The 72,089-nt window shown below is 25.0% G+C and overlaps 8 protein-coding genes and 1 long non-coding RNA gene across 11 annotated transcripts; 5 read left to right on the top strand and 4 right to left on the bottom strand.

Moving 5' to 3' along the window:
* Window positions 1–1,696: 1,696 nt before the first annotated feature.
* Window positions 1,697–4,962, top strand: LOC132924488 (uncharacterized). The gene has a single exon (XM_060988843.1). It carries the CDS (start codon window positions 2,095–2,097, stop codon window positions 3,553–3,555), a length of 1,461 nt encoding a protein of 486 aa, XP_060844826.1. The 5' UTR covers window positions 1,697–2,094; the 3' UTR covers window positions 3,556–4,962.
* A 2,061-nt stretch (window positions 4,963–7,023) lies between these two features.
* Window positions 7,024–13,439, top strand: LOC132927887 (radial spoke head protein 4 homolog A-like). The gene is made up of 10 exons (XM_060992462.1): window positions 7,024–7,488; window positions 7,554–7,740; window positions 7,818–8,056; window positions 8,145–8,232; window positions 8,444–8,746; window positions 8,806–8,925; window positions 9,035–9,212; window positions 12,071–12,228; window positions 12,407–12,630; window positions 12,724–13,439. Exons 1-10 carry the CDS (start codon window positions 7,340–7,342, stop codon window positions 13,004–13,006), a joined length of 1,929 nt encoding a protein of 642 aa, XP_060848445.1. The 5' UTR covers window positions 7,024–7,339; the 3' UTR covers window positions 13,007–13,439.
* Window positions 13,440–15,110: 1,671 nt separating this feature from the next.
* Window positions 15,111–22,986, bottom strand: LOC132926750 (cyclin-Y). 2 transcript variants are annotated; one of them, XR_009661521.1, is made up of 7 exons: window positions 22,125–22,986; window positions 21,312–21,343; window positions 20,114–20,302; window positions 19,898–20,031; window positions 19,680–19,832; window positions 16,403–17,319; window positions 15,111–16,323 (listed from the first exon to the last, which is right to left on the bottom strand). XR_009661521.1 is itself a non-coding variant. In XM_060991141.1 (6 exons), exons 1-6 carry the CDS (start codon window positions 22,369–22,371, stop codon window positions 17,028–17,030), a joined length of 1,047 nt encoding a protein of 348 aa, XP_060847124.1. In that variant the 5' UTR covers window positions 22,372–22,986; the 3' UTR covers window positions 15,111–17,027. The 2 variants fall into 2 exon arrangements, 1 of the variants encoding a protein (XP_060847124.1); XM_060991141.1 differs by having other exon boundaries at window positions 15,111–17,319.
* A 5,291-nt stretch (window positions 22,987–28,277) lies between these two features.
* LOC132927275 (programmed cell death protein 10) lies at window positions 28,278–35,316 on the top strand. The gene is made up of 5 exons (XM_060991778.1): window positions 28,278–28,711; window positions 28,867–29,044; window positions 31,843–31,975; window positions 33,190–33,354; window positions 34,010–35,316. Exons 1-5 carry the CDS (start codon window positions 28,640–28,642, stop codon window positions 34,092–34,094), a joined length of 633 nt encoding a protein of 210 aa, XP_060847761.1. The 5' UTR covers window positions 28,278–28,639; the 3' UTR covers window positions 34,095–35,316.
* A 13,285-nt stretch (window positions 35,317–48,601) lies between these two features.
* LOC132927431 (mitochondrial inner membrane protease subunit 2) lies at window positions 48,602–53,520 on the top strand. 2 transcript variants are annotated; one of them, XM_060991957.1, is made up of 3 exons: window positions 48,602–48,750; window positions 48,895–49,390; window positions 52,885–53,520. In XM_060991957.1, the coding sequence occupies exon 2, from the start codon at window positions 48,919–48,921 to the stop codon at window positions 49,387–49,389; it is 471 nt and encodes a 156-aa protein (XP_060847940.1). In that variant the 5' UTR covers window positions 48,602–48,750; window positions 48,895–48,918; the 3' UTR covers window position 49,390; window positions 52,885–53,520. The 2 variants fall into 2 exon arrangements, with proteins under 2 accessions (XP_060847940.1, XP_060847941.1); XM_060991958.1 differs by having other exon boundaries at window positions 48,606–48,744.
* Window positions 49,810–51,320, bottom strand: LOC132924942 (ubiquitin carboxyl-terminal hydrolase 48-like). Its single transcript, XM_060989378.1, has 3 exons — window positions 50,770–51,320; window positions 50,159–50,703; window positions 49,810–49,841 (listed from the first exon to the last, which is right to left on the bottom strand). The coding sequence occupies exons 1-3, from the start codon at window positions 51,318–51,320 to the stop codon at window positions 49,810–49,812; spliced, it is 1,128 nt and encodes a 375-aa protein (XP_060845361.1).
* A 4,180-nt stretch (window positions 53,521–57,700) lies between the features above and the next one.
* On the top strand, window positions 57,701–58,543 carry LOC132924944 (uncharacterized). Its single transcript, XM_060989379.1, has one exon. The coding sequence runs from the start codon at window positions 57,944–57,946 to the stop codon at window positions 58,541–58,543; it is 600 nt and encodes a 199-aa protein (XP_060845362.1). The 5' UTR covers window positions 57,701–57,943.
* A 2,561-nt stretch (window positions 58,544–61,104) lies between these two features.
* Window positions 61,105–64,657, bottom strand: LOC132924945 (ubiquitin carboxyl-terminal hydrolase 48-like). Its single transcript, XM_060989380.1, has 2 exons — window positions 64,652–64,657; window positions 61,105–64,394 (listed from the first exon to the last, which is right to left on the bottom strand). The coding sequence occupies exons 1-2, from the start codon at window positions 64,655–64,657 to the stop codon at window positions 61,107–61,109; spliced, it is 3,294 nt and encodes a 1,097-aa protein (XP_060845363.1). The 3' UTR covers window positions 61,105–61,106.
* Window positions 64,658–69,391: 4,734 nt separating this feature from the next.
* On the bottom strand, window positions 69,392–71,926 carry LOC132923786 (uncharacterized). The gene is made up of 3 exons (XR_009661257.1): window positions 71,603–71,926; window positions 69,587–69,858; window positions 69,392–69,510 (listed from the first exon to the last, which is right to left on the bottom strand). It is a non-coding gene; the product is annotated as an uncharacterized LOC132923786 (long non-coding RNA).
* Between the last annotated feature and the right edge of the window lie 163 nt (window positions 71,927–72,089).

Below are 72,089 nucleotides of genomic sequence, written 5' to 3' on the forward strand. Positions count from 1 at the left end.
TTAATTACACAGATACAAATTATTACCTCATAATCAGGGCTCGTAAGTTCATTTGCATGTATTTTTTGCTACACAGGAAAACATGCTAACTAAGATACAAATCCATTTCATAACAATAGTAATAATTAGGACTGGGATTTGTATGTAAATACATATTTTAACTAAAACATGATAAATTAAGTATTGCAAATGATAAATTCATTTCACGTGATTTGCAATAAAATAAAACATATTTTATTTTAAATGTTTTTGCATATTTCTTCATAAATACATATTTTAACATTATTTGTAAAATGTCTGCCTTTTTTTTTACATATTTCGTAAATGTAAATTTTGACAATTTCGGTGATTTAGTATAGTATTATTTATTTATACTTCGATAACAGTACTCGTAAAAATTGTAAGTGTATAATGCATATAGTAAATAAGTACCTATTTAAAAGTATTAGTTGAATATTAATAATTTGATTATAGTTTATTTTATTTGTTTCTGTTGACAACTATACAATTATGATCTTAGATTATACTTTATATTCAACAATTATTAGACAAAATATATTTACGAATTTTCAACAGTGTCAGTACTTGCGTTCGCGTGTTTGTAAAATTATTTTTATATTTTATATTTTTAAATTAAATTGATTAGAAATTAAAAACAATTAATTGTTTATTATTCAAAAATTATTTAGGATTTTTTTTTAATTTTACACGTTAACATAATTTAAAATTTTTCTAATTACATATAAATCCTAGCCCTAGTAATAATTATATAAAGTATAATAGTGTATGTTTTTGCATATTTTGGGTGTTAAGGCATACCTATTTGTCATATAGTAGAATTTTTGGATTATTAGAGCATATAATTATTACTAAAACAAATATTATATTTATTTCTTTAAATATTTTGGTTCCTTTTTGTTTCTTATTTTTTTTATTTTCCTGTTTACCAAATCATAGTACATATTAATTTTGATTTATTTTTTATTAATTTTGACTATTTTAAAGTGTATAAAAATTAAATTAAATACTTTTAAAATGAATTGATGTTTTATCTTATTATTTCAAAATTTGCCTATAATTTTTTTATATTGTGCATATTTTAAAAATGTTAGCGAATATAAATGCATATTTCCGAACCTTTTAGTGCATATTTTGCCAATATTTAGAGCATGAATGCATGCTAATTTATGCATTTTTTAGTGCATGAACTTACGAGCCCTGCTTATAATATAAAACAATATAACATAGAAGTCAGGTATAGATGGTGAAAATTGAAAAATATCGGTACCTACCACGATAACTTGTGTGCGTACTCGGCGGTTGAAAAATCAAAGAACTGTACATGTCGCATGGAGGCATAATTAAATAGCTTGTTTAGTTGTTACATTACTAAACGCAACGCATGGAGGTAGAATCGGCAGAAATGCGTTTTGACGCAACGGTGGTACCAGATACGGACTAAAAAAGACCGAATGCTGAATAGTGGAATACTGAAAACGGAATATGGTGAAAGCAACGACATGGGGCAAGAACACTCGCCAACACTACGATCTACGAGCAGCAAGGACGCGGGGATCGCACACAATACGACGCGCAAGCGCAGCAAAAAGCAACGCGCACGCGCACGCCACACCACTCACGCACATCGCAAGATGATAGTGGTGATATGCGCAGGCCACAGAGAAACACAATAATAATAATAATAAATGTATAAGATATAATACTATTACAGTAGTTCACTCGTTTATAGGATCGTCGACGTCGGTTATCACGGACGGAAGTTGTCGCGAATAGTAAAAAAAAAATCAAACAATCCGCTTGTACAGTTGTCATTGTCTATTTTCCTAGAAATTTCCGTAGTAAACTTCTCTCGGTTTTTCGGTATCGCCACCGTCTGACGGACACCACACGGGCGACCGATTTGGTAACAGACGACCGCGGCGTCGTCGGTGGGCGACGCGACATCCGTTCACGGAAGACATTTTTATTTCGGGAGTCCGCCGTTTCGCGTTCGACGACCGCCGTTTCATTTTTTTTTTCCTGGAAAACTATCGATCAGTTTCTAATAAATGACGTGTTTGGATTGACGTGAAAATGGGACAAAAAGTTAGCAGCCTTGGCGACGTGTTCTCTTGGAAGAATTCCGACTCGTCGAAAAACAACGATGGGCCGACCGCGGGGGCCAGAAACAGCCCGCGCTCGTCCATCCCGGCCGCAGCCTCCGTTCCCGTCTGTGCGGTGCACGGCGTTCCAGTCGCAGGAGATCAGCAGCATTTCGAGAATATTTACGTTTCCAACAGTGACGGAGCGTCCTCCTCGGGCGGTGATCAGAGCGTGAACGGTTGCGAAGCGCCAGCAACGACTTCCGGCGTAGAAACGGTGACGTCCAAGAACACGCAGACGTCCTCGACGAAAAGCACAGCTGGTTCTAAAAAGCTTAACCACTGGGTGTTGCGTTTCAACTGCTCTCGTCCAAAGTCAAAGAGTACAAAGTACTATAATCCAAATGACTATATGCCCAAAGGCTCAAACGAAGAAAAGAATGATGAGACTTGCGTGTGCACAGGTTATAACCGCACGGAAGAAAATGAAGATGAAGATGATGATGAAAATGTTGATATTGATGATTTAACTGACAGTTTGTTTGATCCTTCAATGCTCAACAATCCAGACCTGAGTGATGAAGCGTTTCATGACTTGCGCAACTTTGGAACTGCATTAAATGCTTTTAATTCGTTTGATACACGCAGTGAATTGGTTTTGCCTTCGTTTGATGAAGGATTTATAGATCTGGCAGAACTGAGTAGAGAAGAATTTATGAAGGAAGACCTTGAAGACAGAGCTTACAAAGAGCGGGCCAAAGAAATCCAAGAGGGTATCGAACCACCGCCAGGATTCAGGCCTGGGTTACACATACAACTGGTAGAATTTAGTTTGCCCAAAATGACTATAGACAATTTAACCTCTTTATTCCATAGAGCTGCAATGACAGCTTTAACTGCTCCACATGATATGGATGACAGTCAACGAATACATACATCCATTGACTATATTCACTACTTAGTTCCTGATCTACTTCAAATCACAAATTGTTCGTTTTATTGGGGCAAAATGGACAGATATGAGGCAGAAAAATTGCTTGAAAATAAACCTGAAGGCACCTTTTTACTTAGAGATTCGGCTCAAGAAGAGTATTTGTTTTCTGTAAGCTTCAGGAAATACGGTCGATCTTTACATGCACGAATTGAACAGTGGAATCATCTCTTTAGTTTTGATTCAAGGGATCCTGGTGTTTTTGCATCATCTACAGTTTGCGGACTAATAGAACATTATAAAGATCCTACTTGCTGTATGTTTTTTGAACCAATGCTGACCATACCATTACATCGAAATTTCACATTTTCTTTGCAACATACCTGCCGTGCAGCAATTTGTAGTCAAATTACATATGATGATGTCAATCAATTAAAACTTCCAAAACTATTAAAGTCGTACTTAAAAGAGTATCATTATAAGCAACGTGTAAGGGTACGCATATTTGATTCAGAAAACTAATCTCTTTTTTAAAAAACTCATTTAATTATAATTATATTTTATTTCAATATTTCTAATTATATGAATAATTTTAACATTATTATTTTTAATGCTAGATAAAATGTTAATTGTTTTACATTTAAATAAAAAAAATTGGTACTAACATAAATTACATTACTTATTTCTATACCTCCCTGCCAAAATGTACTTGTACATTACTACCTGTTTAAATTAATTATTTAGTTAAACATTATTATTAAATTATAAGTTATGTTTAAAAATATTGTTGACCACTTTTACATATTACAAAATTATTATTAAATCTGACGTATCTTTATCTGAATACCTTAATTGGTTAACTAAAACATTTTATATTTCACTCAATATTATATATGTTTAAATAATTATATAATATTAATACCTAAATTATTTCTTATTTTTTTTGTTATTTTCATAAATATTTTCATACTTAAGTTTTGATGGTAACAAAGATTTACCTTAGGATTTACCCATATTATAATAATTATTATTTTTTATTTATAAATAATAAGTTTTAAAATAATATAATTTACATATTAAATTAACTAAATTAATGAAATAAAAATGTGTAAATATAGTCGCTGAAATATATTAGAAATATAATAAATATGAAAAAAGTTTATGAATGTACAACATTTTAACATGACATAGCATTTTGTGTTATGTATTAATTATTTTAAGAAAATCTCTGTATGGTTTTAAGTTTTTATTATGTATATTTGACTTGAAATATCGGCATTATCAATGTTTTAAATATTTTTAATATTAATAGTGTTAAAATGTTTATTAATTTTTTTTTTTAATTTTTTACATAATAATCGTTAAATTTGAGTATTGGATTAAATATCTATCTTGCACTTATGAAATATTAAAAGTATATATATAGGTGTAAGCAAGTATTTTCATGTTTTCATAATTTTTTTTTGAAACTTATTTCTAAAACAATTATCTAAGCATTTAATAGACTAATATTGTTAATCATATTTACTATTATTATAATTTATAATAATGTTATAATTAGTATTAATATTTTATACACATACAATTTATCAATTTTAACAAGTAAATACCTATTTATTATACAAATAAAATATTTAAGGTATTCACATAGATGTAGTATGAAGTTTGTCACTATAAATAATTAATAATTTTTGTGATATAATATGTACATAAATATCATACTTTATTAATATTGTTAAAAAATATTTTTGAATCTTGCCAGTTAATAATATTTTGATCTACCTAATAAAATATATCTTTAATACATTTTGAAATATTATGTCAATATATTATATTTTATTGATCTTATTCAAAATGTGTTACCTGTATCTATATTCTATAAATTAATTGTTCAATGTTCATACAAATATAATAATGTTTAAAAATGTATATATTATGTTTTGTTGATTTATTAAAAAATATAGTATCTAATATATCTGGGATGTAACAAATAAAGAAAAAAATTGTTATAGAGGTTGTGATGCTTATAGTAGCAACGTAGCGTAGTAAACCATTACCAATGTTTAGCCTATTTACGTTATGGTATTCCATTGATAAAAGGTAATGGTTAAATATATAATTTATATATATATACAAAAGTAAATTAATTAAAATCGGGAAATAGGTAACCACTAACCACATTGCTATATGATATAAGTTGACTGTACATCACCATTGTAATGGATAATATTATTAATATTATTAATAATTTTTAATAATTTCATACGAAAAATGATTATAAGTGGAGAAGGCAGCCTACATTCCTAAATATATTATATTATCATATATTTTTTTTAAATTAATATTTTGAATATGTCATTGTGTAATGTGTATAATAAAATATAATAATATACTTTATCATTTCAATTTTCAAAAAAAAAAATAAACAAAAAATTTAAATAGCAATAAAATTAATTACAATTGTTCATCTTTGTTTAAATATTTAATTTTGCCAACATTTTAAATTAAAATGTCTAAGAAAAATTGTTTTTGTATACTCATTAGATTTCTGAGTTTCAAAATGATCTACCATGAGTTTCCTTACACTGTATTTTGAAAACCTCAGGCATAAAACTTGAATACTTACATTTTTAACTATAACATTTTTTAAATTTGACAAATGTTGTCAAAATTTGAACTTAAACATCTCTCCTGTAAAAAAAAAATGTGGACTTACGCCTATTTCTTTTTATATAATCTCAGTAATATCAGCTTATGAGAAACCTCATATTACATTTTCAAGCTTTTTAACTAACCAATAATTTTTTGTCAAAAACTATAAAAAAAAATGAAATAAAAAATAAAAATTTAAAATGTCTAAAAATAGCTCAAAAAAATATACATAAAAACAGGAAAATAATTATTTGGAAAAAATATCAAGTAGATTATGATTATTAGTTATTGAATTATAAGAAAATTGAATTTGTTAAAAATTAGTTTTGTATAAGATTTACTCGATTATTTTGAAAAGTACTAAGAAATTCTTACTTTCAATTCCTTAATGAGTTACACAATTTACTACCAGAAATCACCTTCCAAACTAAATATTTTTATTAAAATATAAAATGTTCCTTTAAAAACGTTAAATGCACATTTTCAAAAATATAAAAGAATATTATTTGATGACTGATAATAATTAATTGTAGTTGGTCAGATTTGAATAGTCTAGCATTTTAGTACAAACATTAAAGGGAACACTTTTATCTGTTTCTGAGGTAGGGAGACTGAGTCTTATTGTATTTTCCCGCTGTCAAGCCAAATGATGGTAATTAGAATGGAGTTTGTTATTCTTAAAAAGTTCTAAATAAAAAAGTTTATGTAAAAAAAAAATGAAATTTATTTTTATTGTTTATAATATAACTGGAGATAGTTAAACTATATATTATTTTATGATTGACTTGTACACTGTAGCAAAATATTACATACTTAAGTCTTAATAATTTACTTTTTCCACTTGTAGATGAATCAACATCTCTATACTATGAGTTTATGACCTATAATATTATGTTTATAGATTATACCAGCTATATAAGTTCTGTAATCTATATCAGCGGTTCCTAACCTATAGTCTATGGCCCACTTGTGGGCTGTAGGTAGCATGGAACTATGCCGTGGACCATATAATATCAACATTACTAACATATATTTAAAATAATATTATTATACATTTTTATTATATACCTACCTTATAATATTATATTTATTATATAAGAACTTATATAGATGTGTTATTAGTTGGTCTCAAAGATTTTTTTTTACAAAATTGGTGGTCCACACAACTAAAAAGTTTGGGAACTGCTGGTCTATATGATAAACATAATATATTATATTGGTAACCCTTATTATTTGTACAGCACACTCAATTTTATAATATTGAAATCATGGAGATAGTTACAAATATAGCAAATAAGATAGTAATATAACACATTCTAAAATAGAATACCAGATTTTCAAAATTATATTTGTCTATCTCTAACACTTATGTGACTAATTATTTTGTTACATTAGTTTTAATAATTTAATAGTTAATTTAATAAAGAAAACAAATGTTTGATTCTATTTTTACTTAAAATGTGCTATATAATATATTTTATTTATGTTTTTACATGAAATATTATATGTAAATGTGTAAATAGCTAGGTACCTTGACAACAAAAACTAATTATTTTATTTGTAGACATTGTAAATAACCAATATTATTTTTATTTACGTACATTACATTATCTTTTCATTTTAAATTTAATTTAAAACAAATAACAGGAAAAAAATGTTCAATAATTTAGGAAAAATAACAAATAAAGGTAAAAAAACAAATAGAAAAACTACAAATATGAAAAGTCGAAATTCAATGTTAAAATCGGTATCCAGTGAGCTATTGTCTTACATGATAAGTAAAGAAAACTGCGGAATTAGTTTGTATGGTATTTGCTAATAATAACAAGTTATTATTGTATTATAAATGATACATAATTGTTGTACAGGTATACACATATTCAAACATTATTAGATATGTTTATATTTCAAAATCCTATACAGCCACTAACATATTTTGAATACTACAGTGAAAATATTAAGATGTTATATCAGAAATCACAACCGAATCCTGATTTGAATTTTTTTAATAACATTGACATTGACATCTATAACAAAATAATAGAAATATATAAAGTATTATTTAATTTATATTAATATTAACTTCTATGAAAAATAAAAATAAAACATTTTGAATGCATGATGCATTTTAGGATACCATATTTAATGTCAGAGAATACAAAACAAGTAGTATATCCTATGGGTATGAAGCCGAAGCAGAATATGATGATACGCAATATGACGAAGAAGTAGATGAGATTAACGTACAAAACTTATCAAAAATTAATTACATGTTTAATAAGGCAGGGTGTGGCATAACAAATGATGAAGCTCACCTTATTGGAATTACTATGGACCAAATGTCACAACTCCAAAAATTTAAAAGTATTAGGTACCTACACACATTTTAGAATTAAGATAATACTAGTGCCTATTTTTGGTTTGAAAATTTAATTTAATGAGTATATTCATGATTACAGATATTGGGGTAAAATAATAGGCTTAAAACGTAACTATTATATTTTAGAATGTGAATGGAAAAATAAAGAATTGGAATATAAACTGAGAGTAAGCATTAAAATTATAATTAATAATTCTAACTTCTGATTTTCACAGATCCAATTTTATAATGTATAGATATTTTATTTTAAATTTTCAAATACTTTAAAAATCTCCAATAGGTACCTATTAAAAATGTATCTGCAGCTTAATGAATAATTACCAAATAATTCCAATAATTTATGGTATTAAAAATCATATTGTTTACTGTTTTCCACAGCTCTTAAATTTTGTTTTTAATACTAACAAAAATAAAGTACCACATGATTATGATAATGAAAACGAAAACGAAAATCAAGAAGAAGTAGAATTAGAAAAATATATATTATCTGAAGAAGAAAATGAATTTTTTTCCAAAACTACATTATCTTCTCAAATTCGCAAAGATATTAACGACGAATCCGATGAGTTTTTATTCGATTCTCTGAAATCGGAAGTATGTTCCTTTCAACCCGTAGAACGCGATGATGATGATGATGATTATTTATCCCATGAAATATTTGGTTTCGGAGCTAATAAAAAGGTTCATAATATTTTTTGCCCGCTTTTCTTATAATATAAATTGTAATATTCATTATTTAGTCATATTTTGTAACAAATCAATTAAACGATTCATGGATCGAACTGCCTCTTCTCAAGCCTCATCATATTATTCAATCGCGGAATATCAAACGATACTTTACAGGAAATTTGGAGTCGCCTGTAAGAATAACGACGATTACATTGCTATTCACATATTTTTTTTTCATTATTAACTTATTAGAAAATGTTTGGTAGGCATCTGCTAATAAAATACCTTATACATACACAGGTTGAATCTTATCCATTATTCCAAGGTTTGGAAAAACATTATCTCAGAGCTCAAATTGCAAGAATAACAGCTGCAACTCAAATATCACCACGTGATTATTTTGTACTTAACTACAATTCAAATTTATATAAATGGAGGAAATTAAACACTTTCCAATCGAAAGCTATGTCGCACAAATGTAAGTATTTTCCAAATCGTCCACATATTTTACTTCTTTGATCTGAAATATGAATGTTACCTGCAGTTACCATGTTATGTTTATTTTTTTAGAATTTATTTATTCGTTACTAGCTATTTATTTGTAAAGTTATATACTTCGAAATAATTCTCGTTATTTTAGATTCTGGGCGGAGATGAGTGTATTGATTTTACAATGATATGTGTTGTTTTCTTGTTTGCGTATTCATGATTTATAGAAAATATAATGGATTGATTTTCAACTTCAATATTTTTTCTGTTAACAAATTAGATTTAGTTAGGGCGATTAAAATAATTCTCAGTAGTTATCAGTTAAAAAAAAAAATGAAGAAAAATCTGGAATTTTTCAGAAAACCCTCGGTTTTTGATAAAATTAATTCGTATTTTGTTGTAATTTATTCAAAAATGAATAACCGTAAATCATTGAAATTTTTACCAAATATTTATAATGTTTTAGTATATTTCACATTTTTTGAGCTATGTAAAAACATGTATTTTCAAATTTTTTTTTAAGTTTTTCTACTAATTTATTAATTCTATATATATGTTAATAATTTAACTTTTTAATAGCTTATTAGTTATTACGTATAGCTAATTAAAAATATATAGGTAACATTTTTTTTATGAGCATTTGAAGTTTAAATTTTGACAAAATACTCGTTATAATAACATAAAATATGTACCATTTTGTACTTAAAAATTAATTAAATATTCAAACCTTATTTTTTTGAAAAATTAAGACAAGGAAAATATGAAAAACAAAAGTTTTTTATACTGGAACCATAAATATAAAAAAAATATATTGGTATACAACATTTTTTATAGAAATTTTAAATTCAAATTTAAAAGAAATAAGATATTTTTACAAATTTAAGTTTTCTTTCGTTGTAATTTATAAACATTATTATTCGCGGTAATTTGAAATTTTTATATTTATTTAATTATAAATATATTTTCTGTACATTACAAATATCAATAACATTTTCTCATAACTATTTAGATTTATTTTATGCTATTTTCTATTTATAAAGTTTAGACCACGAACCTACTTATATTATAATAAATAGGTATTGACATAAAAGTTAATTGCAATAAAATAATAAATGCAATGTTCTCGGTAACAATGAATTCAACTTACCATATTACTTATAGCAAAATAAATTACTATAATAGCAATTTAATATGCCATAAAATATACTTATTTAATAGGCTGACAGACCTTTTTCACTCAGAGACTCAGAATCATTTGTTGTATGCAATTATTTATCATACAATGACTTACTCAATGACGAAGTGAAATAGACATCTACTCCTACTGATTACTGTACTGCAGAGTGCATGGTTACCTATATTTTTCTCTTTTTTTAATTAATTATCTAGTTAATTTTAGTGTTATATAAATAATTATTCTTGTATAAGTATATAGGTAATGTATTATTATTTTTACCATTACTTGTGATTAATAGTTCCTACATCAAGCATCTATTATATAGGTATGCAATTATGTCATTATTATAAAGCATCTATTACTGAGATTAAACTCTATTAATTACCTACCTATATAGCTTTCATATCATTATTATTTATTATATAATGTGCTTTCTTATTTTTCTTTTTATATTCATCATAATATTGTCATAATGTCATATCCGATTTTTTAAATTTATCCATTTTATTTAAATTCACATACCTAAAGTTCAAAAGTTTAATTCCTATACTATAATTTAATATAAGTAATCGTAATAATATATTTATAACATTTTACAGTCAAGTCGCGATAACTCAAAGTTGAAGGGAGATAAAAATTCGCTTCGAGATATCTAGCTCGAATTTATATTAATTTATTATTAATATAAATAATTTGTATTTCTACTAGGGGAATAAAAATAAATTCTAGTTATCTAGGTTCGAGTTATCGCAACTCAACTGTATTTACTATTCATATTTTCATATCTATTTGGAAAATTGTTTTGGTAGGACCGTTTTTTTTTATTTAGTATTATATACCTACTAATTTACCATGAAATAGTGATAAAAATAAATCATAAACATAAACATTTAATTATACACGTATATATAGTATTTAGTATATAGCCATATATAGGTAACTACCTACTAAACAATAATTAATATTTACTAATTATAATAGATATTAATTATGATGATTATTTTATAATATTCGTAGAATTTTAATAATGCAAATATACAAGTGGATATGGTGTTATCCTGTGCGACAGTGCCTATTATACTCTTCAAATTAATAGATTCAAATATTTCGAATGACGCAGAGCAAACAAAGCACTAGCTGTTCAACTGTTGGTAGGAATAAAAATATTGACGCTCGTCTTACTGCAATAATTCGTGATCAATATTTTTAGGTGTTCTTTGTCCTTTGACCTTAATCGTATCAGTATTATTATTTATTAAATTAATTTTATCATACTATAGTGGCTAGTGTCCTATAGCCTATAGCTTAACAATAGTATCTAAACACTAAACAATTTATCTATTTCACAATGTTAGTATTTAGTATTTACACACTTCGTATTTAGTGGGTAGTTCTCAATTCCATCGTTATACGTAGTTCAGTAGTTGGATAATTTGCTGTTGCCGATATAGCCATAAATATCATAAATTCACATTACCTACAATGTTTATGTAATATTACTGTATAACGTCCTACTTACCTATAAATAAAGACAGGCTACATTATAATATGTTGTAGTTTTCGCTTTTTATCTCTTTATCTGTTAAATAAAATACAATTTAATGACTTAAATCAGTTTAATCGTCCTCGTTTTTTGAATTGAACAATAGGCATTTAAATTACGTTTCTAGGGGTCCACGAGTATGTAGCAAACGCAGATTACACTCCTTTATCGGTATACGATTTACTTGAACCGAGCAATTGGGTACATCACACTCCCTTGATATCGGAAAAAGGAGTGACCAAGGCGTGGAACAATATTATAGAGTCCGAAGGAGACTTACAACAAGTAATATTTATCGACCGATCAATCGGTATAATCGATAATTTGTCAAATATAAATATATATACAGGTATACTTAGGACAGGCATTGAGGCATCGTTACACATTTATTATAATATCATATATGTAGTCGTAGAATCAAATAATGATATAGGTAATAATTTAAAAAAATAACATTGCTCAGAACTCGGAGAGGATCGAACATGATTGCAAGGTTAAGATAAACTTAGAAATCGGAAGAGGAGACGGTGATCATTTAGATATATTTGGAGACCTGTCAAACGACGCTTATGTGGGTGAAATGCCGCCATGGAAATTTGAATTAACTAATCAATTTGACCACACGATCACTTACACGACCATCCGGTCCAATCTTTGGCCCGGAGCGCATGCAGTTGCACGTGAAAAGTACTTAAACATTATATTATACATTCCTATAATATGGTCAATTACATTTTGGTTTATATATGTGTATAATTTACAATATTTTGCTGCGTATAGTCTTTTGGATTACACATATCACGGTTGGGGCCTCAAATGGAACGCCTATAGTTTTACGGTTCAGCCGTTGAGTGGATATCAGCGGTCCGATTCCTATAAAGACGATCCAAGCATAATTACTGAGATTAAAGACCCGACTCGCGAGGACGAACTGTTGTATTTCGCAATAGTTAACAAAAGGAAAGAAGATCAAGCTCGTATGAAAATCGGCGTTCTGCAGCCGTTTAATGCAGCAGACGAGGACGAAGAAAGAATCCTCAATCAACACGACTACGACGATTGATGCCGGTAACGTGTGTCGTTGCTATATTTGTAACACTTTTATGTTATATTATTTTATTTTATACATTATCCGCGTACAATGTTACACAATATATAGTATCTACCTAGTAAATAGTTATCTACTTATAATATCTACCATGTATAATTATGCTCTTGAGTCTTGGTTCTTCTATATATTTGTTTTACTAATTATACTAATTATAGTCCTGTATGCAACCTTCTATCGTATAGTATTGGAATTGCATTTATTTGATTTATCACATAGAATAATTTATATGTTCAACATGTGATTAGTTATATCTACACATACTGTACAATAAATCTGAATAGTATTGTATATAATAGAATTAAAATTTAAAGTAAGTATAATTATATTATATTTTTAGTACTATAAGAGCCGGTTTTTTTCAAAAATATATGTGATATTTAAATAATTTTATACTTTGGCAAATACCTACCTACCTACTAAAAAAGACAATACAATTCCACAAACATTATAATTTTTGATAATTGGTCAAACATTGATTTAAGTTAAATCATTTAACACAATTATACCTAGTTATTGATTAATAGTAACGCTAGATACGTCATATACAACCGGAAACCTTCGGTATCAAATAATTTGTGAGTAATATTTGAAGTACCTAGATAAATTAATGAATAATAGCATTCATCAATGATAGTAGGTAGTGAGTCACTTATAAGGGATTAGATAAAAGTCGAAAAAATATTAATATAAAACTAACTATAATATAATATAGTGTTCGTAGCTTTAAGATAATATTAAAAATAATGACTTGTACCTACTGTATTTATTCAATGACTAAAATATTGTCTACTGTTGACTAAACAAAATAAATGTTCTTACATGTTACATATAGAGTAGGTATTGAATTTTATTTAATTTCTATATGTATTTTTAATTTTTAAAACTTTAATTAATTGAGATTGTCATAAATTATTTATGAAAATTAATAACTGTAACAGTTAAAAAATTAATTATTTTTCAGAATAATATATTCACCAAAGACCGATCAAAAAAACCTAATTAAAATTTACGTCAAACTTAAGAATATCCAATGCAACTTAATATTTTTATTTTCACATAGCGTATATAATATTGTATTATAGAATATATCATATAATATATATGTTAGTGGCATAAGCGTAACTAGGGGGGACTTGGGTGGGCTCTAGTCCCCCGAGAATTGTTGTGTAAATAAAGTGTAACCTTTATAACCTTATAAAGATATTAGTATTAACTTTATTTTTGCCTACAATATAAAAAAATATGTTTCATATAAATAATAATTATTCAAGTCAGTTGTAAACACCAATAGAAATAATAAATATAAGGTAATCTAATTAAAAAAAATTTGCTATAAAACATTTTTAGGAACCTAACCCCTCCTAATTTTAAAGACTAATTACGCCTATGGTTAGTGGATAATTCCATTGGCACAACTAGAACTAAAATATTGTGGGTTCTCTGAATTTTTGATATTAAACAATTTAATTTTATGTTTATAACATTTATCAACATTCTAGATTCTAGAAGCTAGAATAAAAAAAAAATCAATGAATAGGTCGGTACATTAGAACGTCAATAAAAATAAAAATGAGAAACACATTTTATAAATCTGTTTATATATTATTTAATTTGCTTCTTCAATTTTCTTCTTTGAGAACATTTATTTTAAATAATATTTTTATTACTTTTCATACTAACATAGTTTTTCTTATGCAATTTGAATGAGTAATAGTCACTCAATACTTTATATAATTTACCATTAAATTTTTAGTATGTTATGTATATACATCAGTTATCATAATACATAAACTATTTCTATGAACAATTTTGATATTCAATTTAATCATATATTTATAAAAATTTAACTATTGGGAGAGGAGGTAAGATATTAAGTACAGGCCATGTAAAAAAGAATCAATTTTAGAGTAAAATAAAAATCTACTGAGATTATTTTTGTACGATGTACATATTTGTTAAATATAAATAAAACTGTGTAAATACAACTTTATCAAAAAATATGAAATGTATATAGTTAAAGTCAATATTATTTATGTCATATTTCAGATTTGCTTACTATAATTTGGGTTTAATTTAAATAAGTAATAACATTCAACGTTAATGAAAAATAGTTAATATAACCATAAAATTAGTTGTATTTATATGATATAGTTCACTACGAAATTATTATTGTTACAAAAAATAACTATACTCTGTTCAGTGAGAGCCAATTCTGCACAACCGCCCATGTCACCATGCTATCAAAACTGGTTTGCTTATAGCTAGGTATCATTTGAGAATAAGCAGAAAAACTGATTTTGGTCAGTCTGCGGCGCGCGCATTCTCTCACTAGAGTATATAAAATTAAAACAAAATATTACAAAAAAAAAAAAAAATCGCACCATTTTAATTTACATTAAGTGAATAGCATTCATTAATAAAGATCAAGTAAATTATCAAATTCTAAGCTTTACCAACAGTATATAATATATATATATAGATTAGACTGTATTGGGTAATATTCTATAAGTTTTTTTTGCTTAGAAAAACACATTTGTAAATCACTTTTCAAAATTTCATCATTATAATGACACCTTATAATTGTAACAACCAATATTTAGGGGTACGTTTTGGTATCAGTTATTTGTATTAGCACGTAGAACTCATAAAAAAATTATTTACGAAAAATTAGATTTTTTGACTTGTTTTTAACATTTATCAAATGAATTGATCAAATCTAATGTATAAATATGATATAATAACAAATATTTCATTTTTTTTTTGCAATTCGTTGATTCATTAAAAAAATTAAGTTTATTAAAATAAATTCAAAAATTTTAAATTTCTGTTATTACTTTTATTAACCACTGCAATATAAATAAAACACAACTAATCATATTCTACAGAATAAAATAAAATAATAAATATTATAATTATAGGTATGTTTCATGATATTGTAACTAACAATAAATAAAACAATAAAATATCAAGTTAAAATAAAAAACTATAAATATTTAAAAGGAATGTAAAATAAATTTAAATTATTGTAATTAATGCATTTGGTACAAACAATGAAGACAGAAATTATTTGAAATAATAATAATTGTCATTAATTGTTGATAGTCATAAATTTATAGTAATTTTACACATAATAATATTATTAAAAAAATATCTCTGAAAATAAAATAATAATACATTTTGATATAATATGTAATTAAAATCATCATACAAAAGTGAGCATGGTAAATATCTATTAACAAATGCAAATGTCTTCTGAAGTCCAATTTAAACTGAAAAAATGTAAAAGTAGAAAAATACATTAAGTCATTTACATACAATAAATATATGTTTTAACTACACATCAGTTACCTGACTCATTTATTATACAAATTGAAATTGTTATCTTATTCCTACAAATAAAATAAATAATATGAAATATATTACGATTAAAGTGCGTAAGTTAACTAAGTAAATAATATATGGTGTGTAATAAAGCATTTTTTCTCAACACAGAAAATTCCAGTGTTTATTAATAACTTTATAAGCTAATGAAATGAAATGAAAGACAATTCAAAAACTTGATTGAAATTTTTAATGAACACTTGGAATAATTATCTTAAACTTATGTTATGGCATGCAATTAAGCAATGAAATGCTATTCGATTTTATTGCTTAATTACTTTTAACCTAATATGGTACGTTTTTGACTAAATTCAATATTGTTTGGTAATTTTGATTATTTAAAATAATTTAGCATTGAAGAAATACTAAACAATAAATCTAATTTAATCTTCTTTCTAATTTATAGTTATATACTAACAAATAAAATATATCTATATGATCAAAAAAAAGTTAATAAAAATACTAGATTTAAAGTATATGGAGAAAGTAAAAGTCTTATAACTATAGTAACTTAAAACATTAATCCTAAAAACAATCACAATATTGGTGACGTTACATTTGTTAAATAAATGCAAAAATATTTAGTTTATTTTTAAGATAATATAGCAACACTTTTACGAGCAACTGTTGTACTGCTTACATTATCTAGACTAGACCATTTTTTTAAACCATTTTTTAAAAATTCTGCTGTTATCTTATCTTCAAACACTCTAGACATTGCTTCAAGTTTTTTAGCTCGTTCTTTACTTAATGGTTCTGCAGGGAATGTCAATTCATTGTCTTCAGCCAATGAGCGTAGATCAAAATAATATTTGGCATAAACACTGGATGGAACATTAATATTAAATTGAAGCATCTCAAGGAATTGACGTTCTAATTCATTCCTAAACAAAATTAATATTTATGAAAATATAATTTTTGATTATTGATAAAAAATATTTTATTAAATACAATAATATAAAGATCAAAAACAAAATAAAGTAGTCACTATAATTTAGATAAAACGGGCAGAGATTTTTAGCATGAGAGTGCTTAACTTGCATTTGTTGTCTCTGTTGTACAAGTTAACAACATACCAAATCTATGTTTAGAAGTTCATATTTAGTTTTGTTAATTTTAATACTTAAAATGAATCATCTTATTATGAATCTTAATGATAAGAACTTAAGCTGTGTTCATGGGTAGGTTTTTTTAATTAAGTTTTGTATACATGTCATAGTGCAGTTTAAAAATGTTCAAACGAAAAAATTATAAAATACTTACAAATGAACAATGATTTAAGGTTCTTACCACGAAGTTTCATAATAGGGGTCCATTCACTCTAATATTAAAGCTAATGAAGCTAAATGTGAACTTGTAGATTTGCTATGTTGCGTACTTGTAAGACAGACACAACAAAACGGGTATAGCGTCCTCTTAGTGATGATATTTGATTTAATCATAAGTATTTTATTCATAACATACAGAATTGGAACTATTTAGTGGATAAATTAAATGGAAACTGCTGTATTTTATAACACTCATGAGACATTTCATTTAATTATTTTCCAGTAGGTTATGATATTTCTACACAATTCAGACAACATAGAAACCATTTTATATACCAAGGTAAATAGTCACTATAAAATAATAAATTGTAAAAATCCAAAAATTTATAAAATATCAAAAATGAAAATGTATTTTTCTAACTTCAATATCTATCTTCAATAATCAAATTTGTAACTAATTAAACCCAATTTTAAAAATTAACTTACACTCAACGTGAAATAAGAATGTACCTTGGCGGCTGACCATAACAGGTTCACCAAGCGCAGGTCGTAACTAATTGGCTAACAAAAACAAAAAGGAATAGATGTATGAGCCCAACTATGATAAGGTTGCGGTGGAGAATCGGACAACTACCAGCGCGACGAGGTATATTCTTATTCTGCGGCGAGTATAGTAGAAATTTTATAAAATATCTAAGCATTCTAAGCAATTATAATGCAAATAAATAAATTTAAAAATAATAAAATAACAAAATAATACATAATAAATAATAAGTTACTATGTGTAAAGGAATACTCAATATAGAAATTAGATTATGTTCACATAGTACACATTACAAGAACATTTAAAATGTTATTACTGAGTATATGTGAATGTAAATATCATCTTATACAGACCTTATTAAATATCAACATTTATTTATAAAAATATATTTAAACAAAGCTATTTTTTGTGACATTGACACTGAAATTAAAATTTGTCAAATAAGCCATTTAAAACTGAATGATAAAACGTTTTTTGAAGTATTAAAACATTGAAAATCTAACAGATTACAGATAAGAACATCTATAGTATGAATAATTATTAATATTACTCAATAATTGTTGTAATTTTAATATCTTAAAACAATAGTTAATACTATTAGTAGTATTGATTATTGTTTACCAAAAATATAATAAAATAATTTGAATACATTTAAAGCATAGTACATTATAAATAATATTATAATATATGAATATACCGTGATTTAAACATTTAAATTACTAAAAACAAAAAATTAAAATAGATATTTAAGATTAAAATATAAATATTTCTCATTACGTCTATTTTAATTTTAAAGCTATAGTTATTAAATTAAATTAAATAGTCTTACTCAAATATTATATTAAAATGAGTAATCATTTGTATAATGAAATAAGTTGTACTACGTACAACGTAATAAACGGGAAAAATTAAGAATTGAAATGTTCTAATAAATATGTATTTACTCCTACACCAAGTCAAAAAGTGACAATTTTATTTTATTTTTCTTAAATCAGTTAATATAAGGCATAGTTATTTGTATAAAACATTCAAATAAAAAAACTTATCAATTGTGAAGATTAGAAAAAAATAGGATGAATTGATTGTAAAGACACTTAAGAATGTTATTTGAAGGTATGAGAATTTCATTATTTTTACTATTGATATTATTTTAAATAATAATTTTTGTCTAAGATATTTTAAAGATTGAATATGTTTACTGTTTTCCTATTATATATATTTTACTGAGATATTGAAAAATTCAATGTAACAATAGAATGTTTTTGTCAATTTATATCTTATTATTAAAATTAAGGCCAACATTGGTCCTATAAAATATTTTTATTAAGTTAAGTAGTTATAGTGCTTAAGATAAATGTTTATAATAACTTAAGTGTACTTTATTAAAAAAATGACTTCTAAAACACAAAATTAAAAATAATAGTATACATACATATCTTCTACTGTTATATCTTTAAGAATTTGACAATAATCTACATTCCATACAGCTTGATCATCCCAAACTTTTGATGCTAATAAAATTGCACCAAGAACAATTCTCTTCCAATTGGCAGGTGTTATGTCAACTTCTGCATAAGTTAATAACCTACATTTTTTTTTTTTTTTTTTTAATGAATGAATAAAATAAAATAATTAAGATAAAAACTTTACCTTTCTAAATAAACTAATGTTATAATAGCACATTCAGCAGTTAGTTGTGCAGCATTAAATAATGTTCGAACAAATTTATATATATGACGATGTTCTGGACTATGAACATCATAATTATCAGGTACTCTATCTCTCTATAGTTCAAATAAAATATTAAAAGTAACATAGTTACAATTTATTAAAAAGTTATGACTTATGAGTTTATGTCATACTTACAGTTAAGGGATGTAATTTTTCATCAAAAATTTCAATTTGTCTTTCAGAAGTTCTATTTTTTATATGATAGTAGATTGCAAGCGCTACACATTTTACCGTGTTTTTTAGATTTGGTTGAGATACTGTACTATCATCTAAATATATAGTAGAACATGAACTACTTTTTTTTAGAGATCTGAAGTCAACAATCTGTAATATTAAAAAAAAAAAAAATTAAAAACAAATTAAGGTATTTTATTCATTAATAACACTTTTTAAATCAAAAACATATGAGGTGTTCAAAAATTAATGGGAATTAAAAAAAAAATGATGTATCTATATTAATGTTATCTCCTTCAAAGAAGTTCCCATTAGATATTATACATTTAAACCAGTGTTTTTTACAATTCTCAAAACACTCTAGCAACTCTTATCTTTGGAATAGTCTTTAGCTTTTTCAACAAAAGTTTTTAATCTCTTCTAAGTTTACAAAACAATGACCATCTAACGTTCTTTTTATTTTGGGAACAGAATAGTGCACCATGAGTTTTTCCCACAAAGTTGAACAATCAACCAGAAATACTACTTACAAATTCAATGCCGTTCAATAGAACCAATGCGAAAAAAAAAACTTGGATTTATGGCAAAACAACTAATGGCTTTTGGGCCATGATAAAGCATTAACAGCTTACAGTTCATTGCATATTTGAATTTTTAGCATAAAACAGCAAAAAAGTATTACCCCACCCTCGATATTTTCCAAAAATAGCGCCGTGTAACATTTTTTATACCCAAAAATAAAAATAACCTTGTGGCTTGAAGTATCACAGTTAAGCATAGATAAGACTAAAAAACGTATTACTGCTCTCTTGCTAAAGATAAGAGACAAAGTTCCAGAAATGGCAAAAGTGCGTTAGTATAAGTGTATGATATGATATTACTGATATCTAATGAGACTTCTTTGAAAGAAATAGCATTGTTGTAGACAAATAAATAATTTTTTTTCAAAAAATTCCCGTTTCTTTTGAACATACCTTGTACACTGCAACTTATTAATTTTAGTAATATAGCAGTAATTAAAAAACTAATTTTTAATAGGTAAAATTTATTTAACTTAACCGGTTAATAAAATCTAATATTTCAATAAAATATTATAATTTGTAATTTATAATCAGATATTATCACAGATATTAATATAAAATAATACAAGTAAACAAACCTGAGATTGACTTTGTTTTCTTGTTAAACCATCTGGAAAAAATTTGTTAATATTATAATAGGTACCAATAAATAACACTTATTGAAAAAAAAATATTCATTCATTATCAGTAAGTCAAGTCATAACATTTAAAATAATTAATTTAATAATTTACTATATAAATTGTAAATTTACACTGTAAAAATAGAAATAAATATTTATTAAGATTTTAAAGAATATAGTACCTATACTTGATGAGGTTTTTATCTATGATACAATAATTTATCTACTACTAAGTACTAGATACCTAAAAGGATTTTGTTATCAAGATTTATCTGTAAGTTAAAGTTTCAGCCATTAATTCACTTCAACATTCTCACTTATTAAATTATAAAAAACTAAAAATTATTTATTAATTTTTCACGACTAAACATTGCATTTGTTTTTTTTTTTTAATGACCCAATATGTTTAGCTAGATAAATTATAAATGTTTTATAGGTATGTAAAGATAATTTTGTTAAGTGTTAAGATAAGTTCAAACTCAAAACCAAAAATGAGTACTCTTAGTAGTCTTATTCTTAAGAAACTAAAAAATTGATTTTTAAAAATGACTTAGGTATCTACGGGTATCAATTTGTAAAATAAAAAAAGGGGTCAATGTTACTTATAAATACTTGTTTTAATATTTTAGTATAATAATAACATAATACAAGTATAATATTAAATGGAATAACTGATTATTTTAAATGCAGTTTGTAAAATTTTATTGCAATAACATCCAAGTAAAACTAATTAGTAATAGACAATAAGTGGCTTAGCAAAATCAATCTTACTTTCAACTTTTGATCTTTCCAAAAATATTGTTGCTACTTTTGGATGAACGGATGGATCAGTGTTCCAGTCGTCATGCTCACGTTCACTAATATGTTGTAAGTTTCCAACACTCTCGTCACCCTCTGGCGTAAATTCATTTATAGCGCCATTGGCATCCTTGCGCCTTGATAGAGGGCTGCTGTACGAGCAACAACTAGTCCAATTGCCCATGATTTGTAACAAGCAGATGCTTTTGTCAATAAACATGAAGGTTACACAAACACGTTTAATACAATGGTGAAGGTAATAGTGTTTTAAGTTAAAGCATTTTTAACAATTTTTTTCTATACACATGTATAAAATGTGTTAACCATGTTATATTATTATTATTATTATTATTATTGTGGAACGTCTACGATCTCGGCCAATAGTGCCAGGGCGAGTGTCGGCGGTCGGTACTCGGCAGGTATCGAAGCTTTCTTGATTAACCGTCGGTCGGCAAAAGTTTGCGGCGTCGGCGACGACGATGGAGAGGGGACAGAGCTGCGGCGCTGGCGTGCGTACGTACAGTGCGAGTTTTATATTATTATTATCAGACGGCGGTGAATAATCAACAAACACCCGCCGGTCACCGATGACGACATATTGTCACTTGTCAGATAATAATAATCGTTATTTACGATGAACTTGCGCACACCAGTTCTGACGGATAACAACGGGCGCACCGCGGCCGAGAGGACGTGTACAGATAAAAATAAAATAATATTACGTACGATATTATTCTGTTGACATTATAATATTCGGTGTTTACCTACGCGAAATCGTCGCCCCACAAACATACAACGACCAACTTACCAACAAATCGATGTTATCACTGACGCGTGTTAAGCGATATCGTCGACCGTGTGTTACGTTGCGGTCTTGCGGAAGTGGTGGGCGGAACTCCTCGATTAGTGCAGTAGTAGTAGTAGACAGTAGTAGTAGCGTATAATAAATGTGTACTTTAAAACTTAGTGCTTATTATACAACTGCACTAACTGCAGTCGTCACAGTGTCCTGTCCGGTGGACGCCAGATGTCGACGACGTGCTATTCCGATAATATTTCCTGGAATCCCGTGCGATGATTAACACCCGGCCGGGCGTGTAGTTACTAGTTTCCGTCTCACGAACGTACGGCATGGCAAATCCCCGCGTTCTAATCTTGTGTACTAACTATAGTCAAGTAGTAAGCTAGAATAAACAATATTGTCAATATTAACTGTGATCTATAATCTATATTATTGCAATTCCAATTTAAGTATTGTTATAACTTGTTTAAAAATGAAAACCTCGTAAATTACCCGCGAGAAAGCATAGATAATGTTTTTACCTTGAAGTTTGTTAGTAGGTCAATTATCTCTATTGTTAAAGGTTATTAGTTCTTACTTTTACACAAAATTGGAACTTATTTGATGTGTCGTACGTTTGTAAGACGGAGACATCACACATAGACGTGATGTGTGAGGATGTCTCCTCGGTCCACTTAGAAGCTGTTACTCTCTCCAAATATATAAGTTAAAAGCTATAACAAGTGAAAAGTTCATTGCTAAACTGTACAACTCGTAGGCTTGTAGCCTGTGCCCTGTAGAGAAATACATAATTAACGAAATCATAAACAAATGAACGATTAACGAAAATTAAATACAAAACACAGTAACAGCTAATCAAGTATACCTTTAAAGTAAAAATAAACGATGAATATTTTGAATTGCAATAAAATAACAAAAATTACTAATCTACATTATAATAAATAATTTTAACCTCAATCGTCTGTAAAAAAAAAATAGTAATATATTTTTTAGACTATTGAATTTTATTTAGAACTTCTTATGAGGAGCCTGCCAACTGCCTAAAACAAACATAATTGAAAATGTTATATATGATACATCAATACATTTATAATTACAAAATATAATTTGGTAATTTGTTACATATTGTGATGACAGATGAATATAAATATAATAACTTCAACCATATATAAAAAAAGGTAGGTAAAAAAAAAAAAAAAAAAAAAACATAACAATGAGATATCTAATGAGATATTTGTATTTATTAATTTCGAATGAAATGTAAGTTTTGTGCAACGATTTTTAATATTTATCTATCGACAAAATATTTTATCAAACCTATAAAACTTATGGAGACAATAAATTATCGGATCAATAAAATAAATATTGTTTTTGTTCAACCGGTAAATGTTTATAAATAACTCAATAAGAGTAGAAAAATTATTATCATTATTGGTGAAAATTTCAAATATTTACAATTATTCATTTTTAATTTCAAAATAAAATATAAAAATTGTTTAAGGAAAAATAGTTATTTTACGGATGAATATCAATGTCATAAAAATTTAAACTTCAAAAGGTTAAAAAAATAAACTTGACTATTCTATAGAAACTTTTATAAATTTCTAACTAAAAATTAATTTGAAAAAAATTTTTTTTTTTCACTGATTTTAAAAACAACTGTGTATCTTATTCAACAAACATGCAAAATAAAGGATCCAGATATTGTTGGCTTATGAAAGATCTAAGTTTGGTTTTTAAAATTTTAAGTTTTAAAATTACTCGCTTACACTTGACTTGTGTAAACGATAGTATAATATATAATAATGTTTTTGAATATATGTGTTGTCGTGTTGTCTAAACTTGCAGAAGTTATCGTTACTTTTAAATGTCTCATGCACGATTCATAAGTGATTTAAATTTAAATTTTCTCATTTAGCTACGACTGATCGATTGATAGCCTACAATATTCAAAACTGTTCAAATGTATACTATTCTAGGTGACCTAGTGGGCCAGACCGACGCTGAGGTACCTATTATGATACCATAATAAATATATTATATAGCTTAGGGTTCAGGACTTGTTGCACTTAAAATTATCGAAATATGCAGTCAAAATATGCTTAAAAATATTCAGCTATTTTTTTATTTTGTTTTTGTCAACGCATAAAGCATAGCTATTATAATTATAAAAATAAAAACTTAAAAATTAGTTAGGTATATAATAAAAATCGCGAAAAAAAAACCAAATTGATTATAATTTAAAAAAAAAAACTGGCACATAATATAGCCATATAGGTCCTGAGTTAATATTGTTAATAAGAAATACCTAGCGCAAATAACGCGTGATCTGCGATCAGTTATAACTGTGATTAACGAACGAACACGTACTGCTTTTCATTTTGTCGTACAATTTAGAATCTAGGTGTCATTAGGTTTTACCACACCATCCACAGCTATACAATTGTCGTTATTATATATGTTTTTTCCGACAATTTTACGTACATACAAATTTAAAAATTTTAAGTAAATGCACAAATATGCTAAAAATTGCTTAAATATGTACTTTTCCTAAAACATGACGAAATAGGTACCTATGCAAATTTAAACTTAATACTTATAATATTTAGTTTCACCATTGTCCATTTCATAAAACAATTTTATAACTCACCTAAAATAACCTACAAATACTACAAAAAAATATGCAAATGCAAAAACTTCCGAATCCCATATATAAATACCTATACATAAAAATAAGTTATTAGGGCGTAGGTATCAAAATATATTATATTTGGAATTTATATATCTGTGTACCAGTATACCTAGCTTAAAAGTGGCATTCAAAATGTAAATAAGGTTGGTGGGGGAAGCTTAAAGCCCCCCACAGGTCTGTGTTAAGTAATTGTGCACTTGGAACGCAGTTTTTAAATCGTTGGATTGAGCTCCTCTACTTAAATTTTCCCAATTTGAGCACTGTACGAGTACCTATATCATTATAAATATTAAAAAAAATAAATAATAAATATGATTTTATTATTCAATTGTAATAATTAATAATTTTTCTTGTTTGTATATTCTGGACTAGAATAATAATTAGTGATCCATATATTCCAATTCTCAAGAAAAATATTTATATACCAAGTTTTCAAAATTATTACGTTTAAATTTACAATTATAATTTACATTATTTAATGTTTAATTTTTTTTGTTAATTATTTGTAAAAATAAAAACTATTTTTTAGGAATAATATTGAACTATCAATATACAATTTAACAAGTCACAAATTTGTAATACAAATATTTGACAGTCAAATATTTTTTGACATATATCTACCAACTGTATGTTATCATTGTTAAAAATACTTAAAAAGCTTTATATTTTAGGTAAATTATTATTTTATTTTATTGGTTCTGTTGATCCATATCTGAAGGATATTTTATTGTTATAGGATTACTAATGCGAAGAATGTTTTTCAGTGTTCATAAATCATGCATGATGTATACCAGAATCAGGGAGGTAATTGGTTATTACTCTATCACTCAAAAGTCAAAATACAATGTTTTCAAATCAATTATCAATTTCCATCAGATAATACTAGTTTCAATCAACGACAAAAAGTATGAATCTATAAATTTAAAACTTCTTTTTTTCTATTATTAATTCACATTTTTTTTTTTTTATTAAGTAATGCATTCAATTACCAAATATAATTAAGCTTAATTATTTGTTATGGTGATATAATGATATACAATCAAAATACGTTTAATATTTTAATAATTGATCATTGGACTTTTATTACTTAAAGCTTAAGTAATACAAAAAATTTCAAAAATTTCAAAATATGGTCTACGCATTATTCCAAAAATAAAATGTTTAATAACTGCGTTAATGAAGAAAAAGAAAATAGTTGAATATACTTGATTAATCACTGTATATATTAGTATAGTGATGGGAATAAATAATAATCAAATCCTTCAATTATTTGAATATCATAAAATTAACATAAATGGGTAGTATTAGATAGTAGATACTATAGTTATAGTAGGTATCTTAAATCTTTATAAATGTATACTTTATACATAAGTATAGATTAACTATAGAATATAAATTACTAATAAGTAAAAAATTAAATAATATATGATGTATAGTATGTTGTACTGTATATTAAAATTCCAAACATTTAACTTTAAAATCAAGTATATACAAATTATAAAAATTATTTTACTTTATAATAAAAATTTAGTATTTTTCACTAAAATATAAATTATTATTCATTAATCATTCAATTATTTTTTTCACCACTACTAATCATTTGACTATTCCCATCGCTAGCATGTACATTAAGTATTACAAACTTAGATTATGCTTTTACCAATAAAAATTACTTTAGTTTTTAAAATAAAATATATTATTATAATATATTAGTTAAATGGCATGTTTTAAAATAATTTTAAAAGTTATATATTTTAAACAAGTATTTTTTTATAGCTTTATTGTAGATTGTCACCCATGATCCATGCTCGGACAAATATCCAATAATTAGTTAGTTTTTTTTATTATTTATAAATTACCAAATTATATATACAAAAATTATAGTGCATTTTTGCTATTTTTTAGAGCATATATCATTTGTACACCATTCAATGTTGATTCGTGTATATTACAGACACTTGTTACTAAGAAGAAACCTAGATTGAACTTTTTTAAATATTGTTTTGTTTATTGGACCATTTTTTCTGTGGGTTTTTTTTCAGGATTTGATTTTTTCATATGTTTTCGCCATCTTTCAAATTTACAAAATAAACAAATTTACGTTCAACAGAATACATATTATGTTAATAGTTTTAATATTACAATACAATAATTAATAAGTACGTAATAAATTTTAAATTAAGAATATTAATTACCTACCAAGAAGAAAACAACAATACTATTTACAATCATGTTGTTTTGATAAACACTCTGATCCACATTAGGAGTTCGTCATTTCTTGACATTTTAGTTTTAAATTCCTTATTTTGAACGAGGCCAGATCATTGTCGATTCGCTGTCGGATGTCCGTTTTCGTACCCTTTAAAGGGTACGAAATGTATATAAGTATACATTTTCTTTTTTATAGAAATGGCATCCCATTTGGCTATGAATGATGATCAAACTATTCGATTATGAGTTATGATCGATAAATTGTTTGGTGGGCCAACAGTTTCAAGTCATGGGTTCGCCTCCAAAATTTTCGAATTATCGCGCGTTAGCAGAACGTTTCGCTCCGGTGTGTCCAAATATCCACCGTTTTCGATGTTGATGGGCGGGCAGTCTTGCTTATCGTTATCATGGTTTCTTTTTATTCTTTTTCTCGTGTTCGTCCCCCGAACCAGAAGTGCTTATTACGAATTATTATTTCGTTGATAGTGTTGTTTTTATCCACAATTTCCTTGTATACAACAACAACGAACAGTGTTCAGTGACATATTTATGACCACGAAAAACAGCATTAACACTGCTAACAGCATCGTTGTCGTTCGCGTGACGGCGAATAACAAATCAATGGACGACATGTAACGCGGTCACTATTGTTTTTTGATTCGATCAAAACAGCGTACGCTATTGATCATAGACGCCCCGGGCCATACAACGTTGTCCCGTCTGACCAACATTTCTAGAAAAAGATCTGATGTCCGTCGTATTGCTCAAATCTGTCGCTAAATAATGAAAATGAGCGACGAAACGCCAGTCAGTTCTTTGGTACTACCAGTTTTGATCAGGCCGATTTTGTCTCAGGTATATAATTATTAATGTTCTACGCTGTAACAATCGTTTTGAAAATGCTTTTTATTATTACATCTTTGGTTCTATCAAATTTTTGATTTTTAATCAAATTGTTTGTCTTACATGAATGTTATTGTGATAAAACTAAATTATGTTGTAATTTTCAGTTAGAGAAACGCAATGTTTCTGCGTCTCAAACTTTACGGTCAGCATTGTTTAAAACAGAAAATACTCATCCTGGGTTTGCGTACAATTTGGTTGCTGGTATAATGAAACAAGGTGATATTAGTATTAATATGAATGAGAGTGTATTGAGACTTCAAGGCACAGTTTCTGATCTAGAAGGTAAATTTTAAAATACCATTTAGCATTAAGTATTTAATATTTTAAAGTTATTTTAAATTCTTTCATTCTTTGAAATGTAAGACAATGTTTTATTATTTTAGTTCACGTGAAATTTGCATGATTAAAATTATTAAAGGTGTATTATCAATTTGAATTTAAACTATTTAAATATATGAACTACAGATTTATATTATACGTATCATGTAATTCTGTTTTTAATCAATGGGTTAACTATTATAACAATAATTAGACCATGGATTTGTATGTATTTGCATATATTTAATAGTCAATTATAGTGTATGCTAAGTCACTATAAAATATGATATTTCATGAAAACGTGATTAAAAATACAAATTCTTTTAGAGTATATTTTAGTTAAAAAAAAAATTAATTCAAAGTTTACCCAATTATTTTTATGGTTTTATGTAGTACTAATTTTAAGCCCATAAAGTATTCCTATTGCATTAACTATTTAGGTTTAATTAACATTTAACCTTATTTATCTTATATTTTGGATGTTCTAATAACTTACTATAACATTTATACACTTTTATCTACTTGACATGGTTCTTAATGAAATTGTCATTGGCCCTTTTGTTTATTTAAAATTATTTCTTAACCAATGTCTCAAGTCCAAATATTATTAATGGTATTACCTTCTATAATTATTTAATTGCTGATAAATTACTGTGAACGTCATTATAAATTTGTCAGAAATGCATATTATTTCATTTTAAATAGCTACTCCAAGGTATTTTTAACACTTTTTGTTCTATAATGTTTTTTGTGCATTTTATTTCAGTTTTTTTTAGAAATTATGATTATAAAATAATAAATGGATAATTAATAACATTGCTGCAATTTGTTTAATATCTGCTTAAAATTAAAACTTTTCATATGAACCATGGTTTTTACAAACATAATTTAGCTATTTTAAGTGAAATTGATATTTTTAATAATCTAATTAGGATAGGCGCTTAGTTTTGATATGTTCAATTGGGTGTTGATGGTGTTGTTATTATATTATTTAATAAATTAGGTAAAAATAAGTATTTCATTTTTAGATTCTGAACAGAGTGATGAATGTACCTATTGATTTTACAATGATGTGTGTTTTTTTTTTATTTTTGTGTTTGTCATCATTTTTTGGAGTAGTAATAATGCTTCGATTTTTGACTTCAGCCCTTCTTTGAAAAGGAAAATTCATCTAATTGGTATTTTGGGAGGTCAAAAGTAAAAAATTTTCAATAGTTTTCAAAAGCGTTGGGAAAAACACTGAAAAAATTACGGAAAAACGGGAATTTTTACGCATAATCACTTTTTGACAAAATTGATTTTTTGATTTTTCTGTAACTTAAAAACGAATCATTGTAAATACTTGAAATTTTCACCAAATGTTTATATTATAGTTATCTATTTGCGATTAAATTTTCAAAATATTTCGACCTTTTTTAAGCTACTTATAGAAAATTGGAATTTTCGAAATTTTTAAGTTTTTATTCTTAAAATGCCGATAAAAATAATTAGGCTATCCAAAAAATCTTTAAAATTTAATACAAGGTTTATTATAAGTTGTACTTGTCGTAGTAAAAAAAAAAATCAAAAATCGTTGGTCACAATTTTTGTTTATAAGCATTTAAAGTTCAAATGTTAACAAAATATATCAAAATCTTTCTTGCAAAGAATTTTGAAGTTAAAAATTCATAAAATTTTTTGTGATTTATTCTTAAGGTTCAAAAATCCAATACAAGGTTATCCATAAGTTTTCCTTTAAGTAATTATAAAAAAAAATTCAATATAAAAAACATTTTATGAGCGTATGAAATTTTATTTTTTACGAAATCGCGTAAAATAACGAAATATTACAATTTAAATATAAGTAATAATAATATAATATATCCAACTAATTATCATTGACTGACAAATCATCTCCGTTCAGAATCGTTTTTCGTTTACAATGATACCCGTCATTGCATTCAAATTTAACACATCCACACGACCAGTGACCTACTCTCCATCTCTACTATATAGCAGAGCAATACCCACTTGCCCACTTTTTTTTTTAAATTTAACTAATGATTGTTTATTTGTTACAATTAAATAATATATATTTGTCATAATAACTATTATATTGTGTTGATTATTGGTACACTCTGAATCTACTTCATAGATTGTAATAGAGGTATTATAGCATTTTGTAAAGAACATTAAGAACAACATATTTTATTCCATTAAAAATTTAAAAAATTAATTTTGTGGAAACAAAAGAATTTCTATTGGAAGCTATTAATAAAAAATAAAAATATTTTTGATATATTTAAGTATTTATATTTTTTTTTATCAAATTTTAACATAAGTAAAAAATAGATTGTAGATTTTATGATTATGCTATACTATATCTGTAACAACTTATATTTTATTTGTATCAAAAAAATTAAAAACTTCTTGTGTCCCTTGTTTTTTTATCAATATTGTTAATAAAAGATAGATTACGAAATAATTTATTAAGATGTTTATTATTAATAATTACCAAAATTTGTTTTGTGATTAATTGATTATTAAAATTCAGAACTCTTAACTAAACAAACTGGGTTTGATATTATTTTTTATCAACTTTTAAATATTTATACTCTAATTTAGCTAACCTTAGGTTAAATATTAATGTATAATAATCTCAAGTTTATTTATAGTTTAAAAGGTATGTAAGGATTATTAATTTTTTATTGTATATTTTACTATAATACAAAATATTAAACTATTACCTAATACAGATATTCTAAAAATCACATATTGTTTAGGTGGTGAATATCGGTTAAATAGATCTGAAGATGCATTTCAAGAATTAAATAAAAAATCTATGGCTTTAAAAAGAATATTAAGTCGCATACCAGATGAAATCAATGATCGTAAAACCTTTTTGGAAACAATTAAGTGAGTTACCAAATATGTTTTATTTATTTAAAAAAAAAAATTAGTTTCATAATTTTTTTGCTATTGCATAATAGTAAGTATGATGAATTATGCTTGGCAACTTTTGAAATAACCTAGTACAAACATTAGTTTGATAAAATATATATATATTTTGTCATTTAGATTTTGAACCATTACTGCTGATGAAGTGGTGACATTAATTTTTTAAACATAATTTGTTTATATTTCTTTTTGTGTATTTTGTGTAGATTTAGTCAGATATATTATATTACCTGTAATATATGTACAATTTATAAGCTTTCACCTTCTTTTATAAATATATTTAAACATAAAAATGACTATGTGCAGTCATAGAGAGGATACAACACAATCATCTTTGAAACTCACTATACTCTATTCAGACTGAAATCAGACTTTGGCGACCAACTTGTGCGCATGGAGGTGGCTTTACTACATAGCAGGTGTACAGATAGTTTACTCGCTGGGGTTGACAAATGGGTGTTGTTTACCGCCACCCGACAAAAACTGGTTGGCGCTGAGATCTGATCTCATTCTGGATAGAGTATAAAGAATAGTTATTAAAATGATTAATAATTAAAATACTTAGTTTTTAGTTGTATTAAGTTAGTATAGTATATATATTAATCATTTTTTCTATAATCCATTTATTAATACACAATCTTATTATTGGGCTTTTAAACATGAAAAAGAAGTTTAAAGACAGAAAAAAATATATTATATAATTTATAATTCTTATATATCATGTTATTTTTATACTCCGTACCACGAGAGAACGCATACGGCGGCCGACCGAAACTCGTTTTTCGTGCACGAGTGTCCCTCTCCATTAAACAATCTCAAGCCAAAAAAAGTCGTTCGCTATCAGAACTAGTCGGTTACATTGCCGTATGTGTTCTCTCGTAGTATGGTGGGAGAAATTTGGCCCCGAAACAATGGATGTGTGAACTGTATGCGTTCTCTCATGGTACAGAATATAGTGATAGAGGGTTTTATGGTAACTGCCACACATACTTTAACAATTTAACAATTTGATGAACGTTTAATATTTCAATGGAAGTACATATAAGACGTTACCTTATAGTTTATTTAACAGTTTTTTGAGTAAATTGTGAATAACATTAAGACTTGAAATATGATTTTTTAGTTTGTTTAATTGTTGGTTACATACTAATTTATTTTATTTATAATTACAGAGAGATAGCTAGTGCTATAAAAAAATTACTTGATGCAGTAAATGAAGTATCTGCATATATTCCAGGGCCTAGTAATAAACAAGCATTAGAACAGAGAAAACGTGAATTTGTTAAGTATTCCAAGCGGTTCAGTAATACACTGAAAGATTATTTCAAGGAAGGACAGTAAGTAAATTTGATATTTATTAATAAAACATAAATAAACTCTTACAAGACAATTGTAATTGTTGAATTATAAGTAACATTTACATTTTGAAAATTTAGCTACAAAAAATTCTACCAAAACCTATTTAAAGACATCCCAACAAATGAAAATAAATACAGAACATTTATGTCTTAGGTAGCTGATCAGTGATCGCTAATCTAATCTCAAAAATTATTCATATACAAACTAAATACAAATAAACGCATAAAACTATTAATTTAAAAATAAAGTGTTATTAATTGAAAAAAGAAAAAAATACTAACAATAAAAGATAACTTAATTTTTCATTCTTTTAATATTTTTCACTAAACTGTATCTTTTAATTTTTGTATATACCATATTATTGATTTAAGTCAAACTAAAATTTATAAACTAGTAGTCAATATTTTGTTTTTAGAAATTATTTAAAAAAAAATTAATTTCAACAATTTAAAATATGATAAAGTTATAAAACATTATACAAAATAGTATTTCTTATTCCTATATCTAGGTATCATAATACTTGTTGAACATTAAGGAAAATACTGATATGTTATTTTATATATTTTTTTAATAGTAAAAATTATTTTTTGTAGTTTTGTTAAAATGATGGTATGAATTTGTGTTTTGTTTCAGTGCCAATGCAGTATTTATCAGTGCCTTATATTTAATTCACCAAACAAACCAAATTATGATAACTGTAAAAAGTAAATGTGAATAAAATTTTTAATTTATTTTTCTTATATTTCAATTAATAATTAAGCAATGTAATACATTCCACTACCAATTATTTATCTCATAGAAAAAAGAAAACAATGTTATATAGTTTTAAAATAATATCAAAGTATATTTTTAATATCTTGTATTTTCTATTTAAATACATTGTCATATTTAGAAAATTATTTAGAAATATTATTGTTTTTACAAATTCTTTTAATCTATTTATGAACAATATTAATTTTATTTTGAATTCTTGAGTTATAAAGACTTTGTTTAAATGGAGTTCAATTTCTACTTGTTTTTTCTTTCAGTATATTTTAACTAGCAAATTTTCATTACAAATTATAATATGTTAAAGCACTTGTCCAATACAAAAAATATTTTTGTTAACATTCAATTATAATTATGATTTGATTTATCGTTAATAGTGTCAACTCTTCACTATTATTTTATACACATATTAAATATTCATAAATGTTATATTTTTATGCACAGTATTATAGTTAAGAATGTGATTAAGTACAAGTTGTGCTAATAAAAAATTCTTATATCATACATTAAAGGTAGTATGTTAAGTATCAAAATAAAATTATTACCATTATTTATTATTATAATTTAAATAAACTATAAAATAAATTTTTATTTTTTAAATAATTATTATGTTTAAAACATTTCAAAGCTCTATTTTTAATTATAATGAATAAACAATTGTTAACCCTTATCATAAACATATTACTATTTACTCAATTAATGTATTGTAATTAAATTAATAATATAGTATATTATTAGTTAATTTATTTTATTTAAATTAAATTGTATTTATATATAAAAAAACTAATTTGTTTAGAATGTAATATTTTAATTCAATTATTATCAATAGGACATTGTATCAATTCCTATAATTGTTATAGAAAAATAAATCTAGAAACATGTGCAATTTACCTTGAATGTCAAAAGAATGTTATACAGGATTTTAAACAAAAAAGTATTTTCTATTCTTAAAATTACATGTTTACTATATGTTTTATTCCATTGTGTTGTTGATTATATATAAAAACATTTTTGTACTGAAATGGGATCAAATGAAGTGATATTGAATTGCTTAGATAAATTAAATTTAGTTAAATGAGTTAAGTTGAATTTGAAGTTTGTATATTTTTTTTTAAAGTGCATGAAATAAAAATTCTTAGAAATTGTTCTATAATAAATTCTATTGACTATGATATCTCACTCATTTTCTGATAAAAAAAATATATACTTATATATACATATATACCATATATGGTATTCTGTAAGGTACCTATCCTTTATTTTTTTTTTTGTTCAATATTTTCTGGATTGTTCACAAAGTATTTTTATAAATTTATTTTATTTTATAAAATCTTACCATATATTAGCAGTAGTATTTATCTAAAAATTGTCTCAATAATTAGAAATATGTGTAGAATTTAATGAGACATTTATATAATTAGAACTATTTAATATTAATGTTATCATTTCAAATATATTATAGATAAATATGATTTAAAAGAAATGTTGTTACTTTTTACTAAATCAAACCAAATTCAAAAACTAATTCAATTATCTGTGTAATAAATAACAAATAAGTGGTAAATTTCTGTGTTAAAAATGACTACCTATCATATATAAAATACAATATTCATATGAATGACATGATGTATTATAAGTTAAAAAAATTATTATATTATTTTATCTAGAATCTTTATTTGTAGTTATCACTAATGCAAACATTAACACAAAATGTTTTATTGTTTATACGACTTGAACTTGAAGAACCTCACTTGCACACAATTTTTATCCTGTATTTTTATTTTTAAGATAGTCACAAATAACAAATATAAACCTACATACCTTATACTAATAGTACTATTTGAAATACTGAAATATATATATATATATTGTATGCTATTTTAGATATTTTTTAATTTATTTTAATAATAGTATAAATATCAAGTAATTATATTTTCTTTATGTTAGCAGTAAATAATAAGTGACTAATTTAAATAACTAAAATTACTTATGTACATTCAACACCTACTAACAAAATGTACAGTTCCGAGAATTAAATTTAAACAATGTGGAATAGATAGATAGGACTCCTGTTTGATAATAAAATCCTTGTACCCAAATATCATTCAACATATTATAATAATATAAAAAAAAGGATCTAATTAGACATTGTTTACAAGTTCTTTTATGCCAGTTTGGTTTGTGATTAATAAGCTATTAATTATTATTGTGTCATTTACATTTTTTATAAAATTTGATTATTATATTGAACATAATTTTAATTTTTAGTTAGTTTCAACAACGAGCCTACTAAAAGAATAATCATATATTATAAATTTGGCATGTAACTGCATCAACATTTTCATATCATTGCGCATTTAAAAACTAAATTCCACACTAATTTAATAATTCAAACAAATGGCAGAAAGATGGTAGAGCACAATTTTCACCATATGAAATAATAAAAATATAGTACAATTCAAAATTGGGGACATGGAAAAACAAAGACATCCATAATATCTAACAATACCAATTAAAAAAAAATGATACACTAAAATACTTAAATACAAGATATTTGCTAGTGCAAGTACTACTATAATTAGTAGTTGCATATTGCGCACACTAGGTTCACATAGGTATCCCTTATGAAATAATATTTCGAATTGTCCAAACGGCGTAGTTTTTTTTACGCAGTGTTTGTAATTTTTGAATGCCCAATTGTACAGAGCTATTTGAGCTTACCGATGTGTCGTTTTTTCAAGTTTCTTTATACGCTACTGCCGACAATTACTATTCTTAAAAACGATAAAACTCGTAATTTTTATCGTCGCTAACGTCCAGATTTATTACCACGACACGCAATTGTAAACTATGTCCTGTACCTATTAGCGAACGTGACCCATTTGGTTTCACTATATTCTACTTGTACGAACTCCATTAATTAATTTCTATCCGTTGTTCTTTCGTTATTTGTAAAAAAAAAACACATTTAACTAGGTAGAAAACTATATAGAAATGTATTAGATAGGTAATGAAAAATGGAATGATAAAGCATAGAATGACGACCATAGCGTACTCAACAATACATAATAACTCAACAATTCACAACATTATTATTTAATCGCTATGACACAATTGTATGATCTAGAAGATATCGTAGGTACTTTTATCTTGGACCATAGAGTAATAATACTTTTATTCTACTTTTTACTTCTTGGACTTTGGTAAAATAATAATTTATAATTGACGATATTATTAATTGTCATAAATATAAAATGTTATCAAATGCCAAATAGTATTTTAATTTTTTTTTTTTCGCTGAACGAGGGGAAAAATTATATTATAGGTAATATTAATAATCTTTGGGTGTGCTACACTGCAGTTTTGGTCATATGGCCATCGCACAGTGACGATTTCCGTCGTCAATTAATTCGCAAATCGTTTTTAACTTTCATTGTCTAACTACTATCGTACATTAGTTCGTACGCTAAACGCTTCACCGCAAAAATAAATAGTCGGTCTCTCTCTCACTCTCTCACTTTCTTTTAAGTTTTTTTCGGCTGTACCTACAAAATATTGGTCTTTTGCGTACCAGTTCTAATCTATCAATAATATATTGTATATTATTCCTTACTCGTATACGTAATTAATCGTCCTATATTAATGCATTATATTATCCTGTTATTAATAACGTCCATGTTAGTTTAAAGTTCCTATATTATATCTAGCATCTAGGTAAGTACATGTTCCTTAATTCCTGTTTAATTGGTATTTGGTACCTATAAATGTTGTCTTTCTATATCGTTTGGAATACTCAATGTCGATATATACCAAACATAAAGTAATATTGTGGAATTTTAAAAAGAAAATGGGAAATTATAATAACAATTATATGAGTACGTTTATTACATTTCTTAGTCATATGTCATATTATAATAATTAATATCTGGCTAAACTATAATAATATCTTATATGTGTATAAATATATATAATTTACATAACATATAACTAGGTATATGTATAAGACATTAGACATACCTTAGTAAATAGTAGTGACTGTAGTGAGTATTGTTAGATACGTATCTACCCAAGCCAAAAAATATCAATGATGAACAATTGTTAACTTATAGTCTCCTACCTAGTCTTCAGTGAAAACATCTGAAAACATATTTGAATTCTTCGTAGTTTATTTTAAATTACCTACTTTTCCACTTTTTAAACTTAAATTCCTAAATCTTTTAAATTTAAATTGTATTTAAGTAAAACAAATTAACAAAAACTGTAAGAAAGCCGTATTCGAGTAAATATAACGAATTCAAATAAGTTCTTAGAATTTTTAACGAATAAATAGGTTAATTAATATGATTGAAAAAATATTAATAGGTTGAATATTTTGACCAAAAAACTTAAAATAATTAATATTGGTGTACTACTCGTACATTATTGACGTAATGGGAATGTTCATCGCTCCGCTATTTCTTTCACACACTAGAAAATTGCCTATACTGAACTCCTTAAATATGATCTGTATCAAAGTTCACATTCTTGGGTCACTCGTCAGTCGTCACTGTAATGTAATGGATGTATAAAATATTAAAATATACTAAGAAAAGCATAAACATATTATATTCAGGCATTCAGCCTATATTTCTAAGTATATTATATTATATATTTAAATAATTATTACTTATTAATAACATGGTGAGTAGATACTAGACATTGAACTAATTTTTGCAAAAAAAAATATCTTATAATATTAGGTATCTTATGTACCATTCACCTAATAGTATTATATTTTTATAATATTTTTTCATGTATGTAATATAACTAGTTAGGTATAATATAAGTTTTAGTTTTTATTAACTTTTTTTGTTTATCCATTTATTTTGAACAGTACTGGGGTCTGGGATTTTTTATTGTAAAACCAATACTTTATTTCACTCTGATTAGAATCTAAAATTTCTTAATTCTCAATTTTATATTAACACAAATACTCAACAACAATACTATACATTTTTAAATACCTAGAATAAATCATTTTCCCGGTTAGTACTTATTTCCAAATTCTATGTTTATCTTTTTATGTAAAATTAGAATAATAATTAATAGTGTATTTTGAATGATATATTTATTTTATTTTTCATTTTTTTTGTCCATCGTGCTTTTAGAGTAGTAAAGTACCTAGCAAATTTGATAAAATACTTGGAGTACTGGTGTACTACTTTAGAGGGCAAAAAGTGAAAATTATCAGTTAATTTAAAATTAAGGGGAAAAGGAATATTTAACGAAATTAATTTAATTTTATAGTTGTAATTAAATTTTTAAATATTAATAACCGTAGTTCGTAGATATTCTTGAAATGTATACAAGATATGTATATTTTTATCTTCTAGACATTGTAAAATAATTTAGTTCTTGATTTATAAATTCATTAAAAGCTTTATTTTTTTCCGAATTTATAATGAAAATGTTGATTTTTTTAGTAAGAAAGGTTAGTATACAAAGTTCTTCGTAAACTGTTCTTACTGTATATTAACAAAAATATCAAAAACAATTTTTTGATGTTAAATTTTTGATCTGAGTGTAGGTAGCGATGAATATATTGATTTAACAATTATGTGTGTATGATTAAATGATAAATTGTCGATAAAATGCTTCGATTTTCAACTTTGATTTCAAATAAAAATATTAAAAATATATAGTTACGAATTTTTTTTATATGTATTTGTAGTTAGAATTTTGATGAAATTCGTTAAAATCGTGAAGAAATGCAAACTATCTTGTAATTAGAAATTCATGAAAACTTTTCTTTTTATATCTTAGTTTTGAAAATTGAATACAAGACCCCTCATAAGTACTTGGTACTAAATCCATAAAATCTAAAAATACAGTGAAAACTCTTTATAACGAATCTGAAGGGACCAAGAGATTTCTTTCGTTAAAGAGAGTTTTCGTAATAGAGAGGATTTAAAAAAAACAAAATTTTTGTTAGAAATTACGTCGATAATAAAATGAGTATATTCGATATCGATAATAATGGTATTATTGTGATATTAAAAGTAGATAATGAAAGAATTACTTTCACCGATTACTTTTATAATTTATAATATAATATGATAACAGGTAAATTGTCTTATGAGACATAAAATATTGTTTCGTTATTGAGAGTGACTTTTCGTTATAGAGAATGAATTGTTATAAAGCAAACCAACCATTATTATGTAATGTTTACGTTATATAGAGTTTTTCGTTGTAAAAAGTTTCGTTATAAAGAGCTAGTTTTTACTGTTTATAGACGATTATTTTTTATAGATATTTTAAGTTAAAATTTTGATGAAATTTCTTATTTAAACGATAAATAATGATATTAATTATTTTGTTTTGATTGAAAAACATTATTTATAGAAACTTAAAACATATCACGGAATATACTTAAGCTAACAGACGGTTCCCACTCAGAATCTTTTTCGTATACAATGATTATTGATTATCATTGAATTTAAATTTAAAACGCCTGTAATATTGACCCAGTCGACATCTAATGTACAGCAGAGACAAAGTGGTACCCACTTGCCTACCTTTTTTAATGTTAATACCTTAATATTGATTATTGAACATTTATTGCAATTTACAATATTCCTCGTATTATAAGTTATTCCTATTGGAATTAAACAAAAAGCTTAGCGTTTTTAACCTATTAAGTTGTTTTTTTTTATTTCATATAGTAGGTAGCGTTTTAAGTCATATTAATTATGTGATTATGAGTACCTATTTAAATATATGATGTAATTGGATATTCATATACTTATATAATATCTAGTTATAAAACAATATTTTTATTCATATATTTTATTTATATTTTTTGTTTAAACATAAATACATATTATTAAAAAAGTTATCAAAAAAAAAAAAAAAAAATATTAAAAACGAGGATTTTTACGCAAATCAGTTTTTTCACAAAATTGTCAAATTTAATTTTGGTTTTATTTTAAAAATTTAAAATTAATAAGTGCATGTTACCTTGCAATTTTTAAATTTTCTGATTTATGGATGACAATTTTTGTTTGTTAGTAAAAACATAAGAACTTGAAAATGTAATACAAAGTTTGTCGTAAGTTCTAACAGAAAAATGAAAATACAGTCAAATTTGTATAATATAATATATATAGGTACCGATTTAATTATTTAATTAAGTATTACATTTTCAAATAATAAATTTAAAAAAATGAACTTTTATGTACAAAATAATTTGCATATTTTCTTAATGTTGAAGAAGTTTGTCTAAATTCTAGCATCCAATGCTTATAAAAATTTTGTCATTAAATATTTTCAATATTTTTTAAACAGCATAACAGCATAGAAGAACTCACTTCGTTCAGAATCTAAAATAAACTTGTATACATTGAAATAAAATTAAGTTTTTATCTTAATCAAAAATAGAATATTTTTGTTTTAATTTATTATTATTTTTTCAAGTTAAGCAATGGAAAATATTTTATGTGAAGATTATTCTACTAAAAGTTTGGTGAATGTTAAACAGCAGTTGTTTAATGTCAACTTCAAACACAATAAAAAAAATATGACTAATATAGTCCTGTCACCAACTGGATCGAAAGATTATAAACATGCTTATATTAATCATCCAAACAAAAATCCATCTCAAAATGACAATATTTGTCACGAATCAGATGAATATGACTCCGATTGCAGTTTAGGATCATTAAATTCTTTGTATTTGAGATTAAAGAATAATTCTAAAATAATAGATTTAAATATAACTGATAGAGTTGGTAAAAAACAATTACAATCTACTATTTGTAAATTAAGTACTAACAGTACTGACAGTTTTCCTGAAAATAACAATGCCGAAGAAACTAATAAACAAATAATGGCCTATGATAAAATAGAAAACACAAAACCAATAAAGAAATTGAACACAACACTTTTTTATGGAAAACAGGTAATGAGCATATTTAACATTTTTTGAATATTTATTATAATTTATAATAACATAATATTTAACAATGAACATATCTATAATATTTTATAATTTATACAACACTATTATTTTGAGTAGGTATGTACTATGTAGTAGTAGCTAGAAGGTCAAACCGATACAATTAGGTACAATCAATTTTTTTCTATTATATTTACAAATTAAGTATATCTACTTTAAAAACCAGTAAATTTAATTTAATTGAAATAACTTGTTACTTATTTTTGAATTATTTTATCATTCAATAAGTTGCTTTTTTTAAATTTAACATATATCTCATTTTAACTTCAAATTAATTAAAATAATATACAATTTAAATGTTTAATTATACTTTTATTTGTTTGAGAAACATTAAAAATTATGAAAATAATATTTTTAAATAGGAAAATCCCAACAATTTACTGTTATATTCATTAATCATTACTAATTTACGTTTAATGTTTATCATAAACTTAATAGATATTTAATTAAATTAGATAGTAATATAATAGTTTGAATAGAAATAATTTCAATGGATATTTCTTAAATATTAAAATACTATTTGTATAAATTTTGTATTTATAAATTATTTCTTTAGTTACTTTATACTGCAGTTTGAGACATAAACATATAATAATAATTATAAATAATTAATTTACTGAACTAATAAAATTATAATTTGAATAATATTATTACTGTCATTTTGAAAACATACTTTATATTAATCATATTTACTGAATTTATTATATTAATTAAAAATTTGATAATTAAATTAGTTCAATAGATCAATATTTAAAAATATTGATTATATTTATACTGACATGTATTAAGCTATCACTTATGAATTTTGGCAATAAGTAATAACTAATAATATATATATATATTTCTTTTATAGAAATCAACTTCTCAACATATTTTTACACGGTTACCTCATGAATTTTCATTTAAAAAAAAGTTCTCAAATTCAAAAAGATTTATAACCAGAAAATCAGTTTGCAAATCTAAATATAACACAAATAAATTAAGAAATTCTTTAAAGAAACCAAAACAAAGAAAACATTTAACTATTCAAAAAACATTATCTACAAGTGAATATTCAATTCGATCTCAATTAAAAGAACCTGTTCCACTATTGCAGTTTAGTGCTAAATTAATAAAAAAAGATGTTGATTCATTGACAAATACTACTGAAAATCTATTGCCAAATAAAATAGAATTTATCAAGTATGCTATTTTATATTACATATGTAATTTTTGGGTTTACTGTATAAGCAATGTTAAAAAAAAAATGAATTAAATTTAACATTAAGACTTTTCTTAATATATTAGGTATATATTTTTTTTATTTATTTAAGATTATTGAAAATGTATGAATACTATTAAAGTATATTATAGTATAAGGAACATTATTGTTTAGATTAAAGGTAAATTTTATTTAATTTTACTCATTTAAGATTATAATTAATCTAGATTACTCTAAATAAGTATATTATAAAGTTATATAACTGGTAATTTAAATATTAAGAATGCTAAGTTATCATAAAATATTTAATAGTATTTAATTCTTATTTAGTGATGGGTATCTTAATACTGTAAATTTTAATAGTTCAATTGTTACATGGAATAACAAATTTATTAAATAAAACATTAAAATATGGAATTAAATATTTAATTATCATTTTTTATTTATTTATACATCTATAATATTATATTAATTAACTCAGTACTTGAACTTTTGAACTTCTGAACCTTTAAATCTTGAACACTTAAAATTAAACTAAATATTATGAACCTGTTGGTATATAGCTCAAGTATTTCAACATTTTAATTTAATTGCTGTAATAGTGTAATCTTACCTTTTTTCATTTTACCGTAGAAGTTTTAGTAGTATAATGTATTTCTGAAATTAAACATGTACATATTTTATTATGCAATATGTATAGTAAATTTATGTTTATATTTTCTAGAGATGAACATATAATAAAAAAAGAAGACATTTCATCTTTAGAATTTAGTTATGTTGAAAATGAATTATATGAACCAAATAATTTTTTTATCAACGATTTTATGGATACAGGTAAATTAGTTCATTTTTTTCCCCAAAATATTTAATTAAAAAGTATTTGATAGGTAATAATGGAATTTTTATTTTGATCAGATGATTTTGGAGGTACAAAAGAAATTGAAAATATAATACAAACACTATTTGACAATGACGATTCGCTTATTGATAATGAGACTAATAAATGGTGGACAATTGATCATGATTATGAGGATCACGATGAAATACAAGATAAATTTTTTTTATTGTTTACAGAATTTAATCATTTTTAAATCATATGATAATTGAAAGTTTAACTAACTAATATTAGAAATACATACATAATTTTGTATAGCTATATATTTTTAATAGATAAATTTTAATTAGCCAATTCACAAACTATATTTACATATTTTATATTGTTTCACTATGTATGTTATGAGTATTTTTAAAAGGTATTTATGTTAATTACCTAAATCACAATATATTTTCTACAAAATATTAATATCATTTTACATCAAATTTAATAAAATGTTATTAGGCTACTACAAAATTATACCTAATATACAATAGGAATTAATCTGTTTTTAAATCTTTTATTTTTTATTACAATATTGTGCACAGTATTTATCAAAAACTTCAATACTAAAATGTTTATTTATAAACCTATTAAATTGTTTAATGTTTAATAAATTAATCTTTTTGATTTGTTCTAAAATATTATTGGTATCTTTGTTATTATTTTTCATATCTATGTGTATATAATATTGATTAGTGATTATTACATAAAATTAATTTATATTGATAATCTTATTGAATTTAGTTTTAGATTGTGTCAGACTCAGGGGCGCCCACTGAGATTTTTTAATAAACAAAAAAATTATTATATTATATTATAATATATTCAATTTTTTTTCTAATTTTTTTTTCTAAAAACCAATAATCATATAAGGTAAACTTTCACAGAATAATATTATGTCCTTATGTCTTATGACGATATTTAGTATATTCTTATACACTGTGTCACTGTGTATGGTATAATAATTATTATTATATCTACTATCTAGACTATCTATTTATATTTAGATGTCTGAACAAAATATACGGGAATTACCACGCTCGATAATCGAGAATATTCGATAACAAGTAACACTCTCCTCAGTCCTACTCCTCCCCGTGCGTTACGATGCGTCGATACGTATTCGTAGCTAGCGTAGCGTCTAGTTCATTACTCATTGTTCATTACTAGTTATTGCGATTCATCTTGAATGTTGACTTATGACAATTTGACAATAAAGTAGGTTTTTAAGTTTAAATTACCGAGTTAAAGAGGTATTATAGTTGTTATAGTTATTAGTTCGTCATTCAGCTACAAAAATTATTATCATTATGAGTAGGTAATAAAAGAAAAGAAGACTTAATATTGTTTTTTTCAAAAAAAATTAAACCATTACCTGAGTCAGATGTTCCTTTGCCACAAAGAGATACATACGAGACAGTAGGGTCACAAAACCTAATTTTAAATATAAAAAATGAATATTGAAGAGTTCAGTGAAGTAGTTATATCTATCAATAACTTATATGGACCTCTTCTTGATAATTTTGAAGAAGAAGCAATAACTTGATATGAAATATGGCTAAAAAAACCATGTGATCCAAATACACAAATATTTGATTTACTAGAAGAATCTAAATACTATCCTGCTGTAAATACAGCTTTACAAATAGCCATTACATTACCAGCAATTTCCTGTTCAGTTGAAAGAACCTTTAGGTACCTAAGACCTAACATATTATTATAAATCATATTTTATATTAATTATTTAATATTGATTATAATTATTATCTATTTTAGTGCTTTGCGTCGTATCAAGACATGGGTAAGATCTACAATGTATAAAATATGAGGTTAAGCAGTTTGGCACTAATTGACATTCACAAAAATAGATTTGACGATACATTATTTTTTGAAAATCACAAAACTGATGTTATGAATCATTTTGGACTAAATGTCAGACGTTTATCATTACTATTTGATTCATAATTTTCATAATTTTTTGCATTAAATTTTGAGTTATGTTTATATAATAATGTAAATATATGTAAAATATATAACATGCATTTCAATTTGCACCCACAGCTGATTTTCTGCGGGCGCCCCTGGACTGCCAGTAGTTTTCTAAAATAATTTATGCCATAACTTAAAATAATCATGATAATGTATTCTGGTCAATTTTTAAAATATGTTTCGTTTTATATATGATTGAAGGTTTAAAGATCTGATTTTTTAAAATTTTTAAGTATTTATCACCTATGTATATGTTCTATACCATATTAAAAATTAGTTTTTTTTAACAATGCGGTTTGCTAACTATTAATTATTTTTCCAAATGACCAGCTGTTTTTCAGGCTTATAGCTAATAAATTATAAAAATTAATATAAAAAAAAAATTAAATTAAATGTAATATATTATAATCAATACATAATAATTTTATTTTATTTATTATTAGTTTTATTTATTTACTTTTAAACTATAATATTAATATCACTAATTACCTAAAAAAAAAAGAAAATATATAAATAAATGTATATTTAGTATTAACTTATTAACTTATTGTCAATAAAAAAACTGAGGGTGCTTAATCTCTTCATTTTCCAGGCATAGCGTTGAATAGCTACTGATTGTAATAGTATAAAAAAAAATTTGAGGGTGCTACTTTTAAAATTGGGGGTGCTAATACCCCCTAAGCGCCCCCTATTTGCGCCTATGCTTATTATTACATGTTGCTTTTATGTGACATTTTGAGACAATACATTATTTACCCAACAAGCGCATTTAATTATTTTCTAAAAAGATTTTTGATAACTCTGCCTTCAAACTGTGAGTGTCTCTTAGCTATTTTTTTTAAATATTATTATTTAATTTGGTACTTCATCAAGAAATATAAATTATTCTTTTATTCTTTTTTTAGAAGAAATAAATCACAATAAACTTACTATACAATAATTATAGTTATTAAAAGGCCCCTAATTGCTGTTAGTCTGTCTGCAATATGCCTATAAAACATTTTGACGTTAAGAAAAATCATATTTAATATATAATACTTATATACTATTATATTATGATTATTTTTTAGTAAATTATTTACGATTAGTAGATTACAAATAATAGTATAATACAAATGGGCTCTCCAATCACAAAGACTAAAGAGTAAGGATGGGCAAGTTTCTTGAAAAAAGTATCTAGATATTACTATATTAGGTACTAAATACTGTAACTGAGATATAATTTATACAAAACAACTTATAGTATGATCAAGTATTCAAGTTAAAATTTTGTTGTCAATGGAATAAAAAATAATAATATGAACAATGACCATATTACACATATTTGTGAAAAAAATACATTATTATTATTAAACAAAATATCAAAAATTACATTATTAATGTTAAATATAGTATATAATAATCAAAAATTAATAAAAACATTATTTTGAGGACACCATATTAGTTTTAAAAAATATTAAATTTTCAAACTTTTTGTCTATAGTCCAGAACGTGTTGGTGAATGTATAAAACAGCAGAAGAAAACATTTATTCAACTAGTACAGATGAACACAAATTTGTGTTATATTGAATAAATAATTTTTTTACAATAAAATAAATATCTAGCATAAACAAAGACACTACAAAGATTCTTGTCATTGAAAAAAGTAATGACTTTAAAATTAACTATGGGCTATTTTTGTGGTTTATTTTCTGATTCATTTAAAAATATAATAAAACTATCAAAATCGCCAACATTATTATTACTGCAGCCATTATTGTTAAAACTATAAGCAATATAAACTATAGCTAGTATTTAGTAGCTATACACATATTTTGTTAGTAAATTATTTAAAAATCTGACTAATTTCATCAAGTGTATATCATCATTCTAAAAGGCAGGTATGTTATAGTTAACATGTGTGTATAGCTATTGCTATTGTAGTACTATACAGTTATTGTAAGTAAAAAAAAAAATAAATATATATTTATTATAAATAAATATAAATAAATAAAATTTTTTTTTTTTTACTTATTTATTTATTTATTTTTTTTGTATTTTAATAACTATCATCGAGTATACCCAGCTGCATATAATATAAATATATTATACTTAACAATAGGGCATTTATGCCTATTATAAGTCTAATGTAGTAATGTCAATGTCTATAATAGTACAATTTATTTTTTTCATTCGGCTCATTAAATTCACAAAAAATAGTTAAATATTAAATAAATAGTAACTGTACGCCTGTACGTAATACGACTATTACGTACAAAATGCATAAGGTTAAAGGTAGTACGCTACTAAGCATGACAGAAAAATCAACAAAAAAATCTTGAGTATTTGTCGATGATAGTTATGATATCTGTGATTTTAGCTTATCAATTTTGATAAGCAAACACATAATTCGTAATCTCGATCAAACGAATTATAATCACGAATTTCCATAAATGTTCGCTTCACCGGTCAAAAAAAAAATTATTTAGAACTTCGTAGTTTTGACTTGGTATTGAGTATTATGACCCGCCTTTGATTTGTTTATTCATGATTGCCGGTTAGTGTAAGTACATCAATATAATAATGTGTATAAATAATTATCTAAAAGTTATATATAATTGTGATTTTTAAAACAATTATTTAGATTTAAGTAAATATTAATTATTTATTACGACTACATTAAGTATTATATTTTTTAATTTTACAGATTCAGTAAATCTATTCAATTCAAATGGGAGTTTGGTGTCGAATAAAAAATGTTTTGATTGGCGTGGCTATTGGACGCACAGTAATTGACACATTTGGTTCTGTGGCCAGAGTTGATGGAATTTCTATGCAACCAACATTCAATCCAAATAAAACAGTGGACTTTGTATTTCTATCATATATTCCAGTACGATTTAATTCTATTAAGCGCGGTGATATTATTGTAGCCATATCACCTAGGAATCCAAATGAAACAATTATTAAACGTGTTATCGGTGTTGAAGGTGACATTGTAGTATCAAAAAAAAAGAATAATATTTCAGGTACAAAAAAATTTGTTCCTAAAGGATACTATTGGATTGAAGGTGATCACAAAGGCCATACATATGATTCTACTAGTTTTGGTCCAATTTCTAAAGGTCTTGTTGTTGCAAAGGTTTCAGTTATAATTTGGCCTCCCAGTAGATGGCAACTACTCCAGTCTCGCCATAAATAAGGTAAGATAACATTTTATTTTCAGCTTATTCTTTGTAAAAATAGTAGTTACTCATCAATTTATGATAGTTTTGTATTATTTAAATATCACTGGATAACTGGTTAATACATTGTAGTTAAGTATTTACTATTTGGTTTGTGCAATAGAAACATTTGGTTATTTTACTCATTGGTAGATAGTAATTATTTTTAAACATGTTTATTAAATTTCAATAGTTTTATCTAATTCATTAAATAAATTCTATTAATACTTAATTTTAGGCCATTTGCATTTATTATATAGTCTTCTTTAATGTTTATTTACCATTATGATTTAACTTTAAATTCACCATTATTTGAACAGGACATTCCTAAGTGTAATATATTTTACTGAAATGTGTACTATTTAGTTGAGTGATTTTTAAATTTTATAGTACCATTCTCAATTTGTAGCTCTATGTTTTGTTAACAGTTCTAAAGACAAATATAAAAATAGGTTAAGGTCAATTTGCATTTATTTTAGTTAAATTGCACTCGAGCTTAAGAATACAGTAAATTCTCAATTATCCACGGTTCTCCACAGAATTGAGTTATTTTAAGAAATACAAATCATGTACATGCATGATAACAATATTACATAATATGTACATATTTATAAGAAATCATTAAAAAATGTGATACTAATAATAACATATGTAATAATTTAAATTCTAGAAATTCTTTATTGGGATTTTTGATATTTTTCATTGATTTAAATTTTTTTAATTCATCATCGGTACACAAATTTAAACCTTTAATTGTGAGCTTATCCACTTGATCATCATTGAATTGGTACCATTGTTGTGTAGTGTTATCTTTGATTTGGGCAACATAGTGACCACAATTAGCACTGGAGCCTTTATGGATAAGTACCGCATATAAGTTGTACTTATAATTTTTTCTTGAAGTTGCATTGAGTTTTTTAGGTAAGTTTAAATATTGAGCCATGTCTAATGTTTGTGGGAATCTTATTATAGTGTTTAGTTTTGTTTTCTGCATTGATTTTCGATCGTAGACAAACCGCATTAGTTGAAAATTTAATACTGAAGGTAATACAGTCAAACACATTTGACGCACAGCATTTTGTTTTCCTTCACACTGATTGCAATAGTATTGGTCATCCCCAGCTAGAACTTCTTCTTTTAAATAATCTCTCAAGCTGTCGTTTAAAGTTTGATGACCTTCAATGTTTAAGCTTAGATCCCTAAATGTTGAACAACTTTTAGATTTAGTTTTACATGTCAAGCATGTAATTACACTCTGATATTCGCCTCGAAAATTGTTTTGTACCATGTCTCTAACAGATGCGTTTGTTTGTTTTTCAAATTTTTTTTCCAGTGTTGTTAATAGTAAATTAGAAAACTCTTCTGCATCTTGTTCTATGCTTGTATCTATTTTTAAAGATTTTATGAACGCTTCTGGATTTATTGTTTTATGTTTACCAAATTGCATTAATGCAAATACTAATTGCAATTGACCAACACAAGTTATGGGCTCATATCCGTTTTCAATGAAAAGAGTTGGGTTATGTAGTATTTCAGTCTCATCTTCCATAGGATTCCAATTCAATATGGCATTTCTAATGTTAATGTTGTGGAACCATAACTGAAGCAAACTGTTAATATAACAAGTTGCTCCTAAATTTTTTAAACCACAGAAAGCTTTTGTTTCTCTATATTTTAGTTCTGGATCTTCATCTAGAGAGTATTTATTTTGAAGCCAATGTTGTTCACCTAGTGTGGATAAACAAAAGGGATTGCTGCTACAAGCTCGATGGTTAGATAAAGGTTTACATTTGCGAAGTTCTAAAAAAAACGCTTTACTAACATGACTATCGTTGATGTTATCAGGATGTGTGTCTTCAGCCCATAACCACTGTTTCTTTTTCACTAGATTCTTCTTATTAGAACGCATTTTAAACACCTGTTATTTAGTGAATCAATCAGTTTTTGAACGTTTGTCATTAAACACTTGTGAGTTTTTTGCTGAAACAATAAAAGTAAATAATATATTTATTGGGTTAGCTTGTTATTTTAGGATTTGTAGAAATAAATGATTTGAACATTCAGTAAAATTAAGTGTGTTTTAGATAATTATTTTTTTATCTGAACCAGAAGCACGAATCAAAGTATTTGTGATTAAATTTGAAATAGATTTTATCCAGTCAATTTTGATTTTACAGCCATAGTCAAAAAGTCAAAATCACTTTAAAAAAAATAGGCCTACTTAAATATGGTTTAAAAAAAATTTAAATTTGTGTTACACAAGCATAAATGGAGGACGTTAAAAAGTTTGAATATTCCTATATATTTCCTGTGTCTACTTCACTAACTTTTCAGAAAATTCCCAAATCAATGAAATGTAATCCCAACAATAAATAAAATATTGTCTAATTTATCAAATTCATGATAACAACTCATACATAAGTAATGTATTCATGAATTCAGTAGTTATCTATAAAATATAACTCACACTGTTTCAGCGTTGATCACAGAAAATTTTTTTAATTAATAGCATACAGTTCTAAAGCTTTGTTTTAACATTATTTTTGATTTTACATAAAATTGTAATCTACATTGCTAAGAATATTAAACATAAAATTATAAGTGAAAATAACAATTAAATGGCATTTAGTGAAATGTGAAAATTAAAAAAAAAAAGATATACAATATAATTTATTTAAATTATTTTTAGCATGAATTTTTTTATTCACGGTTGTTGCATCATCCAATTCTGCAGATAATTGAGAATTTATTGTAACAATAATGGAATTTTATTCATTCTAAAAATTTGTTAAAACTTAAAAATGCTAAAGTTTGTCGGAAGTTTTCACAATTTATACTACAATCACTGGAGTTGTACATACATAATATTTTATTTTAATATAACCAAACATTAAATATAATAATAATAATAATAATAATTAAGCAAATTATTTTAAACTAATTAATATATGTTTTTTAATAAAATCATTAGGCCATATTTTAAATTAAGCAACTATTATTAGTTGAGCCTTTCAATTCAAGCCAAGTACAATTCAAACAATAGATTTTCTGTACAGATTGCAATTTTACCATTCTAGTTTATACGTTTAGTGTAATTTTATTATTTTGTATAGAGTCTATAGTATAGATCTAGGTATGGGCTAGAGATGTGTCAATAGTTGCGGTCAACTTAGGTTATCAATTTCCCTCTATCTTCTATAATTTATTCATTTAAATTAAACATAAGACTTGAACTTTTGTTTAGTCTTTTTTAAACTAAGTATATACATAAATGTTTTTGGATTAAATGTTATTTTGTATTTTTTCAATTTTATAGAATAGTTGAATGTTGGAATTTAAAAAAAAATATTATTTTTACATTGAATAAAACTAAAAATAATTCGTAAATGTTTATGAAAACTTGTACATATGTTTAATTTTTTAGGAAATTATGTTGAATTAAATTATATGTAATTGTATTTATTTTGATTTAGAGCTTACAAATTCAAGTCATCATTGTTATCATACTGAAGTAAAAAAGATATTTAGCATCCGGTATAAGACCACAAGTTATAGCTAGAAGAAAATCAAAGTATAAATAAACTAATATTTCAAATATCTATCTATTTAATATAATATTTATTTTTATTCTGTAAGGTTGTAATCATTAAAAATAGTTAACATCTGATATACAATGGTGCTTATCATAAATATTTATTTATAATATTATAACAATTTTAAATTTAACTCGCTACACATAGTCGTGTTGTTAAAAAATATGAAGCATTATATTATATCTATATATTTAAACAGGGCTATGGTGGCTTGATATATAAAATATTTTATATTTTTAGAGTTAAGAGAAATTTGTGTTTGTGTTTATATTAAAATTATAAATACACTGTTCATTTCTTTATGTTATTTATTTAGTAAGACTTAACTGTATTATTTTATTATTTACAACATTAAATTATATTTTAATATTATATTTTTAAGAATACTGTTGTGATTATATGTGATTATAGTGTATGTATACAATTTTACTATAAAGATTTTAGTGGAAAGTATAATATTTTTTGGATGTTTTAGGAGAATGTATTCTACATAAATAAATCTTTTAAAGTAACAGATAGGAGGACTTCAAAGGTGAATTTTTTATTTTGCATGTTTTTCCATTTTTATTTAGGTAATTTTATTAATTTTTAGTGCATAAATTAAAACATTGCACAAGTGTTTAATATAAATTAGGAAATTCAAAATATAATGTAAACAAATATTATTTAAAAATATTTTTTTTAATAGTTTTTTGATATTTTTCATCCATTTCAAATGTTGATATTAATCATTCTGTGTATGATAATGTTAACATCTTTATATACCACTAATGATTATCGCATGTGATATCTTATTAGGGAATCACGAAAAAAAAAACCAAAGGAAAAGAAAACCAAAATTTTATATTTAGTCATATTTTATAAAAAATAAGTTTTAATTTTCTAATTAAAAATTTAGATCAATAATTCAACTACTCAGGTGTTGTTGAATACTCTCGTAACCAAATTTGTAAATTTTGAATAATTAAAAAATATATATATTATTTTTATATTTAAAAGCTTATTAACTTTATTATACGATGTTTTGAAAGTAGTATTTCCGTTTTGAGAAAACTTAATTAACATGCTAACATTATTCAATTATCATCTTATATCTTATATCTTTGTACCTACATATAACCATAGTTTGTGTATAAGTAATAAGTATAAAGCCATAAAAGTACTATAGAGGCATAGAACTACCATTAAGATAAAAAAGGTATCTACGTTATTCATTACAAATTTTGACTTATTTAGACTGTAAGATAATACAAAAACACGTGTATTATTTTATTGTAGGTATTACCTAGTGACTAGTTATTATATAGATTATTTAGTTGTTACACAGTGTAGTATAACATTGGAAATCAAACAAGTATTATCGAAAGGTTGTATTTAAACTGGTTTAAACTTTTAATTTGTCATTTATAAGTTTTTAAAATTTATTTTGTGTTTTTATTATTTTTTTTACCTCATTTGACTGATAAAATGTGTATTATTATTATTTTTACTTTATTCGACTGACAAATTTTTTAAAACATAACTTATCCTGACTTTTTGTCCAACTTTTTTCAATGTTAAACAATAGTTTTAAATTGTTTTGATTTGTTTCTGTATTTAAATTAAAACGTATGTTTAATAAAATAAACATTTAGCAAAATATGAAAATTTGGTTTTTATTTTCGTGGTTTTTTTTCCTGCTACACTTAATAGGATATCAACAAATAACAACTAATTAGAAAGTTTGAGATATATAGCAATTGCATTTATTTCCAATATTTCAACTATTTATTTATTATGCGTGTCTACAAGTATGAGTAGTATAACATTTTATTTTATATTATTGTTAAGTTAAAAGATCTGGAAATGTTAGAAATTCTGCAAGTTAAACCGTTGTTATCAATTACTTGTGTAATTGCTTACTTATAAAAATAATTTGTCATTTCTTAAGGGGATTATTATACTGAAAAACATTTTATGGTTAATTTTTAAAGCATTTGTTAATAGTATTTAAGGCATTTAAATTTGGGCCCTTATTACTATTAACTTTTTTCCAACATAATATCATAATCACAATTATAATTTATAGATAATAATAATATACTGAGTACTATAGTTTAAAATATATATAAAACTATGCTTTTTGTATAGCTGTCAAAATTGCTTTGACTTTTGATAATACAAAACATTTAATAATATTTATGAATTCATTTAAATATTATTATATTAACAATTAACATAAACATATAATATTATGGATAAAATAATATAAATTTAAAACATTATTATGTACCTAAATAATCATATTTTTAAGTTTATTTTTGTTATTAAATTTTAAAATGATCTTTTTACAAAGTTGACAATGTAAACAGGAATTTTCAAAAATTTGAATGTGATACCTAGTTGCAATAAATAATATAATTATAATTATTATATTATGCTATTGAATATCTATATTAAATAAAAAATTGAATTGTTATAGTAATAATTTAAAATATTAATAAATAAAATTAAAGGGTTAATTGAAGTGTCAATATAAATAAAATACTATAGTGCAATTTAATGATATTACATTTTATATTTTTCTATGAACATACTTATAATATTTTTAAACATCTTTTATTCGGGTAAGTATTTTTAATGCTTGATAAAAAAAATTGTTTGATTTATTTTATTTATTTGTTGAATATATACATTATACATATATTTTATGGTCCAAGTAGAAAAATTGGACATTGTAAAAACTGACCTGGCATCGTATACAATGCATTTTATGCATATTATAATACTTGGGCAATGTAAATTATAAATATTTATTTGCCATATAGACTAGTCGATTTGCCTAAAAAATAACCACAGAAAAAATAACCCCATATGCGATTTTGTAAGATTTTAAATAATAATAATTGTCTAATATTCAAATTTAAAATGTATATTCTAATAAATACGTGAATATTATAATATAATATGAATATTTTATAAAATATTTTAATTATTAGGTGAATTATGAGCATTTTCAAATATTTAATATTTTTCATACTTATAACTCACCTAAAAATTAAAATATCGTAAAAATCAGATTATAACAGATTATGATCTTGCCTAAAAGTTAAATAAAAGCACACTAGATATATTGCGGGCTCAACGTCCACTTAAGATATGGCATATCTTAATATCTATAAATCGTCCTATATTTATATTTGTATTGTTAAAATATAGAATTCCTAATCTGCCAATGTTACTTCTCGCCTAGTTACTAATAATATAATAAAATAATAATAAAATAACCAATAATATATAAATAAAAAAAAACGTAAATAATTTTAAACAAATTGTCAATATTTTCAATTTCAATAATATAATAATAAAAAAAACGTAAACAATTTTAAACAAATTGTCAATATTTTCAATTTCAATAATAAAATAATAAAAAAAATGTAAATAATTATATAAATTATATATTAATACCTATAACCTATTAATACCTATTTTATAATCTTTTTCTGAGTTAAATAAAAGCACACTAGATATATTGCGGGCTCAACGTCCTCTTAAGATATGGTATATCTTAATATCTATAAGTCATCCTATATAGGTAGGTATCAATAAATTATCTTTATATTCTGATAATGTTATAGAATTGGCAATTTGTAAAATTTGTCAAATTCAGTATGTGTTCAGTTCTCTGTAATCGGTACTACAGTGCCACCGTGGTGTACTATAGTGTGCTTTCGTATATATATTTCGCTATAATTTCGTATTCGTTATAATTTCTATAATAATTATGGATAGTTTGGATATTTTTGAGAGCCAAAAAGGCAAAGAAAAATTAGCGTTTAATAAATATATGTATGTTGTTCACAAAGAGTGTTTGAATTTTATAAGATGGAAATGCTGCAAAAAACACAGCCACAAATGTCCATGCATTTTAAAAACATCCGTGGATAAAAAGCATTTAATTAAAATTGTTCATGAACATAATCATCTTCCATCTCAAAATGAAATTGATGCCGCAAAAATTAAAATTAAAATTAAAAAACAAGCAAAAATATCAAAATCTACACCAGCACAGTTATTTTCAGAAGCTGTAACGGGTGTTTCAGAAAGTGTTCTTGAAGAACTCCCCAAAGAAAAATCCATAAAAAAAACCATTCAAAATCAAAGAACTCGGAGTTTTCCAAAATTACCTGATAATCTAAAAGATTTAAAAATAGAAGGTATGTATTCACTTTTCGTTAAATTAATAGGTAGATACAAAAAATAATATATTTAAAATTAATTGTTCTTAATAAGTATTTTAATTTTAATTATAACTAATATTAACTGATAAAAAACAAAAATAAAATAAAACAAGCTGTTTTTTTATTTAATAAATAATAATAATTTAATATTTTAATAACATTAATAAAGTACTAAAAAAAATAAAAATAAAAACGAAAACAAAAATAAATTATACCAAGAAATTTTTCGTTTTCGTTTTTTTTGTTTAATAACATTTTTTAATTTTTACCCAAAATAAAAATAAAAAAATATAAAAATAAATTGTCATAATACAAATATAAAATGTTCCATAATTACTGTAGGTATACCATAGTTACTATAGTAACTAACTTAATAAATATATTTATTAAATAATAAAATATAATCAGTATAATAGGTATAATACTATAATAAATAATATTCATAAAATTGTATTGTTGGTGAATGGAGTGTTTTCGAAAATGAAACATGTTTACTATTTGATAACCACAGCGAAAATAATGAAAGGGTCATAATATTTAGTACGAGAAACAACTTGAAGTTATTAACATGTGCAAATACTTGGTACGCAGATGGAAATTTTGGATTAGCCCCTAAAAATTTTTCACAACTTTATATTATAAGAATTGAAAAATATAATGAATTCTTTACGGTTCTTTTCTGTATACTTGAAAAAAAAAGTCAATGCATTTATGAAATAATGTTTAATGCTATTTTATCAATCTGTGAAAAGAACAATCTTTTTCCAGATCCGCTATATATAAAAGTAGATTTTGAAAAAGCAGTAATAAATGCAGCAAAAAATGTATTAGGGGAACATTTAATAATAAATGGTTGTTTTTATCATCTATGCCAGAGTACGCACAGAAAATTATCAGAATTAGGATTAAAAAAAAAATATCAAGAAGATTACGATTTTAATGAATTCTGTGGTATGTTAGATGGTTTGGCTTCTTTGCCACTAAATAGGTTACAAGAAGGTGTTGACTATTTAAAATCAGTTATTCCTCTTGGTGCCGAGGACTTATTTCAATATTTTGAAGAAACTTACGTGAGTGGAACGATACGTCGAATAAATAAGCAAAACACTCTACATTTAACCGTTCGACGTTTTCCAGCAATGTTTCCTCCGGAAACATGGAATGTTCACCAAACAACTCTTAATAACAACCACCGAACCAATAATGTTTGTGAATCATGGAACAATCGATTTTGCCATTTGGTTGGAGGAAAACACCCCTCGATTTGGACTTTAATTACCAAAATAAAAAATGAAATGTGTGCAAAACTTGCTCTGTAAAATATAATAGAGTCCAAAACCAAATGTTCAAAATCGAAAACCATTCAAAAAAGATTAAAAACATTATGTGAACGGTTAAATACCAATCAAATAGAAGTGGACACATTAAAAAAAAAAATTTATTTCAATTTGAGAAAAAGATTATAAAATAGGTATTAATAGGTTATAGGTATTAATATATAATTTATATAATTATTTACATTTTTTTTTATTATTATATTATTGAAATTGAAAATATTGACAATTTGTTTAAAATTATTTACGTTTTTTTTTATTTATATATTATTGGTTATTTTATTATTATTTTATTATATTATTACTTTATTAGTAACTACGCGAGAAGTAACATTGGCAGATTAGGAATTCCATATTTTAACAATACAAATATAAATATAGGACGATTTATAGATATTAAGATATGCCATATCTTAAGAGGACGTTGAGCCCGCAATATATCTAGTGTGCTTTTATTTAACTTTTAGGTAAGATCATAATCTGTTATAATCTGATTTTTACGATATTTTAATTTTTAGGTGAGTTATAAGTATGAAAAATATTAAATATTTGAAAATGCTCATAATTCACCTAATAATTAAAATGTTTTATAAAATATTCATATACACGTATTTATTAGAATATACATTTTAGTTTTGAATATTAGACAATTATTATTATTTAAAATCTTACAAAATCGCATATGGGGTTATTTTTTTCTGTGGTTATTTTTTCGCGGTACCAGACTAGTCATTGTATACGATGCTGAAACTGGTGCGGTCATTGTGTATAACACGTAGGTACTAAAATAAGTTCATTTCAATACCTTATCATAAAAATAATTTTTATCAATTTGAACTGAGAGAAGTATATTTAGGTATTTAGGTTAAACATTTGTGAACTTATGCAATACACGCCCTTTGACTTATAAACATGCTGTGGAAGTTGCATATGGGTTATTGAATTTTTCCACTTTTGGTTTGCAGTGGAAACCGGAAATTACAAATTAAGTACAACTGAAGGTAAACAAAAATGTATTACAGTAGAAATCAGTTTAAAATTTACAAGGAACAGTTTTTTAGTATCGATGATGTACCAGACATTCAATTTCCAGTTACGGCCTTGCACTTAGGGATGTAGCCTCTGGCGCTATTAGGGGGGTAACAAGGGGACTTAAGCACTCCCAAAATTCGAAACCTCAATCCTTGATAAATACATTATTACTATTTTATGGCAACAACTATTCAAATTTGTATTTTATAGTTAAGTCCCCAAGGGTTAGTACCTATGGGCTATGGTATACACAATTTTAGCAGCCCTTAAAACTTAAGTCTAGTTACGCCTATGGATGTAGCTAGGCCGTTTTCCAATATAGGAGGCCGAGGCTATAACCACTGCACTTTTAGTAAAAAATGCAAATCAAGGAGATGCAAGTGAAAAGTTGCTAGAATTTTATGCATCTTCAAATGTCATCATGTATATAGTGTCAATACGTGTCAAAATAAATAAGTGTAAAATAAAATAAACAATAAACATTTAAACCTTATATTTTTATTATTATTAAATTTAATTAAGCTTATTAATTTTTTCCGTATGGCATAATCAGTCTGGCCAATACATACAATTCCTGGTCAGTATTTACAATGACCATTAATCCATCTGCACCGTAACTTAGATATTAATATTTTCATTATTATCAATATTCATTACCTACTTGCACATTTAGAATTTAGATTCACTTTTTAAAAATCTGATCTCAGTGTTTTTGAAGCATAATTACATTTCTTGACAAAAAACTAATAATTTCTAAGACGTGTTATACAGTTACAATGTATTTTTGATCTATATTTACAGATACTTGACAGTTCTATGAAAATTCAAAAATGATTGAAAACTAGAACAACAAGAAATACAATTTTTAATGAAGACCAAGAAGGTTATCTGATACTATTAAAAAGATAAGTATTTTATTAATTTTAATGAATTAAATTAGAACTTTTATATTAGATTAAACTTCTTATTTAAAATAATAATAAAAAATTTTTTAATTGCATATTTAGCACAATAAAAATGATAAATATAGTATCACTAACGGTGTTTAAAAATATATATATGAATTCTGATAATAATACGTATTATACTAATACTCTATGCATTAGTTTTTTGTCTTTGCTTAAATACACCATAATGTATCCAGGAAAATTCTAACTATGAGAAATATCTGCATGTTTAAATTACAGCAAAATTGAAGCATATCATACAAAATACATATATTTTATGTTTAAAAAATAGTTTTGATAAAAAAAATTGTTATGCAATATAAATTATCAAAAATAAACATAGACTTAATAGTAAAATAAGTTATTACTAACTTAATTATTTTACTAATAAGAAATAAAATTATATATATAAATAAACCAAATATATTATGGACAATGCATTAAGTAAATAATACATGATAACATTCTATATACAATTTATACAATTCAATATGCTATGATAAGTAAAATTTTACAATACTCGTGTATAATTGTTTTATGATAATATGAATAAAATTATTTCAGACATTTTAATGCATGAGTTCAGTACCTTTAAAACCAGTCTCTTGTTCTGTAGCAACTTCTGACTTATGTATTTTTTCTTCATTAAATTGGGCTAGTATTACCGACTGAGGAAGGATATTTAAGTCTCTCATAGTTGCTTCATTGTTCTGCAACTCTACTCCTTCTGCAGTTGTTAAACATTGATCTATAGGAAGAACATTAAATACTTGCATGATCTTTAATTTGAGATCAAACACCGTATCATTAAAAGAGACCATGACGGACTCAACCTTGGGCTTTCGTTTTCGTTTACTCCTTCTGAATCCATTCCGAGATATTTTATTGTTATTATTTATTGAAGTAGAAGCTATATTCGAACCATAAGTACTATTCACAGATACAGTAGTGTCTCGTTTGAATTTCTTCAGACAGTTGCCATTCTGATCATCAATATCGTCCACTTCAATGAATATTTCTATATTACTGTATTTTAATTTATTCATTTTATCTTCTAGAAGTTTCTTCTGACGACATGTTTCACATATTTCTGGTTCTGATATTGTAAATTTGCATTGAGCATCAAAGAATACAAATATTCCATAATCAGCTGCATAACAATGTTTAAGCCATTTCCATTCTTTTATTGTTATAAGCACCAATTTATTATATTCATATTGTGTTGGAATCAAACTCATCATCGGATGGTAAATCAATTTTTTGTGATCATTGCAAAGCAGTACTTTATTTCTGATACATTTAGGGATTGGTACATCTAATGGAGTTCTGACAAAGGTTCGGAAAGTTTCCAAAAATTCAGCAGAAATGCATGCATATGGGGAAGATTCTTTTTCAAAAACATTTCTGTTATTATTCCACAGTAAATCATTTAAAAAGTAATTCTCTAACCTCGCAAGACTTAAATGTGTATACTTGCATAGTATAAGCCGAATATGTACTTTCCTACACATGTAACATGGTAAACTAGTTTGTTTAAACAATGGTGCTTTTGGAAAGTAGATTTGAAATAAATCCATTACTTTTTTTGGCACCAATATCTTTGAATGTTCTCCAATTGACATGTTTCCATGTTTGCATATAATGTCATCATTGAATTTCCATGGCATGTGTTCAATATTATCCATGTCTTGCACATAACAGCAGCAATTGTTGTTAAATATTTTATTAAAACTTTCCTCATCTGTAGATAAATTGTCTTTATACTCGACTTCTATGTTTGACTCTTCATAAGTATTATTATTGCATTCAAGTTTAATTATATTTTCTGCATCAATGGTCATATTATTGTTTGTCTGTTTTATATCTTCTTTAACGATTATTTTTTCGTATAAACTGCTGCCTGGTTCACTTAATGTTTCATAATTAATTGGCAATGTTGTATTTGGGAGTACGTCACTGGTATTGAGAAATGCTTGAAATGACTCAAAATATTTGCGCTGCCAGCATTTAATTGTTTCATTGCTTACCCAGTAACTTGTTTCACTATCTTCCCTATTTGCATGGTTAGTTTGGGACCGATTTTGTAAGATTGTAGTAATAGATTCATTTTGTTTAATAGTTAAAGTTCTTGTATACAATAGAGCACATTTATTTCTAACACATACTTTACATAATGACGAAATTAACTTTAATCTTGGACCACCTTGAAACATATCATACAGTTTATCTGCCAAGTCTGATCCTATATATTTAGCTTCATGTACCTTATCAGGATCCAGTAAGTTATGTTTACACAATATTGTGTTGTTGTCTATTTTCTTGACAATCTCATTTGGGTTCACTTTCAACAAATATTTCAGCCACCCCAGAGAAATAATATCAAAATTTTCATTTTTATAGCCATTTTTTATTCCGTTGATTAAATTCAACATTTGTTCCACAAATATTTTACTTCGATTGCAGTCTAATAATTTATTTTCAAAATCATGATTACAAGTGTTTAACAACTGATTTAATCTTGGTGATAACTTGCAGGAAATCGATTTCGTTTTCGTTTTTCTAGCCTTTAAATCTTTTATGTAAACTAACATGTAGGCATCAGTAGATTGAAATTCTTTATTGGGATTTTTGATATTTTTCATTGATTTAAATTTTTTTAATTCATCATCGGTACACAAATTTAAACCTTTAATTGTGAGCTTATCCACTTGATCATCATTGAATTGGTACCATTGTTGTGTAGTGTTATCTTTGATTTGGGCAACATAGTGACCACAATTAGCACTGGAGCCTTTATGGATAAGTACCGCATATAAGTTGTACTTATAATTTTTTCTTGAAGTTGCATTGAGTTTTTTAGGTAAGTTTAAATATTGAGCCATGTCTAATGTTTGTGGGAATCTTATTATAGTGTTTAGTTTTGTTTTCTGCATTGATTTTCGATCGTAGACAAACCGCATTAGTTGAAAATTTAATACTGAAGGTAATACAGTCAAACACATTTGACGCACAGCATTTTGTTTTCCTTCACACTGATTGCAATAGTATTGGTCATCCCCAGCTAGAACTTCTTCTTTTAAATAATCTCTCAAGCTGTCGTTTAAAGTTTGATGACCTTCAATGTTTAAGCTTAGATCCCTAAATGTTGAACAACTTTTAGATTTAGTTTTACATGTCAAGCATGTAATTACACTCTGATATTCGCCTCGAAAATTGTTTTGTACCATGTCTCTAACAGATGCGTTTGTTTGTTTTTCAAATTTTTTTTCCAGTGTTGTTAATAGTAAATTAGAAAACTCTTCTGCATCTTGTTCTATGCTTGTATCTATTTTTAAAGATTTTATGAACGCTTCTGGATTTATTGTTTTATGTTTACCAAATTGCATTAATGCAAATACTAATTGCAATTGACCAACACAAGTTATGGGCTCATATCCGTTTTCAATGAAAAGAGTTGGGTTATGTAGTATTTCAGTCTCATCTTCCATAGGATTCCAATTCAATATGGCATTTCTAATGTTAATGTTGTGGAACCATAACTGAAGCAAACTGTTAATATAACAGGTTGCTCCTAAATTTTTTAAACCACAGAAAGCTTTTGTTTCTCTATATTTTAGTTCTGGATCTTCATCTAGAGAGTATTTATTTTGAAGCCAATGTTGTTCACCTAGTGTGGATAAACAAAAGGGATTGCTGCTACAAGCTCGATGGTTAGATAAAGGTTTACATTTGCGAAGTTCTAAAAAAAACGCTTTACTAACATGACTATCGTTGATGTTATCAGGATGTGTGTCTTCAGCCCATAACCACTGTTTCTTTTTCACTAGATTCTTCTTATTAGAACGCATTTTAAACACCTGTTATTTAGTGAATCAATCAGTTTTTGAACGTTTGTCATTAAACACTTGTGAGTTTTTTGCTGAAACAATAAAAGTAAATAATATATTTATTGGGTTAGCTTGTTATTTTAGGATTCGTAGAAATAAATGATTTGAATATTCAGTAAAATTAAGTGTGTTTTAGATAATTATTTTTTTTTATGAACCAGAAGCACGAATCAAAGTATTTGTGATTAAATTTGAAATAGATTTTATCCAGTCAATTTTGATTTTACAGCCATAGTCAAAAAGTCAAAATCACTTTAAAAAAAATAGGCCTACTTAAATATGGTTTTAAAAAAATTTAAATTTGTGTTACACGTGCATAAATGGAGGACGTTAAAAAGTTTGAATATTCCTATATATTTCCTGTGTCTACTTCACTAACTTTTCAGAAAATTCCCAAATCAATGAAATGTAATCGCAACAATAAATAAAATATTGTCTAATTTATCAAATTCATGATAACAACTCATACATAAGTAATGTATTCATGAATTCAGTAGTTATCTATAAAATATAACTCACACTGTTTCAGCGTTGATCACAGAAAATTTTTTTAATTAATAGCATACAGTTCTAAAGCTTTGTTTTAACATTATTTTTGATTTTACATAAAATTGTAATCTACATTGCTAAGAATATTAAACATAAAATTATAAATGAAAATAACAATTAAATGGCATTTAGTGAAATGTGAAAATTAAAAAAAAAAGATATACAATATAATTTATTTAAATTATTTTTAGCATGAATTTTATGACATATTTATCTAGAAACCAAGAGATTGTAAATATGAGATATTATAATGTATAAATATTTGTTATGTTTAAGAAATATAGACATTCTATGTACTATGTAGTTGAAAATTGGTAGGTATATAATATTTTTATTTTATCTACTTACATAACACATTTATTTATTTTAAATTTGAATAATAAATAATCAATAAAAATTGTATAAAATAAAACTGGCAATTTATATCATTCACATTTTCAAAAATTGTGTTGTTAAAATAACTTTAAATTAAAAAATGTAATCAGATATTTTAACATAGAAATTATATAAGATTAAAAATATTTTTAGCTTGAAATTTTTATTTGGTTTAAAATATACTTATCACATTTTTTATCTTATTACTTTTCTTTTATTAATCAAGTTTTTGTGTTAAATCAAAATATTTACTTAAAATTTAACAACATTTAATATAATAATTAGGTGTTGTTAATTGTATTTCAATGCTTTTGACAAAATAAAATTGGAAATTTCTTAAGAAAAGTAATGTAGTTGAATGTATTATTGAAGTTTATTATTTAGTATATACTATGTACCATAAAAAAAACATAAAATACTAAACAACATGGTTAAAATTATTTAGTAACATCAGTTAAATATATAATTTATTTTGTTTATTATTAAAGGTTTTATAAAGGGTGTAATAATAGTACATTTTTCAAAGGTAAAATAGAAAGTATAGTTTACAATAATTCTGTGAAATATAAAGTATAGTTAAATTATTTTTTGACTGTTTATGACATGACTATATTTAAATTTAATTCCATATCAGTTTAAAAATATTATCCTCTATAACCACAATAATATAAAAAGATAATAAACAAATATAATTAGTTATAGTAATATAAAGTTTTCATTTTGTTTTTGTGAAAATTTTATTTAGATAATTTAGTATAATGAATTATTACTTGTTTTTTTTTTAGTATTTAATTTTTAATTTTGATAATACATTTTATTTTTATATTTTAAAATCTTATTACTCTAGCTTAAAGTATACATATTTATAAAATTATGTGATTTTGAATAATAAAAAAATAATTTGCAATAATTTATGCATTATTATTTTTATATAAGCATCATCTATCTTCTAACTATATAAATGTGAAATGAAAATCTTTGTACAGGGTAAACTCTGGAATTACTTATCAGATCTTCTTGATTTTTTTTTTAACAAAAGAGTATATTACGGAGAAGGTTTCTATCGCGATACCATTTGTCTTTAAGTTAAAAAACCTCTAAGTTATCTTCTAATTAAAATAAACGTGTAGATTTTGTAAATTGTTTACCTATAAATATACATAATATACATTATACATATTCTCTATGCATTCCAAAACTACTTAACCGATTTTGATGAAATTATGATCAATGTGTGTAATTTTATCTCCGTCATAAGATAGGATAGTTTTTATCCTGGTTAATGACCTCAATAATATATTACCTCTTTATTATGTTTAGGGCTGTGAGATTATTTGAATTACAGATTATTTTTAATGAATGAATCGGTTAATTGATTGAAAAATGTAACTCTAGGCGGGATAGTTATGTAAAATTGATATGTCAGGGATATCATCTATACACCAAATCAGAAAACCAAAAATAGTTTTTATCCTTACACTAAATGTTAGCATTATAAGCAACCAAACTTAACACGGGTGCGTTTTGTACGGGCGACTAAGTGCACGAGGACAGCTAGTATAATATAAATTCTAAAATAATTGACAAAAATACTATAACAATATACTATTTAATCATTATCTAAAAACGCAATGAGTTTTAAACTTTCAAGTAATCTAAGAAAGAAAAATGATATAATAATGCATTAATGTAAATTATTTTAGTATTAAAAAAACAAAATATTTAAATGCTCCATTTTAAATTAATTTTTATATAACAAATAATTAATTGTTTTATAGCTGATATAAAAAAAGGTTTTATTATGATTTTTAAATTAAAAATGTCTTCTAGACAGTTTTAGAATTAAAATTTAAAAAAACATTTCTAAACATATTGTGACCACAATAACAAGAAATACTCACATACTTGGAATAACATATTTTTATAATATTTGTCAATATATTAAATTAGTTGTATGTTTTTAATCTAAGAACACGTGTATCCACACGTGTTATCTCTGTTTCACAAACATACAAGATAGCAGATTTGTATTCAGTAGAACCAATTGGTGTGTTATTACTTATTACTTATTAGATTTAATATTAGAGCAAATTGACCTATTATCAAAGTTAAACATAAGAAAATTATCTGTGTTGAAGTGTTGGCTTTTCGATATTTTAATTTTTAAATTAAGATATGAGTATAGTAAATATTATAAGTTAAAAAATTATATTATCTAGCTTGAAAATTAAAATATCAAAAAAAGCCAATTCTTATGCACAAATAATTTTCATAATTTTGATAATAGGTCATATATTAATTTGAATACTTACACTAACAACATAATTGGTTCTACTGAACACAAATTTGGTATATTGTATGTTTGTAAGATGGTGAAAGAATAAAAACAATTGTCTTATTTTTTTTATGACATGATAAATATTTTTCAAGTTTAAAAAAATAAGAAGTAGAAACTTTATAGAACTTTGATAACAAATTATATTTTTTTAAATGTTGCATTGTTGCTAAAACCTGTGCTTTAATATTTTAGTAGAAAAGTACTGAAAATTAAATAGTAATATGTTAATAAATAATAAATAAACAATAATAATGTGATTGATTACAGATTTATCAATCTAAGTTTAAAACTCATAGATCAAAGGATTCAATTATAAAATTGATAAAAATTATCCATATAAATAATATTGAATATTATTCTACCATTTTTTTTAACTTAAATTGTTAATTTTATAATGCAAAGAATTTATAACAAAAGTATTGTTGATTAAAATAAGAGATTGTAATTTAAAATAAATCATTTATGTCACAAAAAAATAAATATAATTTAGCTAATTTTATCGGTTTTTATAAGATTTAAAAATGTAATGTTTATCAGGTGTGTTCAAAAGCATATTATATTATATTATCCAGATCCTTGGACTCAATGTCCAATTGTCTTTAGAGAAACAAAGTATTTGGGTCTGTTTATCTTCATACTTTGTATCATTTCAAATATCTTCAAACCAGTTAGAAAAAATCATTATATTTTAGTATTTTACTTTTAAATTAATAAAAATAATAAATATTCTATAGGTAAAGAAAACAAACTATAACAATGTATATAGCAAAAAATACTATGTTCTCCATTTAATTTTATAACAGTAAAACAATATGGTTAGATAGAAAAATCAAGTGGTTAGGTATTAATTTTTAAATTTAATAGTTTGTTTATTTAAGGAATGTTACAATTATCTTAAACGGCTCATATAGTCAAATGTTTAATAACATTAAATGGTATATACTTGGTCCATATTAAGCAAGTGTGTTTTTTTAGTTTTATTTTAAGAAAATATCATACTCTTAAAATGAATTTACTTTAAAAAAAAAATGGTTAGAGGTAAGAACATTATCATTTATTACTAAATGTTAACAATTTTTATATTTTATCATTTGTAAGATACAAGTACCTATTTATAATACTACAAATTTAATATACTCATATTTAACTAAGTATAATACTGATAAAAAGCCAATACTTAATCAATTAAATATAATAATATTAAACCTTATATAACTCATAACAGATTTTACTGAATGCTCAAATTTGTTGTTTGTATGATTGAAAAAACACTTGTGGATATAGTATCCTCTTAAAACATACTGTAGTTATTTTTTTTTTTAACCAAGTTATAGTTAAATTTCATTTTTTTTTTAATGTAAATGTAGTCATTTATACTGTGCGCGTATACTAGATTTTTTTGAGATTTAAAATATTAATTTTGAAGTTGTAGGAGCCTGCAAAAATTTAAAACCGTTCTCATTTCACCTGTTTTATAACAATTGATAGTTAAATCATTTTATTTAAAGAAACCTGTTGGCTTAAGTTGCAAATATTTTGTATTTGTTGCATTAATATGTAAATTATTCATCTTTTTTATTGTTAAGACTACCTACATAGAATATACTAATTTAAATTTTTAATGATGGTAAAAATTACAAATATTACTAAGTATTTAAATTACCTGTATTTCTGAAGTAGAATTTACAAATAAACAAGTTGATACTGTCGATAGAGCAAAAAAGTTAACAGCTTATTTGAAGACAACTATTTTTGTAATATTCCTTATATCTTATTCGCATTTGAAGTATAATGTATCAACAATTAATGATAGATATAGTATCACTAGAAATAAAACATAAAATATCATTACTATGATCAATGATCAAATAACCACAACGTTATTACTTATTATACATACTTGTTTGTAGTACCTATTATTTTTACTAATTTAAACTTGTATTCCTGTGTAATTTATACAGATACACAATTTTTATCATAGTTCATGTGTTTTGTTGTCCAATTATAATTTACCGGAATCATTTAAGGAACTTGAATTTATCAACATCAATACAATATAATAATACTTTAATGGATGCTGAACAATGTTCTCTTGACCAAGCTGTTAGTGTGTGTGTGTGTGATTAATATTTATGTTACCAAAAACAAATAGAAGACAACCATTGAACAAATCTGAAATATAAAATTCAAATATTACTCTTAATATATGAAATTGTCATTTATCTAAGTATATATTAATTAATGAAAACATTTCAATTGTTATTAATTTGAAATTTTTAAAATAATATAATACAATTAAGTAGATGTATTATAATATTTTTTTCATTTGTATATTCAAAATTGTTAAATTATTCACTTATGATAAAGTCATTAATTTAACGTTTAGCAGATTGTGGTAGAGCGAATACTGCATGATAGTTATAAATTACCAGTAACTATTATACTATACTTAATTAATATAAGTAATATTTATGCAAATTTAATAAAATACATTTGCAAGGTTTAAACTATCCATTCGGTAAGTATTAACCTAGCATAAAATTAGAGGATCAATTATTCTAATTCTGATTTTATCCATTATCAAGGTTTTAAAGTAATACAAATCGAATAAATTTTTAAGAATTCGGAATCAGGATAAATTAAATGAAAATAGAGAAAACATTGATTATTGGTATCAAAAGGAAATGGAATCGAGAGTAAATATCGATAAAATAAATTATTATAATAATATTATAGCTATTTTGGAATCGACAACCAATAGATATTTTAGAATTGAGAATTGATGAATAAAATTGGAATCAATTTGTGTCTAATAAAAATTGTGATACAATATAATGTAAATATTTCTTTTTAGACAATTTTAATCTTAGAAATAATAATATGTTTATATGTCTATTCATTACAGTACTGCAGTTGTTAAAATAAATAGTCTATAAAGAAATATTTACAATTAATATACACAACTTTAGGAATAAATAAATATAAAGATATTGGGTCATTTATGACTTATAGTCATAGACGCAATTTCAATAAAAAAAAACTGACAGTGCTTAACTTCTTCGTTTTCTGGGCATAGCGTTGAATAGTTACTGATTGTAATATTATAAAAAAAGTATTTGAGGGTGCTACTTTTACAATTGGGGGTACTAATACCCCCCAAGCGCCCCCTATTTGCGCCTATGCTTATTGTATCTTATAATATCCAATTAATTATGTAGTACACAATCGTCACGATGACTACTAATTGTAAAATGAAACACCACGTTATGTAGTTATCTCCGTATAAATGTTCGATAAACGTAACAAAAACATTGAAGCTTAATAATTATTAATTATTATATTGTGATTTCAGTTGCTACGACACGACTACATGAGTAATAAAAATTAATATAATAATCTATATGTTACGAGAATTTTGTTTAATAGTGATCAGTAATCAGTATCCGTTGTTTATAATATTATTGAAAACTGGTATATTCCAAACCGTTTTGATAAACAAACTACAAAGCGAACGCTACTCTTATCAGTTATCAACTTCTATCAGCTGTAGAGATATTGTATTTATCGTTTACTGAATAAACAAAAATGTACACAAAACTGCCATTCATAATCCTCATTTTCTTCAAACGCTACTCTTCTCAATTCCCGCTAACGGCGTATTCAGCCAACCATTTTATGGAGGTGCTCGAGGAGCAACAGCTTTTCCAAAATTTAATGAAAAATCATAATTTATATGATGCTGTGTAGCTTAGCATTAATAATTTTATATAATTATACAAACAACAAATTAAATATGTCACCAAATAGTCAGCCACCAGCCCCTCAACCAAAAAATGTCTTATTGTTGGTCCTGGAATTAAGGACTAAGCCAAGATCTCTCGAGTTCTCGAGTGTTAACCATCCGATTTTAACTTACTATATCGGCATCCGTTCAATCTTCTCCAACTGGGAGCCTTTTGAATGTTGACGATAATTTATTGACAACGCGTATTTGTGATCGCACTTAAAAGCTTAAATCCACACCAAAGTCTATACAATTTTACGCATGCACGAGATAGCTTTACAAGCACACACACGATCAACGACTTGGATTGCTCGTCCTACCCAACTATATGTGTTTCCGATTTAAAAATATTTAGGTTCCATAGGCGCAAAGAAACAGACTTTAGACAACAGCCGATTAGGAGCGAAGAACTGATCAGTTGAAAGAAAAGGCAACGACTACATCGAAACACCAACGCCGAACAATGCTCGACGACAGATGTAAGGTGGCATGCGTGCGCACGCACATACTCTCTGACCACCGCTACCACTAGGCCACTAGGGCTCTCTTGCACGCCCCGGGCGCATGCGCAGCACACGACGCTTCGAGCAATGACAGTGGTTCGTGGGGACGCCATCGC

Source organism: Rhopalosiphum padi, chromosome 3 (assembly GCF_020882245.1).
Source record: "Rhopalosiphum padi isolate XX-2018 chromosome 3, ASM2088224v1, whole genome shotgun sequence".
Classification (NCBI taxonomy): Eukaryota; Metazoa; Arthropoda; class Insecta; order Hemiptera; family Aphididae; genus Rhopalosiphum; species Rhopalosiphum padi.

Bases quoted from the DNA above. Each gene is read 5' to 3' on its own strand.
- LOC132927887 (XM_060992462.1), top strand. From the start codon at position 7,340: ATGTTCAATAATTTAGGAAAAATAACAAATAAAGGTAAAAAAACAAAT. The intron at 7,489-7,553 runs GTATGGTATTTG...ATTGTTGTACAG, and splicing joins GAAAACTGCGGAATTAGTTT to GTATACACATATTCAAACAT. The intron at 8,057-8,144 runs GTACCTACACAC...TCATGATTACAG, and splicing joins CAAAAATTTAAAAGTATTAG to ATATTGGGGTAAAATAATAG.
- LOC132926750 (XM_060991141.1), bottom strand. From the start codon at position 22,371: ATGTTTATTGACAAAAGCATCTGCTTGTTACAAATCATGGGCAATTGG. The intron at 20,303-21,311 runs GTTTGTTTACTT...TTAATATTACAG, and splicing joins GAAAACAAAGTCAATCTCAG to ATTGTTGACTTCAGATCTCT. The intron at 17,320-19,679 runs GTATGTATACTA...AATTTTGTTTAG, and splicing joins GATATAACAGTAGAAGATAT to GAATGAATTAGAACGTCAAT.
- LOC132924944 (XM_060989379.1), top strand. From the start codon at position 57,944: ATGTTTAATGCTATTTTATCAATCTGTGAAAAGAACAATCTTTTTCCA.
- LOC132924488 (XM_060988843.1), top strand. From the start codon at position 2,095: ATGGGACAAAAAGTTAGCAGCCTTGGCGACGTGTTCTCTTGGAAGAAT.
- LOC132927431 (XM_060991957.1), top strand. From the start codon at position 48,919: ATGGGAGTTTGGTGTCGAATAAAAAATGTTTTGATTGGCGTGGCTATT.
- LOC132924942 (XM_060989378.1), bottom strand. From the start codon at position 51,320: ATGCGTTCTAATAAGAAGAATCTAGTGAAAAAGAAACAGTGGTTATGG. The intron at 50,704-50,769 runs GTTTTCTAATTT...CGCATCTGTTAG, and splicing joins ATAGAACAAGATGCAGAAGA to AGACATGGTACAAAACAATT. The intron at 49,842-50,158 runs GTTTAAATTTGT...ATTTGTCTTTAG, and splicing joins GGATAAGCTCACAATTAAAG to AACTGTTAACAAAACATAGA.
- LOC132927275 (XM_060991778.1), top strand. From the start codon at position 28,640: ATGAAAATGAGCGACGAAACGCCAGTCAGTTCTTTGGTACTACCAGTT. The intron at 28,712-28,866 runs GTATATAATTAT...TGTAATTTTCAG, and splicing joins TCAGGCCGATTTTGTCTCAG to TTAGAGAAACGCAATGTTTC. The intron at 29,045-31,842 runs GTAAATTTTAAA...CATATTGTTTAG, and splicing joins CACAGTTTCTGATCTAGAAG to GTGGTGAATATCGGTTAAAT.